General features: G+C 34.3%; 2 protein-coding genes across 4 annotated transcripts; one reads left to right on the forward strand and one right to left on the reverse strand.

Annotated features, from left to right (window-relative positions):
- The first annotated feature begins 1,057 nt into the window (after positions 1-1,057).
- On the forward strand, positions 1,058-2,799 carry LOC114368751 (UDP-glycosyltransferase 88A1-like). Its single transcript, XM_028326005.1, has one exon. It carries the CDS (start codon positions 1,145-1,147, stop codon positions 2,594-2,596), a length of 1,452 nt encoding a protein of 483 aa, XP_028181806.1. The 5' UTR covers positions 1,058-1,144; the 3' UTR covers positions 2,597-2,799.
- An 11,977-nt stretch (positions 2,800-14,776) lies between these two features.
- On the reverse strand, positions 14,777-21,134 carry LOC114368012 (SPX domain-containing membrane protein At4g22990-like). 3 transcript variants are annotated; one of them, XM_028325338.1, is made up of 11 exons: positions 20,957-21,134; positions 20,327-20,420; positions 20,094-20,214; positions 19,545-19,856; positions 19,155-19,259; positions 18,548-19,002; positions 17,854-18,155; positions 17,175-17,347; positions 16,471-16,661; positions 16,108-16,241; positions 14,777-15,316 (listed from the first exon to the last, which is right to left on the reverse strand). In XM_028325338.1, the coding sequence occupies exons 2-11, from the start codon at positions 20,377-20,379 to the stop codon at positions 15,078-15,080; spliced, it is 2,085 nt and encodes a 694-aa protein (XP_028181139.1). In that variant the 5' UTR covers positions 20,380-20,420; positions 20,957-21,134; the 3' UTR covers positions 14,777-15,077. The 3 variants fall into 3 exon arrangements, with proteins under 3 accessions (XP_028181139.1, XP_028181138.1, XP_028181137.1); XM_028325337.1 differs by having other exon boundaries at positions 17,175-17,350; positions 20,327-20,400; positions 20,957-21,132; XM_028325336.1 differs by having other exon boundaries at positions 17,175-17,350; positions 20,957-21,130.
- Between the last annotated feature and the right edge of the window lie 50,955 nt (positions 21,135-72,089).

The following is a 72,089-nucleotide window of genomic DNA, read 5'->3' on the forward strand; positions in this document are numbered from 1 at the left end:
GTTGTGCTGATTCCAAAATTCCCTTCAGCTGATTCTATTGACTAGTATAGGCCCATTGCAACCACCAATTTCTAGTCCAAAATCATCTCTAAGGTGCTTGCTGACTGCCTTGCTCAAATTCTCCCTTCTCTAATCTCCCCTCAGCAGAGAGGTTTTGTCCTAGGATGCAATTAACATGAATACCCATGAGAGTCAAAAGACTTATTTCCCTTCATACATGCACATACTCCAAACATGGACATTAAATCTTCTCCGATCCATTCCAAGAAACAAAAACCACAAATATCAAGTCAAAGTGTGTATTCAAAGTCAAAGACACAACGCTAATTTATTTCCTGTTACCAACTAACAAGTCATACTAATACTCTAATACGAACTGTGATTCTATACATCCTCACATTCAGACCATTGTAAGCAATAGATTCATTCACATCCATCATGTCTTAAACTTAATTAATTGGGCCCAGTCACGCACAAGATTTTCTTTTTCATCCATATCTTGCTTGTAACTAAAACTCAGCACACAACAGTGCTGTCGCAGGGCTCCTGAAGATTTTGGTGCATGAAGCAAAAGCTATATATTTCGTATTAGTAAAAAAAAACTGTTTCACTAAAAAAAATAGTACAAATAATTTTTTAATTATTATAATTAAACTGTTTCATAAATAAGATAATTATAACTTAATAAATAAATTATTAATCAAATAGTGTATATGGAGATGTAACATTATTGATGGGATCCATTTAATAAATAATTTGAAGGTGTTAGGTTGAAGGAAGTAGATGCTTATAAGGTGTAAGTTAAAAAAAAAGAGTATATAAATAAATAATACATACAAGTAGGATCCACTTAATTAATAAAAAAAAATCTATTAAAAATGGTCTTAGATGTCATTTTTTTTCTTATCACTAATATGAAATAATTCTTATCGGAAGTCAGAATTAATCTTTGTAAAAAAACATAGACACAGACAAAAGAAATATTTTATTTTAATATAATTTATTTTATACCCAAAAATGTCAAACTTTTAACACTTGATTAAAAAAAACAAAGTGCCTACAGAGATGTTCAAGCTTTGCATAAGTGCCCAACCATTGTTTATAAACACCCCTAGTGGGAGACAAATAACCAAACGCAAAAGCAATGAAAGAAGCTGTAGTTTTCTACCCTGCACCTCTTATAGGCCACTTAGTCTCCACCATAGAGCTATGCAAGTTCATCCTCACTCACCAACCCTCCCTCTCCATTCACATCCTCATAACCATAGCACCCTACGACACATCCTCCACTTCCAACTACATCTCCACCGTCTCCACCACTCTCCCCTCCATTACTTTCCACACCCTCCCCACCTTCAATCCCCCCAAAACCCTTCTCTCTTCCTCACTCAACCACGAAACCCTCTTGTTCCACGTCCTCCACCACAACAACCCCCACATCCACCAAACCCTAATTTCCCTCTCCAAAACTCACACCCTCCATGCCCTCATCGTAGACATCTTATGCTCCCAATCTATCTTCCTTGCTTCACAACTCAACCTCCCCGCTTACCTTTTCGCCACAACAAGTGCTTCACTCTTAGGTGCTTTTCTTTACCACAGCACACTCCATGAAACCTACCACAAGAGCTTCAAAGATCTCAACAACACCTTTCTCGACATCCCCGGTGTCCCTCCAATGCCAGCGAGGGACATGCCGAAACCCTTGCTCGAACGCAACGATGAAGCCTACAAAAACTTTCTGAATTGTAGTCTTGCAGCACCCAAAGCCGCAGGCTTTATCGTCAACACATTCGAAGCTCTTGAACCAAGTAGCACCAAAGCAATTTGTGACGGTTTATGCATACCCAATTCCCCAACCTCACCTCTTTATAGTTTTGGTCCTCTAGTAACCACTACTGACCAAAACCAAAACAAAAACACTAGTGACCATGAATGTTTGAGGTGGCTGGACTTGCAACCTCGTAAGAGTGTCGTGTTTCTATGTTTTGGAAGCTTGGGTGTGTTTTCTAGAGAGCAACTAAGTGAAATCGCTATTGGGTTGGAGAAAAGTGAACAACGGTTTTTATGGGTAGTGCGAAACCCCGTTAGCGACCAAAAGCATAACCTTGCTTTGGGAACACAAGAGGACCCTGATTTGGAATCTTTGCTACCAAAGGGTTTCTTGGACAGGACAAAAGGAAAGGGGTTGGTGGTGAAAAACTGGGTCCCACAAGCAGCGGTGTTGAATCATGACTCGGTGGGTGGGTTCGTGAGTCACTGCGGGTGGAACTCGGTGCTTGAAGCGGTGTGTGCTGGGGTGCCATTGATTGCGTGGCCGCTTTACGCGGAGCAGAGGTTCAACAGGGTGGTTCTGGTGGAGGAAATGAAGGTTGCACTGTGGATGCGTGAGTCTGCAGTGTCGGGTTTTGTGGCGGCGAGTGAGGTGGAGGAGCGAGTTAGGGAGTTGATGGAATCGGAGAGAGGTAAGCGAGTTAGGGACCGAGTCATGGTTTTTAAGGACGAAGCTAAGGCTGCTACGAGGGAAGGTGGGTCTTCGCGCGTGGCACTGGAGAAACTTCTCAAGTCATGGAAAGTGGGTCAGTTAAGTGAATGAAGACGATGTTCACGTAATAATATTACTAAAATATTCCCTTCCTCTTAATTAAAAGATTAGGTTATGTTTGACCAGACTCACATGATGCAAGATGCTAAGTGAGAACCATGGTTATATACTTATATTGGATTTGTGTCATTTTAATATACTATGTTTTTTTAATTATGATATTAATAAGAAGTTGTCCCCTGAGTTAAAAGTAATTATAAATCTTTTTAAGGAACTTAGAGGGCACACAAAATGAATTTTAACGTGTTTGAATGAATATTAGAATGGTTGAATATATAAGGAAAATTTTAATAATAGAAACTAAATTCTTACTTATAAAAATCAAATTGAGAATTTATAACAGAGACTAAATTAGTATATGTTTACTCATAAATAAAAACATTCATATAAATAATATAATATATAAAAGATTCCTATATTCAGGAAAAAAACTATATATAAAATATCCATATGTCAGAAAAACAAAGAAAGTGCATTTGACTATAGTATTTAGCCCTCACGTTACGTGCAAGTGCACGTTTTTATCTACATAAAAACAAAAACAAAATTGCTTTCTTTGTCCAGCAGCTCCGTGTTCCATATAGAATAAATCGAGAAATTTACGACACCCATAGAGATTAATTTATATGTTTAACTTAAAGTTAATAAAGAATAATGATTCTTTTTGACATTTTTTTAACCCTAAATACATTATTTTTTTTAAAATAAGTAATTGGATCTTCAATAGATTTGTTTTCAATAAACGCCTTATAACATTTATCGATCCTTATATGACATAAGAATTTTTATTTTTTTTTTGAGAAATATATGTCAGAAGATTAATAACTAAAAAATATTGAATAGTGTGTCTTTGGATTAGTTTCTTCAAATCTTAAATGAAATATAAAAGAAATTATTGTTTAGGCTTATTTATATACGAGTCTTCTGTCAAAAAATAAAAAAGTTATATATGACCATCACACTCACATGCGCTTTATTTTTCCGGTCTATATTTACTCCTTCAGTCACATACGGCAATATCATGTGCAAATATAATATATGGCGGCTTTTGATTTGAGACTTTTGTTTTCTTCTTAAAATGTTTAAAAAATAAATTTAATATAAAATTCAAATCTTAATTAAATATTTAAAATTTAAACTTATTAGTAACTTAATTTTTTTATTTTTATTAAGTTTCTTTTTGAATATTTAATGAATTCTTTTATTCTAAAAGAGAAAATAATACATGATTCTTCAAAGATGAAAATTAGATAATAGTAATAAACAAAATCAAAATTCTTTATACTGAATTACAATTAACTAAGTAACAGTAAAATAACATTATCATATTTATTTTCTGTTCTAAAAGTTGAAATTTTGCCATCATGCACACAAGAAATTTATAAATTTTTAACGCCAACCCTCTAAGATTAAGCTTGATCCATTTATATAATCAAGTTTATATTAAAACAGAAACTAATTAGTCTATTTGATTAACTTGATCCGATATAAATAAGCCAATCTCAAACAACTCAAATAATTCAATTTATTTACTTCCCTACATCGCCATATACCACAGTGAAAATAAAAGGCACGCCAAGGAACAATAAGAATTTAATTTCATCTAGAGATTTCTTATCAATTGACAACAAAGTAACTCGACCTTACGCTTTACAGCAGTATGTGATAACGAAAATATTTGGCATCATGCACACAAGAACTTTAAAAAAAAATTAAACACAAAACATGTCTGATAAAGGACTGCCTAAATGGATGGCAACAAACTTTTAGAATAAGATCTGTTTATTTTTAATCATATTTTTTAGCTTATTTTGAACTTGTAATGGACAGTTAGTTTCTTATTATTAATTTAAGTCTTTTAATTAGTAGATTAGTCATTGGATTTTGAGTCTAATCTAGGATTAGTAGTAAGAGTTATAGATAGACTCGTTAAAAATTTGGTTGATAATTTTTATGAAACTCCTTAAACACTTGGTTGATAATTTTTATGAAATTTTAGATTAGACACAATTAAGAGAGTGTCTCTCTTGGTTCTTCTTTAAAATTGTAGGTTCTTATAAAAAATTATTCTTTGTGGCAAATTATCGTCAACTTATCAATCTCGACATTGTTCTTTTCATCTCCTTCTCTAATTTAGCTTTATCCTTCTATTTTCCCCGGTCTCCTCATAGAGTCCCAAATTGGTTCTCAAGTTTGCTGATGCTATAAATTGGATCTGCAAATTTGGTGTTATCTATCCTTGTATTCTGTCTCATGTTTGTTCCCTCTTTTGTTTATTTTGTCACTCTTTTGTTTAACTCTATATTATTATTTCATCTTTCTTTGTTTTGTTTTATTTCTTTGATTCTATCTTTCTTTTCTAAACTATATCTAGTATTAATATCTTTTTATCTTCTTTCTTTTTTTATAAATATAGCATTAAAATTCGTGCAAAAAAAGAAAGAAGTTAAAAAAATCCAATTTTTAGATTTGGAGGCAAAATTCTATAACAATCTAGATTTAGGTTTTCCCAATCACATATTTGCATTCAAATTTAAATTTATGCCAAAATAATAAAAAAATGTAAAAAAAAATCTACATTCAGATTCTTTCTTGTTTTTACATACTTCTATTTCAAAAAAAAAAAAAACAGTGTCTTGTTGGTTATTTACATCTAATATAGTTCAATTTATGGACAATCTTTTTCTTCATCATGGAGTTTTTTAGTTTGTTTTCCTTGGAATTCCTTTTGAGTATTCCTTTCATTATTTTTGTTTGTCTTTAAAATTCCTTAGTTTTGTCTTAGAGTATTTCTTTCCTTGGCTTCTTAAGTTGAGTTTTGATTTGTGACATATTTCACATTAAATACTTCTTGATTTTGAGCTTGAAAGTTCTGCATAAGAACTAAAAAGAAGCAAGAATGCATATTATGAAAGAAAAAATCTTGAAAGAGTGATACACGAGTGAACTTGAGTGAAACACGAAGTTGAGTGGTGAGATCATATTCTATTTTTTACTTGTTAAATAAATTTTCTTGTAGGTATGGCTTGTACAAGTGGAGATGTTACTCCACCATCTACAAAAATGGTAAGGTCATGGTGGAGATGATTAAACTGTTAGAATAGAGCAATAAGTAGAAGAGAAAGGAATAAGGAGAAAAGAGAGAAGACACAAAGTTTTAACATGGTTCAGCACATAATGTATGTACCTACATTCACGGCTACACTAAGAAAACTTTTTATTACTTGCACATTTTAAAGCTTACAAGGTGTCTCTATACATAGCACTAATGAGACACAAGTTTTTACAAATAAATCGATGTGGAACAAAGGAACTAAGACCACAAAACTCTAACAATTCTCCCACTTGGGATCTAAGTTCCATACTCTAGCAGCTCCTTGTAAGCAATGAGTTCATCGACTCTTTACCTGGTGTAGCGCCTTTATCTTCAATTATCCTTGAAGGCCAATTGAGGCAATGCAAAATTTCAGCTTGTCAGTTGTAACAGCTTTAGTCAACATATCTGTTGGATTCTCTGAACCTAAGATCTTCAGCAAAGATAAGTCTCCATCATTTATCAACTCCCTGATAAAATGGTATCTTAATTGAATATGCTTGCATCTAGAATGGAAGACAGGATTCTTAACAAGACTTATAGCACTTTGACTGTCACTGAACATTGAAGCATTATCTTGTTCTTTCCCTAATTCATTGAGAAAATTCTTTAGTCAAATCATCTCCTTAGTTACTTCTAAGATAACTATGTACTCGGCTTTCGTGATTGAGAGAGCAACTCTATATTGAAGTTTAGACTTCCAACTCACAGCAATACCTCCCAAAGTAAAAATGTAACCTGTAGTGCTTTTCTTGGTATCAAAATCTCCTCCCAAGTCTACATCTGAAAATCCCTGTAAAGTGAGATTGCTTTTTCTAAAGCATAAACACATCCCTGAAGTACCCTTCAAATATCTAAGTATCCACTTTACACATTCCCAATGCTCATTTGCTGGATTTTATAGGAACCTACTGACAACTCCCACTACATGTGCTATGTCAGGTCTGGTATACACCATAGCATACATCAAACTCTCGACTGCTGATGCATATGGTACTCTTGACATGTAACATTTTTCTTCATCTGTCTACAAAGATTGTTTCTTTGAAAACTTCAAATGAGATCCCAAAAGGGTATTCCTGATCTTAGAATCTTCAAGGTAAAACCTGTCAAACAACTTATGTATATATTTCTCCTGAGAGATCTTCAAAATTCCTTGTGATTTGTTTATAAGAATTCTCATACCAAGGATTTGTTTAGCTGGACCAAGATCCTTCATTTCAAAGTTTTTTACCAACTACTGCTTCAACCTGTTAATTTCTGCCATACTTGATCCTGCAATCAACATGTCATCAGCATACACGACAAGGATAACATAGCTATTAGTATATTTCTTAATGTAGCAACAATGGTCCATGTCACATCTGTTGAATCTTGAGTTGCTCATAAACTCATTAAACTTCTTCTACCACTGCCTCGATGCTTGTTTCAAGCCATATAAACTTTTATGAAGCTTGCACACAAGATTTTCCTTGCCTGGCACTTCAAAACCTTCTGCAAAACCTTTTGGTTGGGTCATATAGATGTCTTCCTCTAAATCCCCATGCAAGAATGCAGTTTTAACATCTAACTGCTCTAAGTGAAGATTCTTTGCAGCTACAATACTCATAATAACTTTGATGGTAGTCATCTTTACAACTGGAGAGAAGATCTCTGTGAAATCAATTCCTTGTTTTTGTTGAAACCCTTTCACCACAAGTCTCGCCTTGTATCTTCTTCTACTGACAAATTCTTCCTTTAGCCTATAGACCCACTTATTCTGTAACACTTTCTTTCCTTCTGACAATTTAATTAAATACCACATCTTATTCTTCTCAAGGAATGCCATCTCATCTTTCATTGCTAGCTCTCACTCAATAGAATCATTCTCTTGTGTAGCCTCACTGAAATATTCTGGTTCACCAGCATCAGTTAACAACAAATAATGCAATGAAGGGGAATACCTATCTAGTGGTACTGAAATTCTGCTAGATTTTCTTAGAGGAGTTAATGGTTCTGGTTCTGACTCAACCTCTACGCCTATACTATGGTTTCTATTGGTTACATCACTTTCTGAAATTTTTTCAAGTGTTGCTTTCTCAGAAATTTCTGACAGTTTACCTGCACATGTAGATTCTGTAGAAAATTTGTCCTTATAAAATAAGTTCTCATTAAAAGTGACATTCCTGCTTTTGATAGCTTTCTTGTTTTGGTCATCCCAAAAACCTGTAGCCATACATGTCAGATCCATAACCAATAAAATAACACTTCCTCGCCTTCAGATCCAATTTATCTCTACTATTAGAGTCTATCAGTATATATGAAACACAACCAAAATTTCTCAAATGTAAAAGTTTTAACTCCTTTTCAGACCATACTTTTTCGGGCAGCTGATAATTCAAAGAAACTGATGGTCCTCTATTGATGAGGTATGCTGCTGTATTTATTGCTTCTGCCCAGAATGCTTTAGGCAAGCCAGATTGGATTCGCATACACCTCGCTCTCTCGTTCAAGGTTCTATTCATCCTTTTTGCAACACCGTTTTGCTCAAGTGTTCCTGGTATTGTCTTAATCATTCTGATCTCATGTTCTGAACAGAAGTCCTTAAACTCCTTACCATCATACTTCTCGTCATTGTCAGATTTCAGACTTTTAACCTTTACACCTGTCTAATTTTTAACTTCTATTTTCCACCTTTTAAACATAGAAAACACATTAGATTTATTTTTAAGAAAATAAACTCATACCTTTCTAGTATAGTCATCGATAAAGGTGACATAATAGTGTGAGTTTTCAACATATTTCACTAGGGCTGGCCCCCAAACATCTGTGTGCACCAATTCTAGCTTTTCAACTTTAGGAGTCTTACCTGCCCTTGAGAAGCTGACCTTTTTCTGCTTTTCAAGGATACAGTGTTCATAAACACCAACATCAACATGCTTCAGGCTTGGTAGCTTATCCTTTGCCGCCATAAGCTTCATTCCTTTTTCACTCATGTGTCCAAGTCTTTGATGCCACAAGGTTAAATTATTGACAGCCTGAATAACTGCTATCATATCCTCATCTGCAATTATGTAAAGAGATCCTCGCTTCTTTCCACGAGCCATAACGAGATTGCCTTTTGTTACCTTCCAAGCTCCATCTCCAAAAGTGGTGTAATGCCCCTCATCATCCAACTGCCCTATAGATATTAGATTTCTCTTTAAGACAGGAATATGTCTGACATTGTGCAATGTCCATAGGAATCCATTGGAGGTCTTAATGTCAATATCACCTCTTCCAACAATGTCAAGAGATTTTCCATCTGCAAGGTAAACTTTCCCAAATCTTCCAGAAATATAGTTAGACAATAAATCTTTAGAGGGAGTGGTGTGAAACGACGCACCTGAGTCCATAATCCATGAATTAACAGGACTATCCAAGCTGCAAATTAATGCATCATCAAATTCATCAGTTGCTGCATTTGCGGATTCATCATCATTGTGCTTCTTGTTTTTGTGAGTCTTGTTCTTCTTTGGTGTCTTGCACTGATTGGTAAAGTCACATCTCCTATCATAATTCCAGCAAATAATGTCACTTCGAAATTTTGTCTGACCTCTCCCTCTTGACTTTGATCTGGCTCGACCATTTTGACCATTCTGGGTAGTCTTTCCTCTGCCTTCAGTATTCAATGTTGAATTAGAAACATGAGTAGAAGATTCTCCTGAATCTGTCTTGCAAACATCTTCGCTTAAGATCAAGTCACGGATGTCACTAAGCTTTAATGTGTTCTCCCTTGTAGAACTACTAACTGCAGTAACAGTTGCAGCCCAACTATTCGGTAGTGATGACAATAGAATCATCTCATCCTCAAATTTAATCTGCACTGACTCCAACTGGGCAAGAATAGTATTAAATTCATTAATATGATCAGTTACAGAGATACCTTCTCTCATCTTGAGGTTGAACAACCAACACATCAAGTATACTTTGTTGGCTACCGACAACTTCTCGTACATATCTGATAACTCCTTCATTAAGCCTACAATAGTCTTCTCGTTTACGATGTTGAACGTGACATTCTTAGCTAATGTCAATCTAATCATGCCAAGAGCTTGTCGATTTAGCAAGTTCCATTCTTCTTGCTTCATGTCGTCTAACTTAACCCCTGATATAGGGTTGATACAGCTTCTTCTGATATAGATAATCCTCTATTTGCATCTTCCAAAAGCTGAAATCTTTGTCATCAAACTTCTCTATGTTCACCTTCCCCTCTTCTAATGTCATTGCTCCCACTACCTCCTCTAAACTGAGAAGACTCCCACTAATTCCTCTAAACTAAGAAAATTTCGTGGAGTAACCAAAAGCTCTTGATACCAGTTGTTAGTATAGAGCAATAAGAATAAGAGAAAGGAATAAGGAGAAAAGAAAGAATACACAAGAGTTTTAACGTGGTTCGGCACACAATGTATGTACCTACGTCCACGGCTACACTAAGAGAACTTTTTATTACTTGCACATTTTAAAGCTTACCAGATTTATCTATATATAACACTAATGAGACACAAGTTTTTACAAATCAAGCGATGTAGGACAAAGAAACTAAGACCACAAAACTTTAACATAAACTTGGTGATCAAATGAGGAGAATGAGTTATGACAATGAATAAAGGATGAAGAGAATGAGAAAGGAGAATAATGATAGTTTGACAGGAATACATAAGAGTAGTGAAACTTTAAGTGTGAGGATTGAAAATATAGAGTGAAGAGATGTAAGATCATCTAATTCTTCTTAGAGAGGAAGAAGGAATGAGAGATATAGGGAGAGAAGAAATCATAGAAGATATGGAGGTAGACAAAGAGAGGAAGGGATTGAGGGAGTGAAGGTGAAGATCCTTACTTTTAAAGAGACTTATGATCCAGAAGTGTATCTTGAGTGGGAAATGAAGGTTGAGCAAGTCTTTGCTTGCTACGACTCTAATGAAGAGAAAAAGATTAAATTGACCTCCCTGGAGTTTGAGAAATATGTCTTAGTGTGGTCGAATCAAGTGAGAAGTGATGTTGAGAGCATGAGAAGACCTTTGATTAATATTTGGCAAGACATGAAGAAAGTTTTGAAAGAGAGATTTGTGTCGTCTTATTATGAGAGAGACCTTCACAACAAGCTCCAAAGACTAATTCAAGGAAGTAGGAGTGTAGATGAGTATTACAAAGTGATAGAGATTTCCTTGATTAACACTTAATTGAGGAGTCTCAAGAGGCCACCATAGCAAGGTTTTTGCATGGTCTCAATAGGGAGATTGTTAGTTGTTATTCATGAGTTAGTTTGGTATTGAAAATTTGCAAGGAAATAACAATGTGCCTCCAATTTATGGTTCTTTTTGTAGAGATTGTACATATTTTCTTTATTGTGTGATTTTATAGAGTAGAAACTTCATTTTTGTGACCTAATGTTTAATCCAACTCAGTTTGCAGGCCAAAGAAGAGAAGGTAAAAGTTGCTGATGACTCGCTTAGCAAGGCAGATTGGCAAAGCGAGATGCATCCGCTTAGCGAGGCATCCAGCTCGCTTAGCGGATGGGAAATCCTAGAATAGGATAAGTCAGAGATCTGTGCGCCCAGCGTGCAGCCAGCCCACCCAGCGAGGACGTTGTCTCTGCTCACGCTTAGCACGCCCAAGCTCGCTTAGCGGAATTTCAGTTACTCTCACTCAGCAAGTCTTCGAAAGCTAAGAAGTCCAATAGCCTTTTAAACACTGAAGCTAGTGGGAACTCAAGGGACAATCGGTCAAGAGCAACAAGGAGAGCCTACCTTCGTGAAAAACTGGGAGATTTAGGGTTGAGAGGCTGGAGAAGACATTCTCCATCATCTTCTTTCATTTTCTTTCACCAAAAATAGTTTCTTTCTTGTATTTTGAAGCTTTGCTTGTAATAGAAGGCTAGAGCCTCTTTGTTGGGGAGTAACTACTGAAACTTTTGATGTAATACTCTTACTATCTATTTAAAGTTGTTTTCTGGTGTTCTTTGCTTCTATCTATGCTTATTTGACATACTTGTAGCTTGATCACCCATTTGTATGTGTAGTTAGGCTTTTTAGTATTGGAAAATGCTTTAAAACCTCAAAATTTGATAGCGCAAGCTAGAAATCTGTATGTTTAGGAATAGAGTGCAGTGATCTAGTCTATTTTACACTATGTGCTTAGTGCAACTCTGTTAGAGCGAGTTTGTTGAGGAATCAAGAGCGAAAGTTAAGAGAATTAGACTCATTCATGTGAGGAATCATGGTCTAAGTATTTTCTCAATGTAAGAACACTAGGATAACGTTGAATAGAGAAAAAACTTTCATACAACAAGAGGTATTTTAGTAGGAATTCCCCAACGCATTTAACTTGATAGTTGTCACATTTTATAGCTTTGAATACTTTGTTTTTATTCAAATAGTTCAATAGTGCAGAAACTCAATTCACACTCAATATTTCTTTTATTTCAAGTTTGAAAAATGTTTACAAATTGAATATACATAGTCTAGGTGAAACAAATTTCCCGAGAATACGATACTCGGTCTTACCGTTTTATACTATTTGTACGAATTGGTACAATTGTCGAACCACCGGAACAGAGATCCAAGACATTGTAGAGTTACACCACTATGGCTCTTTGGAGGATCTCATTCATCAAGCTATCAAATATTTTAAGTGTTTGGGAAAAATAATTCTAACCCTACTCCTACTTCTTCAAAGGCGAATTCTATTAAATATTTTAAGTGTTTAGGAAATGGTCATATTGCCTCCCAATGTCCTGACAAAAGGACTATGGTTGTGCTAAGTAATAGGGATATCACTAGTGCATCTTCTTCTAGCTCTTCTAGTTTTACTAGTGAGAGTGAAACTGAATGTGATGTACAATCCCTGGAAGGTGATCTTTTGATGGTTAGGAGGTTAATGAGGAGTGTGTAAGGATAGAGATGAAACTCAAAGGAAGAACATTTTTCATACTAGGTGCATGATCATTGGGTAAATATGTTCTTTGATTATTGATGGGGGTAATTGCACTAATGTAGCTAGCCAAAGATTGATTGAAAAGCTTGCTTTGAAAATTTTTCCTCACCCTAAGCCTTACAAACTACAATGGTTGAGTGAGAATGGGGAACTAGTTGTAGATAAACAGGTTTTGATATGTTTCTTCATTGGAAAATATGTTGATGAGATATTCTTTTATGTAGTCCCTATGGAGGCTAGCCATCTCTTACTTGAAAGGCCTTAAGAGTATGATAGGAATGTTGTCCACAATGGTATCACAAACAAATTTTCATTAGTACATAAAGGACAAAAGGTTACCCTTAAACATTTGTCTCCAAGTGAAGTTTGTGAGAATCAAATAAAAATGAGTGAAAAGAGAACGAGAAAAACAAAAGTGATGAAAAGAGAAAGACATGAAAGGAGAGAAGATAAAAAAAAGTGAAACTGAAAAGAAAAAAAATCAAGAGAGAGAAATACAAAGCTTGTTCATGAGAGAAAAAAAGGTGAAGAGAGTGATGTTAGATAGGCAACATATGTATTTACTAATGTCTCATGATTATTGTTTGTCTTCTATTGCTAGTTCTTTGCCTATAGCTCTGGAAGAATTATTGAAGGAGTTTGGGGATGTATTTCCTAAAGACACCTCTCATGGGTTACTTCCTTTGAGAGGGATAGAGCACCAAGTTGATCTCATTCCAGGAACTTCCTTACCAAATAAGTCAGCATATAGAAGTAACCTGAAAGAGACAAAAGAGATCCAAAGACAAGTGGAGAACTTGATGGAAAAAGGATGGGTGAGAGAAATCTTGAGCCTATGTGTTATGCCTGTCATCCTGGTAAATCAAATTCTATCACAACTTCTAAGGTATGTGATAGATAAGAATTTGAAAGTTTGGGAGGAATATATATCTCATGCTGAATTTTCTTATAACAGGGTAGCAAACTCTATTACTTATTCTCCTTTTGAGGTAGTTTACGATTCTAGTCCATTGTCCCATCTTAATTTGTTACATTTGTCTAACACTTCTGCTATGATGAATAGGGATGAACTTTCTAAAACCAAATTTGTTAAGAGTTTGCATGAGAAGGGGAAAGCACAAATTGAGAAAAAAAATTGAACAATATGCTAGATATTCCAATAAGGTTAGAAGAAAAATGGTTATCAAACCAGGTGATTGGATTTGGATTCACTTGAGAAAGAATATGTTTACTTCCAAAAGAAAATCTAAAATTCAAGAAAAGGGAGATGGTCATTTAAGTTTTAAAGCGCATCAACTATAATGCATATAAAATTGTTTTATCACTAGACTATGGTGTGAGCAACACTTTTAATGTTACTGACTTGACTCTTTGTGATATAGGTACCTTTGACATTAATTCGAGGGTGAATTCTTCTCAAGAAGGAGGGTATGATAGAAAACTATCCAAGGAAGAATTTGGCTTAAGTGAACTCAACATGGATGGGTCAATCACTTGAGCAAGGAATAAGAGAATTGGAGAAGATCTTGGCAAGAGACTAAATTCTCTCATGAATGTAAGACAATAAGAAGTGAAATTCATTTGTTTTAGCAAACTTTTAGAATAAGAATTTTTTTATTTTTAATCATATTTTTTGACATATTTTTGGACTTGTAATAGGCTGCTACCCTTTTTATTATTATTTTTAAGTCTTTTAATTAGTAGATTAGTTATTAGACCTTGGGTCTAATTTAGAATTATTAGTAGGAGTTATAAATAGACTCTTTAAACACTTAGTTAACAGTTTTTATGAAATTTCAAATTAGACACAACTAGGAGAGTGTCTCTCTTAGTTCTTGTGTGAAACCTTAAGTTCTTATATCCTTTTATTTTTTCTCAATCTGATAGAGCCTCAAATTGGTTACCCAGTTTGCTGATACTAAAAATTGGATTCGCGAATCAGGATTCCATCAAAGCCTCTAAGATTAAGCATTATATAATCATATATAGATTCACACTTAACTAATCTGTCTAAAATCTGAATAAATCAACTTGGTCCCGTAATTAATATAACAAATAATTCAATTTATTTACATCCCTGCTTCACTATATACCGGAGTGAAAATAAAAGGCACGCCAAGGGATAATAATAAGCATTTCATTTCATTCATTCAGTGATCTATAATAGAAAAACAACAAAGAAAACCCATCTCTACAGCAAAATGATAATGACAATAGAGGAAACCATACCATAAAGAAATACACATTTGGACTATACCTACATAATGAGCCGAGCTACTTTTCAAACTTTATGGAGCCATTGAAAACTTTATTGATAAAAAATATTGAATATAGGAAAGAATGCAGAGCCAAGTGGTGAAGAGACTGAGGTTTTGCTGAAGAGCATTCTCCTCTTTTCATCTCAATCTCAACCTCAGACAGAAATCAATATAAAGAATTGTAGGTAAAGCAGGTTGCAAGGATGGAAGTTACACAGATGAAGAGTGAAGGAAGGAGGGTCACATTAAGGAGCATACTCTGATGAACGTACCCGGCAAGGGTAATAGTTGCATCAGCAACCACCCTAGCAAGAGTCCCAGCCTCCGTAGACAAAAGTCCACCATTGTAGGTTCCACGAGAAAGCCTCGATGACATTACTCGCGAAAGCAGTGACAAGTTGACACCTGTAATGGATGAAAGTGAAAGGTTACACAAATCAACAGCACTCTGGTAAGGAAAAACAAATTACATCAGCAATTACCAAAACCCCTTTGATGTTTGTGTCGGCAAGGACCTATAACATTGTGTCCTTATCCAACTGGCATCAAAAGTTCAAGTCTAATGACTAAATGACCATCTGATCAAGGGTTATGCAGATATAATTAAGCCATTAGTATTCTCGTGAAGGTTGATATATTGGTTGGACAGATACAGAAGTGGCACAAATGAACCTAACAAAGCCTAACTTTTTCATGTTCCTTGATGAAATGTCTCGTCATTTAATTTTAAAACAAGAGAAAGGTGGAATCCATCAAGACAAAGGTGGAATCCATCAAAATGAAGTGATATAAAGCTCAAAGAAAAGAATAAAGAGAAAAATGGGAAATATATGACAGCCTGGTGTTCAAAATATGTAATTCAAAAATCACATTTAGATAATTATTATCATATAACTTCAACGACATTCGGGAATTTAATCAAGCAAAGATCATGAGGGAAAAACAACCGCATGCTATTTATTGCCACTATAATAATAGTATAATACTACTCCTGATGCTAAAAAGTTAGAAATGTTTTATCATTTTATATTACTGAAATTTCATGGTTTCACATAATGGGACAAGACATTATAGCCTAACTTCATTATGGTCATATTCCTAACCAATGTAGGGCATCTTAATACAATGCTTCCTTTGCATTTCTACAATACAATCCTGTCCATAACCATAAATAATAAAGCAAAATAAGATCTTACCTTCAAGTACTTCGGCAGAAACAAATAAAAGGAGACCCGAACAGATGTATTGTGGCTCAGAATATGGAATGATTACTTGAAAACTCAGTAGAACACCTATGAGAACCATAATTTCTGATGCCAACAGAATTTGCCTAAAACAGATTAAAAATAAGTAATCTCTCAGAATCACATGGAAAATATTTCAACAACTTTAGTTCTCTAAATGGTTCTTGTAGAAGTTTGAGAGTGAGGATCTAAAATGTCTATTGGATTTTTTTTCCTTCTCATTTTATTAAATATCAACATGGATTATATATCATCCTATATCTTCAGAAAATCAAGCTAAAGCAATATCTGATTATGGGTTTTATTAGACATTACCTGTCCTGGAACATGTTGCTTATATAGCTTCCAACAACAATGTTTACAGGAAGAACTGTCAGGCCAAGGCAAGCAAGAAAAACTGCAACTGTGCTTGTTGACCAGTTGAAGTAGTATGTTGTAACGACACTAGATTCCGATAGCAAAATCTCCATTACATATTTGAGCATGAAATATATCAATAATTGAACCTGGAGATGTTACACAAATTTTCTCAGGTAAATCGTTTAACTTCTCCAATATTTTTTTTTTTATCTAACCATCACATTCCACTGGAACATGGTGAATATAATATCAGAAAAACATCACAAGAGATCTTCAATTATCCAAAATGGCAGTACTTAATAAGCTCAATGATATATGATGTTCACAATTATTTAACTCCAAGTCTCAAACTATTATATTCCAACTTCAAAAGAGAATCATATCTGTTATCTGGCAAGTGGCACATGAGTCTATTTTACTAGTTTTTTAATTGTCAGAAACTGTATAAGAATGCAATTAGCAGTTTAATTTCTCATTTATAATTTCTTTTTTTTACAAATAACTAGTCTTTCATACTCATACATACATGTGTGACTTTCACATCAATAAATTAGTTTTCCATATTAACATTAAGTTAAAGCTTATACATCATCTAATGAAGTCATTTTTTATCGATAGAAATTCAATATAATAGCGGTGACAGGAAGTTCTTCACAAACCTTTACAGAAGGTGTAAGGAGTCTGTATGCCATTACAATTGAATTCACTGGCTGGCGAGACTCCTCTGGGGCTTCTTCGCTATCATCACAATCTTGGTCGGCATCTTCATCTACCTTATTCTCTGAACTAATCAGCAATGGTTGTTTTAAGCCTTTTTCAAGTGCATTGTTTACTTCTGGACAGATGAAAAAGTGTCATTTTCTATTGCTTGTATTGACGCTCATCAGAATGATAAAACTCATATGACAAGAAAATACATGCAACTATGACAAAGTAAAGTGATAATAAAATCAAAGACGATTTTTATAAATATTGATTGGATTGATATACAGAGGCCATTGAAGCCAGAAATATCATTATTTGCACAGTATTATATTTTGGCAGCAGAGTTACTAATTTGCTAGATATAGCATTCCAAAGAAAGATGCTGATATAGAGATTAATGGTTAATGCCTTTTTAAGATTTTAAGTCTAATACCCTCACTTTTGATGCACAAGAATATGATCTATTATGTTTATGGACTACTTTCGTTTATTGTTAAGATTCTCAAAATACACCAATAATCAGTGCGATAGACAGATACATGATTTTTAGAAAATTTGAGCCAAAAACCTAATGAATCAAAATACTTAGTCTTAAACAATAAGTAACAAGCAGATGCAATATAAGTTCAGTACCATCATTTGATTGATGTGGTGTGTGATCCTCTTCAGCTTCACGAGCGGGTTCCTTAAAAGTGATCCACAACCATACAAGATATATCAGCCAAGCAACAGCCATAACCCACCCAGGCAAGGTGTTCTGATTAAATGTAAGCTTGGAAATTTTAAAATTAATTTGCAGTATGCCAGCTAATGCAGGACCACAAGCCATTCCAAGAGCACTAGCACTAACAAAACCTGCTGATGCTTGCATGCGAATTTTTAATGGCACACAATCACTGATATAACGCCGGTTAACAGCTCTGGCAGAACCAAATCTGCAACAATATCAAGTGTTTGTCAGTCATAAAAAGGTCTTAATGTGACTGGTACCACATAATATTCTTAGCATGATGATGATGGTAATCAGTGTATAAACTTTTCAACTCCAACATAGAACATAATCTGTGAAAACCATGAAAACAATGGTATACTAAGATTCCTATTTTAAAATCTATTTTATATCCTCTTTTAATTCCAATTAGGATTTGGTTTCCATGGATTCAATTTATGAGGTGTCTTATTCTGGATTGCTGAAAATGGTGGTAAGCCTACTGGTGAGACTGAGAGTGAGAGATTTAATCTTCTCTAAAGTTAAGGCACAATACAATAAATTATCTTCATCAAGTAATGAATGACAGGAGGAGTTAAGAAATGGAAGACTGCTTACCCACATAAAAGACGACCAATTAAGAGAATCCATATTGAACTAACATCATATGCCAATGCATACAAGATATTTCCAAGAAAAAGAACTATGCTACTGAATACAAGAGGCCTAAAGTATGACTTGTTTGACCATGCACTAAAATACACTGATGAAAACACTTGTGCAACAGCCATTGCCCCAATCACAATCCCACAAACTGTTGGCGCGGCCCCAAGGCTCATAGAATAGTCATCTGCTGTTGGGACAATAATATATGTATTGACCATATATAAAAATGTGTTTGCCAGGTTCAGGAGAAGAGACATAAAATGGTATCGTTGATCATCAACATGTTCCTCAGAAGGGCTAGGCAGCTCTTCATGCATAATGAGTGCATGCTGCCCCAAAAAGTTAAGGAAGTTTGTCGAGTTGGTTAACCTATCAACAGCTGCATTTATTGAATCAACGACTGGATCCTGCATACAAGACCAAGTATATATGATGAAAAATCCCCATCAACCATGTGCTGCTACAGGGCTACCTAACCAGCAGCCTGCCTTAGAACATTAGGAAAGAACATAACAAACAAAGTAAGTGTATGCTGGAGCAAACTAAATGCTAAAGAGACCTGAAGGGGAAGCGTAGGCTGATCATAAATTGATAAGTAGCTCCCTTGACGGTCTTGAAGATCATGAAGATTGCGAGATAAGGCTCCCACAACAGCTCCCAATCCCTGCAAATTCCATATCAGCCAGTCAATATTCATACTTTAAAACTATACACTGTTAATTAAACCCCATTAGTAGTTAATTACAATAGTCATTTGTGAGAGAAATGGTGCCTTTAGGCATAGGAAGGTGCAAACCCCCAAAGTTCAGCAAATTAGGCACTGGACTGAGGTGAGAAATCCCTTGTTCTTTCTTAAATAAAATACCAGTTTTCTATCAACTACATGAGAGTTCATCTGTTATGTAATTAATTAATTCTGTAAAAGTCATGCTTGAGCAAAACATATTACCACATGCTTGAACACTTGTTGCAGCTGGGAGTAAGGATGATTTGCACGAGTTTTGACATAGTAATCTGTGAATCTATAGCCAAAGCGTTTATCAAACTTCTTCAATATCTTGCGCAAACCAATAGCATTGATCTCCACAAAAAAGAGAAGCTTTAATAGATCTTGTCCCAATGCTCTATAAGCTTCTCGTAATTCAATTATTTTGCTTATTTCAGGCTCCTCCTGAAGAGCATCGCGCTGTTCTCCAAGCTTTGTTATCTGGCACGCCAAGAGCCCTTGTTGCTCCAGCAGGAAAAGGACAATCTTCTCAATCTGAATTGCAAAAAAAGGGATGTGATTGAAAGTTGAAACAAATGTGCAACATACAAGATTCCCAACAAAATACCACAAAAACACAGTTTGATAACAGTTATGGTTCATTCTACTCAGATAATCACATTCATTCATATAAATATATCCAGAATCAAAATTGGGCATTAAAAGTAATGGAAAGGTTCAACCTTCATTCAGAATTGCAGAACTAAGCATTCAACAAAGAAAACAGAAAACCTGATTATCCAGCATTCGTGAGAAATCCTTGAGTACATGTCGCCGATCTAGTGTTCCAAGTTGAATTTGTTGGGCATACTGCTTCACTCGTTTCTTCATGAGTTTGTAGTTTATGTAATATCTATAGCAAAATGAAAAAAAAAAAAACCAAACTTATGAGCCTAAAGTACCATTAACGCAGGACTAATGTCTAATATTAAACTCCGAAGTTTATAACCCCCAACAGAACATACCCTTGCCATTCTTGAATTTGTCTGTCTTTCAACTTCTTCCCAAAGGCAACCATCTCTTTCAGCAATGGGAAAGGCTTTAATCAATCGAAGCAAACTAAATCAATCAACCATTAAAAAGGGTCAAACTCATTACATCAAAACCAAAACCATGAAAATCAAAACAAGTTCAGTTCACAAAAGAACCGTTTCAATCAGGCAACACACAACACACAACATGATCTTAATCCAATATCAACATAGTAGTCTTTTTCCATTTTCTGGTTACAAAAATACTAAAAGAGGCTACCCCATTTCAAGACGCAAAGCATATCACACATATCATCAAAGGCATAAAGTGTTAATTACAAGTTACAAATAACACTTCAGAATTGCTGCCAAATCAAAAATAAACTTTACAACATATGAATTTGCTGCACCCACTCGGAAATTCAATTATTTATAATAGCTTGTTACTTTAATGAATACACAACCTTTACAGAACAAACACGGCAAAACACCCAAGCTAGAAAAAAGTTTAAACATATAAGCCCAAAAAGAAAAGGAAAGAAAGGAAGAAAAATTTTTAAAAAAAAATAATATAAAAACACTTTAAAATATTGAAAGTTAAGATTTTGAATCTGATAGCCATACCGGGGTTCAGTTGCTTCCAGCTCTGGAGCAAAAAAACGCGATCTCTGTTTGTTTTTGTCCTTTTTTTCTTCCGTTTTTGCCTTTGATTTTGATGAAGATTCTTAGCCACCAACAAACGCAGCACTAATAACAATCAGAATTATATAGTCGCCGAAGATGGCATGGGATGCCAATAATAATTAATTAATAAAATCACCAAGAAATAAAACAGGGGAAAATAAGACGATAAACTCATAAAAAGTTATTGTAATTAAATTTATTACCAAAAGAAGGAAGAAAATGACAGAGAATAAAAGAAACAAAAAGATAAGCGCCTCAACTCAAATAGGGTAGAGAAGACTGAAGAGAGAAAAATAGATTCCGTGGTGTGCAATAGCCGCCATAATTTAATTTCAAGTATCTTTCACTAAAAAAATTTAGGAATAATAATTTCATGAAATTTAGGAGTACTTCCTGAGTGTCAATTGATAACAGATATTCAATTAATTCATGTTAAATCAATTAATTGTTTATATTATTATTATTTTTTATCTTTTTATTCACTTAATTATTTCTCTTTAATATTTGAAAAGAGAATAATTAAATAATAATATATAAAAAATAATTGAAAATTAGAAAAAAGCCTTATAAAAATGACAAACAAATTTTTAAAAATATCTTATAATTAAGGACAGGTAGGAGGAAATATTTTCTATTAATTGAACATAATATAATTGAAATTTGAAAATAAGACTAAATTAAATTTTGAATCTTTTTTATTTTAAAAACTATTTGTTATTTATTAAAAATGATATTTTACTTTTGAGATTATTTTAGTTATATTTAATTTTATTTCCTTTTTTAAAAAAATTAAGTACAAAAATGAAGCTGCGTATTACATAAATTAAATATAATAAGATGATGAAAATTACATTAAATATAAATAATATGCATATAAATATTTAAATACACATGATAAATATATTCATGTTATAAATAATATATTTGTGATTGTTGATATCTTTTATAATATTTCTTAATTTTTATGTATCGTATGTAACTTCCTAATTATTTCTTATACCTATAATTAAGTTTCTCCTATGGGAAAGAATATATATACATAATTATCATTTTATCTAAATTTTTGTTTCTCTTCTCAACTTCTCTCTGCTTTCGACTCTGAATCATATTTTATTTAACAATTAGCTTAATTTTTTTGTGTTTTGTATGGTATTAAAATCATATTTTATATTTTACAAGAGTAAATTTTATATTTTTTTGAATTTTTAATATATTATTAATTATTTATTTTAAATTTTAATAAATGTATGTTAGTATGTCAATAAATATTTAAATATATTTTCATATACAGATGCTTCAGAAAAATTATTATTATACTGATTTCTTTCACTTTGGTGATATATTACATTTTTTATTTTCTTTTAAACAAAATTAATTTAGTTCATTTTTTTATTTTTTTATAACCATATTAACGATACTTAAAAAAAAATTAAAAATCCCATAAACTGCTCTCAGAAAAATCCCAAACCAACCCTTTATATATATATATATATATATATATATATATATATATATATATATATATATATATATATATATATATATATATATATATATATATTAATTTTACACTAGTATGTTTTACAATAGAACAATATGTACTATAATTCTTTTAAAAATGTATAATAATTGATTTATAATATAATATAGTAAATATAAAATATACATTAATTAATTGAATTATTTAGAAAAAATAAATACAAGATGATCAGTGAACATCATCTTATAAAATCAAACATCAAACTTTATATATATATATATATATATATATATATATATATATATATATATATATAAAACTAGAGTGTTATGACGAATGTCATGCATGCATAAAGGTCTTTCTAAATATTTTTATAACATATATTTTTAAAATTTTCTATTAAAAATTATTTATAATTTTTATTTATTTATTTTAATCATTTAGTTATTAATTATTGTTGTCTTGATTATATATGTAGTAGACTTTATAAAAATAGAATGAGAGAAATAATAATTAATTATATGTTAAGAGGGTTGGTAATTTAAATAATCATTGAAAATAATATTGCAAACAATCTAAGTTGGGAGTTGACCATTATAATAAAAATCAAAAATCAAATATGTATAAAATGACATTTTCACTTATATATTTTTAAATTGAAACTGTAATTGAAGCTCCACGTGTCTTTCACATCATATATGTTAGTTTTTGAAAAATGATATAAAATATTTTAAATTTTTTACCTATAAGAATTTTAAAGATTTTGAATTAGTAATTATAAACTAAAATTATATTTTTGTGCTAAATATCAATAATGATGCAATCCTCCCTAGGAAGGGACCAATCACTAGAACCATGAGCAAGAGGCTCCAAGAAGATTGGGCTAGAGCTGCTGAAGAAGGCCCTAGGGTTCTCATGAACCTTAGGGTAGATTTCTGAGCCCATGGGCCAAGGTTGGGTCCAATTATCTTTGTACATATTAGACTAGGATGTCATTATATTTGGTCCTTGTATATAGAGCTCCATATTGTAGGTAGGGTACCCTAGAAATATAGGATTTTTCAGCCCTTGTATTTTAGGGCACCTAGACTAGTTTTTGTATTAGGGGTAGTTTTGTAATTTCACATGCACTAAGTGGATATTTGATGTGTGTGGTTGGAAATAAATTTAATTGAATTGGTAGAAGCCCAATCCAATTAAATTTTAGAGGGGGAGGTGAGCATTTGCTTACTACACCCCATTGCCACATCATATAGTCACACTTTGTGCATGTCCTTCATGTTTTTCATGCCTCATGACACCTAAGCACACCTAGTGGAGAATCTTGTAATTGATCTTGGATTAGTGGGCTGAACCATAACTAAAATTCACTAATCATAATTAGTGAAATTTTGGCTCCAAAGTTTGGCTCCACAAATTCAATTTCAAATTCAAGTGAAATTTGAATTTCCCTCCAATTTTGTGTGACACTTAGGCTATAAATAGAGGTCATGTGTGTGTATTTTTTGGAACTTTGATCATTTGAATATTAACTTCAGATTTCAGAGCTCCTTTTGAGCACAAAATTTCGTGCTCTTCTCTCCCTCTCCCTTCATTCATCTCCTTCTTCCTCCAAGCTCTTATCCATGGCCTCCTATGGTGGTGAGCTTCTTCTAGACTCATCTTCTCCTTGAAGTGGCGTCTCCTCTCTCTCTTCCTTCTCCATTCCGCTGCCATTTATCTTCCAAGAAGCAAAGGAATCCATTGATGAAGAAGATCCTAGGCCTACAAGCTCCAATGGAGCTTGCATCAAATAATGTATCATGAGTACAATACTTTTTAAGTTATTAATTATTATTGGGTAATATAAATAGTCAATTGAAGATTCAATTTATTATTATATCTTAAAATATATAGAAATAATTAAATTAAGAATTAAATTTATGTTTTGTCAATTAATTATTTATATTTTATCTTAATTTGAATGTATTGTAATTCTTAATCTAAATATATTGATGTTATTAATTAATTTGAACTAAAATATATATTTCTCTTAAATTACTTTAAACTAATTAAATATTTTAAAAAGAAATAATTGAATATTTTACGTTGAATATTTAAAATATGTTTTTACTTAATGAATTACAATGTTGTTGGGGAGGTACCATAATACCATAATCTCTAACCCATGAAGAAACAAATATAAACGGGTAATAATTATATGAAAAATTATAATAACAACATTTATCACACAATTATTTATTTTTCAATAAATAATAAAATTATATATTTTAACATATAAATCAATCAAATTAAAAATATTTTTTGAAGATGTATTCCTTTGTCATTTTTTTCTTTTCTTGATTATTTTTTATTCTTTAACTTTGTTTGAATTAAAAATAAAAATAGTAGATACTTATAATTCTCATAATTATATATAAGAGAGTGATTGTAAAATTATGTTCAATCAAAAAGTATTATAAAGATTAATTTTTTATTTTGAATGTTATAATTTTATTAAGATTATTTTGTATGTAGATAATTGTGCATTTGTGCATAAATGATTATATGTGTAATTAATTTTTTTTTATTACTTGCATATGTTAATGAACAATTGATTTATTAATAACAATAATAATAAGTAAAATACATATGCAGTTGAAAAAGTATAATACATGTATAATTATTATAAATAATTGTTAATCATTATTATTACGTATAACTGTTCTTTTTTAAAAATATTTTGCATATGTTAAATTTTTTTATTTTTTATATCTTAATTTATTACATTATTTCTTCCTTTATTGTTGTTGAATCGATTATATTATTTTTTTGATGATACATTAAACATATTAATTAGATCTAGGTTTCAATTAGATTAAATAAAAAATATGCAAAATTTAACTTAAATTTATAAATTTCTTAAAATGCGGGACTAAACCACATTAAAAAAAATCACAAATAAAAATTCTTAAAGAGATCTACACTAAAAATTATTAAAGAGATTTTTTAAATTGTAGATTTCGAAAGTAACATATGTCGACAAACACGTGATGTATATTTTTTTACAATTTTTTTAATAAATTTTCTATCAAATAAACAAATATAAAAGAGAAAACGAAATCAACCAAGCACATGTTATGTTTTGTAATAAAGAGAAATAAATACTTTTTCTCTTTGTTTATTTAGACGAAGAGGACATAAAAAAAATTATAAGCCTTATTTTTTCTTATTTCGTTTAAAACAAAAGTAAGAGTAAAGGAATGTTTTTATATTAAATGGATTTTATATTTTTCATATAATTATGAGGTGATTAAATATCGTTTCATTCAAATTTCTCGCTCTTATTTTCTTCTGAGGGTTAGAGAGAGAGACAGAAAATTCATCAGATCTGCATATTTTTTCTCTTCTCGCATTACTTTTTATTTTCTATTTCTTAAAGACTGTGTGGTGTGCTTTTAAAAAAAAAAAGACTACGTATGATAGTTATAATATTTAATTCAATATTAAAGAACTATAGCATTGTGGACTTGTGGCTGGGAAATCCTTTTAGTTTGATTATTAATAGTGCATAATAAGAATAAGCATGTGTTTAAATGCCCTTGATTTGATCCAAGGTTTATAATTAGGCTGGAGATGGTTGGAGAGGGAGTGTGTAGGAGAAAATTTGGATCCCAAGAATACTAATATTTTAGTTTATGCATTGGATAAAAATAATGTTTATATTATAAAACTAAAATTTATAATAAATATTTATTTTTTAAAATTTATAAATTATATTATAATTAAAATATATAATAAATGAATAATCTTGGGACATATAAATTATATTTTAAATTCTTCTAAAAATAAATTATATTTTACACTATGATAAATAATTTATGTTGTAATACATTATTATTTTTAATAATTGATAAAAAAAATTAAATATATATATATATATATTTAAATTCAAGTAAGAATTAAAGATATTAAAAAAAACATAAATTTAAAGAGATAAGAAGTTAAATTAGCCCATTTAGTTAATATAATATATAATATTGATCAATCAGTTTTTAGTGTGTTTAAAGGCGAGTTTGTCTCCAAATTTTGTATTGTTTATGCATACTTTTATTGACAATTCACGATTCAGTGTATGCTTGTGTTTGTTAGGTAGGTGCTGAAGAACTTAGCTACATGTGAAAAAGAAATTAAAAGCTCAATTTTTAGAGTCAATTAGCACTTCCAAGAGGAGCACCACTGTTTTGATGCCTCAAGTGCCTGCCCCATGAATATTAGCACAGATAAGCTACAAATTTTGATATTTTTAATAAATTTCAATCAATAAAAAATATACTTAAAAAATATCAGGTAATAGACCAATTTATTAACCTTAAAAATAAATAATTTTAAAATAAATAATTTTTTTAAAAAAATACTTATTTAATAAGGAGATATGATTTATTTTTTAAAATAAACAGAAAATTATTTTTTAAGAAAAAACAGTTTAAATAAATGCATAAAAAACATATAAAACTACTTATTTTATGAAAATAAATATTTAAAAAAATAAACTTAAATAAACTCATCCAATATATTCCAAACATGTCTCAATCTCATTTATCTGTAAATCGACACTATGCTTGTTAAGACAAATAAGCATGTGCATGAATTAGCAAGCAAGCTGGCGCATACCATTATTATCAAAAGAAGAACAACTTTATTACTCACCTGTAAATTTGTCAATATGTTTACAGGTAGCCCCCAGCATATGCTAACCATATCATAGTAAAATAATTTGATGTGCACAGTACATGCACTACCGTGTCAACTATATAACCATGCCTCTGTTGTTGACCGATTCAAATCTCTTAATTTCTACTAATCTTGAAAGCATCATCAACCATAATTCAAGCACAGTACAGCGGTTACCTTGATTGATAGACAAGTAACCGCGCGCCACCAACTGAGAAGAAAAAAACAAAACAGCAAATACCGTGTGATAAGGAGAAATTAATAGTTAGTTCATGTAACTCCGTTTTCTCGTAATGATATTATTATGGGATATGCTAGGTTTGTTGGGTGCACCCAGCAATTTATTGAAACTACCATTTTACCCTTCATTAAAAAAGTTTAAAACATTTAAATAGCTTTCCCTTTCCTTTCCCGGAATCACTCAGCCTCTTCTTCTTGCTTCTGCTTTTCTTCCTTTGCTTACCTCTTCCGCGAGCCTTCTCCTCCACCGCGAGCCCAGCTGCTGCTTCTTTCGGTTGGACGCCATTTCCGTTCGAGGTAGGTGTCCCTAACCTTCCCTTTGCTTTTATTATGCACTGTAGTTGTAGCATTTAGGGTAGGTTAGAAGAACCTTAGGTTAGCGGAACCTTAGGGTAGAAGACGAGAGCAGGAGACGCCGAAAAAATGGCTGACGGCGGAGTCTTCCGGAAGACCCGTTAGGGGTTCTTCTGGAAAGTTTCCGGAAGAAGTGTTCTTCCGGAAGAACACTTCTTCCGGAAGACTCCCAGAACACCTTTTCCGAAAACTTTCCGGAAGAAGTGGTTCTTCCGGAAGAATTCCAGAAGACGGGCTCTTCCGGATGACCTTTCAAATTTCCGGAAGAAGTGGTTCTTCCGGACCGGAAAGTGTGTTTTTTTTTAAACAGAAATTGATTTTTTTTTTTTTAAAAAAAAATGAATTATTGTATTTATTTTGGTTATTTTGTTTTTGAGATTTTATGAAAAATGAGGTTTGGATTTTTTATGTCATGTTTTTTTATAATTTAAATTGTGTATTTTTACTAAATATTAATTTGTAAATTATTTATTTTTTTGTTTATAAAAGTAGTTGTGTTTGTTTTTGTTTATTGTTTATTTTTTTAAATTAGTGTTTTTCTTTATAAATGAAGTTGTTTATTTTTATAAATAAAGTTGTGTGTGTTTTGGAAATTTTATAAAAATACTAATTTTTTATAATTAATTAGTTGTTTATTTTTTTATTATAAATGAAGTATTTTTTTAAAAAAATTGTGGATGTTTACTAATTAATTTTTTTTACATTAGTTGTGTTTATTTTATAAATGAAGTTGTTTATTTTTTTAAAAATTATGTTGTGGATATTTTTATAAATGAAGTTGTTTTTTTAAACTAAGTTGTGGATGTTTACTAATTAATTATTTTTACATTAGTTGTGTTTTTTTTACAAATGAAGTTTTTTAAATTGTTATTTAAATTAAGTTGTGGATGTTTAGTAATGAATTATTTTTATATTAGTTGTGTTTTTTTTTTATAAATGAAGTTGTTTATTTTTTTTTTAAAATTAAGTTGTGGATGTTTACTAAATAATGTAGTTGTGTTTTTTTTAGAAATGAAGTTTCTTATTTTTTTTTATAAAGAAAATTATTTGATTTAAGTTAGTTTTATTTGTTTATAAATAAAGTTGTTTTTTTATAAAGAAAATTGTGTATATTTTGATCGAAAAAAAATACGTGTTCGACATGATTTGTAGATCATGGTCAGAACACGAGGTTTAGGTCGTGCCATAGGTAGAGTTGTAGGCAGAGATAGACCTACTGACCAGGATGCTACTGATGTTCCCGAGAGGCGTAGGCCTACTGCCTCAGCCCGTAAGCTACGCGTTCATCATATGACTACGTAGGGACGTGATATGGCTGAGGACGTCGCTGACATGTCTGACGATGTCCCTGAGCAGGCTGCGGAGGCACCTGAGATGCGTGCGGACGCACAGGGTGCTGATAGTGGTGAGGGGTCAGATGGTGATGATGCTGCTGAGGGATTCCCTGGTGGTCCACGTGACCCGTCAGTGCTCACATCATTTGCCGAGCATGTTGCACATGCCGTTTGGAGTGGACAGGTATTTTAATTTGTTAATTATTTATGATTGTTGATTTATTTGTTTGTAATTAATTTTTTTTAATAATTGTATAATTTGTACTTCAAATCAGGAACGTCCTGATTTGAAGTTAGTGTCACATGGGAAGAAGGTGACACTGATTGGGAGGCTAGTGCCTGAGATTGAAGGCCTGGTGGCTGCCACAGGATTAAGTCCACTGATAGATTGTTCAGTTATTACTGGCGATCCTGGACTTATATCCGCATTTGTGGAGAGGTGACACAGTGAGACTAGCACCTTCCACCTTCCTGTAGGAGAGCTGACGATCACATTGGATGATGTATCGTCAATCCTACATTTGCCCATCACTGGCGCCTTGCACAGTTTCCACGCTCTTTCTACGGAGGAGGCCAGATTTTTGCTGACGGAGTTGCTGGAAGTGTCTGCCGAGGAGGCCAAAGCCGAGACAGCACTCACACGTGGAGCATATGTACGAGTAGGATGGGTTCGAGACATTTATGAGACGAGATGTCAGGCCCGGCGGTGGATTGTCGCAGCTCGCGTTTATCTGCTGCACCTTGTCGGTTGCACTCTTTTTGCTAATAAGAGTGCAACATATGTGCATGTGGTTCACCTTTACGCTTTCCGGGACCTCGCTCATAGTGGTGGTTACGCTTGGGGAGTTGCCACGCTGGTTCATATCTATGACCAGTTAGATGAGGCTTGTAGGACCACCACCCGACAGCTTGCGGGGTACTTGACGCTACTTCAGGTAAATTTTGTGTTTATTAATATGTTACGTTCGATTATGATTTAAACATGTTTTTATATTATGTTAACCTCAATTATTGTGTAGTGCTGGATCTATGAGCACTTCCCTAGTGTGCACCAGTGCGTGACTGACGATACATATCAGGAGACGTCCCCATGTGCTTCCCGGTGGTTGACGTCGAAAGCGCACATGAAGGGAATCACATGAGCACCCTACAGGGCACGTTGTGATGGTTTGACCGTCACAGATGTGTCCTGGTTGCCGTACACGGAGCATTGGGGGGTTAGGGCGTTTCAGGAGATTTCATCTTTCCAGGGTCAGTTGAGATGGGGTCCTATGGTCGTCACAGCTCGATCGGAGAGGGTGGTACGCCAGTTCGGTTACATCCAGAGCATCCCTCCGCCGCCTGTTAGTGCACGATTGTCACATGATCAGATAGATGACATGTGGATGCATTTTGCGGATCACTTACTACCTGCGGGTCAGCTTTGTCTAGTGCCTGGGCAGGTATCTGCGGATTACATGGAGTGATTTTTCCGCATATCTCACTCATTCATGATACCGACCCAGGCAGGTGACCAGTCGAGGGATGCACCAGCTGCAGACCCTGAGGACTACATACAGTCGCCCCGCCCCCAGGTTCCAGTAGCATTTGACCCCCCTCCACATGTGGTAAGATTATTTGCGCGTTTAATGTTTTATGAGTTGTTATTTATTTTAAATTTCATAATAAATGTTTTTAATGACTTTGACAGGATGATTACGAGGGATATGACGCGATTGCACAGAGGTTGGAGCGTGTGCTCAACCTTAGGATAGTCACTGCAGGCACAGAGTTATATGACATTATGCAGGACTGCCTGACGATCGCGAGAGGGGGACCCAGTGCTGATGAGACTGTCAGGGCTCGTCAGAGACGCCACACGGACCATTGATCATTGTATTTATTTTTTGTGTTGTAGTTGACATGAATATTTGTAATTATTACAGTTTTTGTTTAATATAGTTGACGTGTTTTGCACAGTTTATTATTTTATAATATAGTTTATTATTATGATTGTTTATGGTCCTTGAGCGAAGTTTACGAGTGTTTTAAATTTATTTTTAAAAAAAGTGAACCTAGAATCATGAGTTTTGTTTGTAAGAATTACATAAAAAATAAATGTTTTTAAAATCATTCATAATTCATAATTCATAATTATGTGTTAGTAAGATTTTTAAAGTAATTATGATATATAATAAATTGTGATTCGATCATAATTTACACCATTAATATATAAGGTCGTACCAAAAATTAAATATTAAAAAAAAATTACATGATAATGAAATCGCCATATAAGATACTACAAGGATGACTTTAAAAAAAATTCATGTAACCCATGTTTGGGTTTTTTTTGTGTGGGTGTGCCCGTGCCGTGAGACAATGGAGGGCGGCCATTTCTCATGTTTGGACGTCAAAAAACCCAAAAACAATAGTCTCGTTCCCCGATTCTGTCAACTAACACGTAAAAAAAAATCCTGAAAATAAATAAAAAATAGGAAATCGACCCTTTTCCATGTTCAAGTACCCATGTTTGGGATTTTTTTGCGTGGGTGTGCCAGTGCCGTGAGACAATGGAGGGCGGCCATTTCTCATGTTTGGACATCAAAGAACCCAAAAAAATAGTCTCGTTCCCCGGTTCTGTCAACTAACATGTAAAAACAAAGCCTGAAAATCCAAAAAAAATGGGAAATCGACCCTTTTAACAATTAATTTTTTGGACCACTGAAACAACACATTCAACTTTATTATGGGAATTAAACACGCCGTAAACAGATAAAGGTTACATCAACGAAAAAGCAAAAAAATAAACATCACATTCAGTTGTTTAGCGACGTCCCAGTGACCTCGTCTTCGATTTTCACAACATATTTAGTAAAGACAGCTAAAATTTCTATCGGTCCATATTTTTTCCAGTAGTTAGATTGTACTAACACCTTCAGCAGTTCTTCGTTGGTCATCAGCTCATTTATTTCATATTTTATAACCGTATCTGAATACTCAAAGCGAGCTGGTTGGCGAAAAAACAATCGTCTTACAGTTTGTGATTCGTGAATTCCAAGAGGGGGAATCCCTTTAGGTGCAACTTGCTTGATTAAATTCTTCAATTCATCAATGGTACATGTTGAAGAAATTTGAAATTTCTTAGGATTTTTTTCCTATGAATGCGCATCCAACAAATTTGTTTTGTGGTGGCATGTTCCATTTCCCGTTGTAATACATGATCGCGTCATGAGTACGAGGCATAGTGCGTTCAAGTAAGTTTATTATTCCATCTGGTGTTCTTCCAATGGTGCATAATAACTCAATCGGACCAACACAAGAAAATTGATCATTACACATTAACATTGTGTTGACATCGTCATCATTTATCAATTTCATACACTCAAAGCGAATTTGGTTACCTGTATCGGTGAATGGCTTCCGGTAGTGAATTTCATCCAAAAATTGTTTGTCGGATAGCTGAAGGGTATTGTGTATTCTAGTTTTTAGGCTTACAAAATCACAGCTATTTGGTACTCAAATGGGCACCGGAGTTGAAGTTTGGAAGTAAACCCCAGTATCATTGTGAATAATCGATCCATTTGGAAAAATGAAAGCCAACCTTGAGTTGACAATCGTCTGACTGCTAGTTTTTCCTAAAAATGCCATAGTTTGTGTATCAGTTGGGAGACTATTTGAAAGCAAGATAATGTGTGATTTAGTAGCCTAGTCTGCCATATATATAGATGGTTGTGACCGAGCCATTGTTTAACTTTGTTTACAAAAAAATAGACACGCGTAAATGTGTAGTCAAGTCAGCCAATGTGTTGTCGCCAATGTGTAGTCAAGTCAACCAATGTGTTGTCGAGCGACTGCTAGTTTCAGAATGTGTAGTCAAGTCAGCCAATGTGTTGTCGCGCTCAAACTGTAATACGCATGCATGTCATTATGTGTTGTCAATTATGACAATGATGTATGCTGCACGCGTAAATGATTTTTGTTGGACCAACAATTTCCTTGCTTAACCAAACGAGTACTTAATAATATTAATTGGTTAGTAACGGGTTACAACAAATTATATCGCATAATGAATACAATTACATAAACAATGCATGTTTAGTCTTCATTTAGGTCTACATAGTGTGTTTTGAATGACATCAAGCTTGTGTATTGCTACATTCTACTAATATATGGAATTGCCCACTGCTTTGCCTGAGAATAACAATTGCTTGACCACAACAACGCTGGAGGCGGCAAGGGACAATGGTCTTTCAAATAAACCTGTTGTACATGAACAAACATTATATCATGCACTGACCGTGCCAAACGAACCAGCGAAGTCATTGCATAATTGTTATACTAACTATATTCAATGTACCTGAACAAAATGATTTCCAAACACGTGACCGACACATATGATGCGGTGGCCAGAAGAATCAGGTGGTGGTTGACTTCTAAGAGGGAAAAATGTCATGCTTTGTTGTCGGGACAACGATACAAGGATTACGTTATACCGTGAAGCAATCACATATCCCATGTCCGTTATATCCATCCACTTGTCCACGCTAACCTGAATGAACCAAACATACACATGTAAGTAATTTAAACATTGTTATTAAAAAAAATTAACCTAAAAACATACCTTTGAAAAGCCATTAACAAGTAGGGACAACTTTAATTGTTCAAATCTCTATGTGCCACCGAAGAGGTTCATGTACTCATGCGACCACCTGCCAAGTTCTTTAATCAATTCATTACGCACTAACGACCACGAATCTTCCCCCATACCTAATAAAGCGGCAATGGACCAATATCCACAGTTACCATCCGCTTTCACATCCACAATGTCATGAATGAAACCTTGAAAGAATGACGCAAATTGATCCAACATCGGGATGATCCTTGTTGGCTGAGGTGGTTGAGAACATGATGCACTTCGTTTCACTGGAGAGTTGCTGCTTTGAATAGAATGAAAAGCATCAACATACTCCCAGTAAGACGGATCACGCTTTGTGGATCTTTGACTTCTTTTCATCGGTTTCTTCGGTGCACCTTTAGTGTTGACCTTTGACGGAGGAGGGCACATAGAGTTATGATCAGGGTATGCAATTTCTCAAAGTTTACTCTTCAGAGTTACTTTGCCAGCCACATCAAGTTCATGAAACCTTTTAGATATGATCTCTATCTCTTCCTTGATGGTGACTTCCGTCTCACATAACCCTTGGTCTGAAAAGCAAAGTCTCCTCCAGAAAAGATGGACTGACTCCAATGGGATGCTGCCAGCAGTATACCTAGAAAGCTCACATGCACAAGGAAGACCGTGCGTGCTTCTCATCACACAACCACAAGAAGAGAGATTGTTGTAGAGATAACGTAGACGGTCAACCTCAGAAGCAATATGATTTAAAGCATCCCTTGAAACTATCCCAAGAAGCCTCTTGTATAAGGTTTTTTTATATACATGCCCAACCACATGCGTACTGGTTTCAAAGGATGCTTTAATTTCGACGTGTTGCAGCGTGATCATGTTGTTCATGGCATCCCAAACACTACATAGGTCTCCAACGCTATTTTGTAGTACTCTTTTGAGAGCCCAATGAGCTGATTCAACACTACATTTAAAATACACAACAAACATGAAAATATACAACAATTAAATACCATTTAATATTAATCCTTACTAACAAATAAAATCAGTTCTTAATACCTGTTTGTTGTTGTGTTGCCTAGGTGCATGACCTTATTCGTCCATGCTGTAATAAATTTTTCCTTGTGGGGGATAATGATGCAAGCTCCATTGGAGCTTGTAGGCCTAGGATCTTCTTCATCAATGGATTACTTTGCTTCTTGGAAGATGAATGGCAGCGGAATGGAGAAAGGGAGAGAGAGAGGAGACGCCACTTCAAAGAGAAGATGAGTCTAGAAGAAGCTCACCACCATAGGAGGCCATGGATAAGAGCTTGGAGGAATAAGGAGATGAATGAAGGGAGAGGGAGAGAAGAGTACGAAATTTTTTGCTCCAAATGAGCTTTGAAATCTGAAGTTTAATATTCAAATGATCAAAGTTGAAAAAAATGCACACACATGACCTCTATTTATAGCCTAAGTGTTACACAAAATTGGAGGGAAATTCAAATTTCACTTGAATTTGAAATTGAATTCGTGGAGCCAAACTTTGGAGCCAAAATTTCACTAATTATGATTAGTGAATTTTAGTTATGGTTCAGCCCACTAATCCAAGATCAATTCCAAGATTCTCCACTAAGTGTGCTTAGGTGTCATGAGGCATGAAAAGCATGAAGGACATGCACAAAGTGTGACTATATGATGTGGCAATGGGGTGTAGTAAGCAAATGCTCACCTCCCCCTCTAAAATTTAATTGGATTGGGCTTCTACCAATTCAATTAAATTTATTTCCAACCACACACATCAAATATCCACTTAGTGCATGTGAAATTACAAAACTACCCCTAATACAAAAACTAGTCTAGGTGCCCTAAAATACAAGGGCTGAAAAATCCTATATTTCTAGGGTACCCTACCTACATTATGGAGCCCTAAATACAAGGCCCAAAAATAATGAAACCTTAATCTAATATTTACAAAGATAAGCGGGCTCGTACTTAGCCCATGGGCCCGAAATCTACCCTAAGGCTCATAAGAACCCTAGGGCCTTCTCTTGCATCTCTGGCCCAATCTACTTGGAGTTTTTCTATCCAATGCCCTTGCGGGGTAGGATTGCATCATTCCCTCCCCCTTGAAAAGGATTCGACCTCAAATCCCGAGGTTCTTGAAACTCTGGGTTTTTTTCCTCAACACCTTTTTCTGTATTTTCATGTTGATTATTCCTACCAAAAAGTATGACAAACCTAAGGTGTCCCATATGAGTACCTAAGTTTGTATTGAAACTAAAAATAAGAACAAACCTACCTAATGAGTCCCTATGTACACAAATCATGAAGATGTTGGGTGCACGAGTGATTTTACAAATGAGTGTTGCACCACCCAAAGCATTCATCATACCACCTATTTTAGGGATTTGGTGCCTAATAATACCTATTTTGGGCACCAACAAAGCACAAGGATTTAAGCTCTTGTGAACCAAACCCTCATCCAACAACTCCTTTACTTGAGGAATAAACTCAAGCCTAAGAGGTGTGGCAATGTGAACAAGTGTCTTTTTACAAAGGAGAAAATGTGGAGGTTGTTTAAGAGGGGAAATTTCTTTAATATTTGTCTTTATTTCAAAATGTCTTTCCTTCTTAGCTAACCTCTTGGAGGAGACACTTACCTCCTTACACTCCTCCTTAACCATTAAAGGTTGTCCTTCTTCTTGGGGGTAGATCTCTTCACTAGATTCTTCCCCTTTTGCTTCTTCACTTTTACTAGAGGAAGGTGAAGTAGTAGCCTCATCTTGGCTACTATAAATGTCTTGGCCCCTTATAATCATGGTTTTCTTGGTGGGGCATTGAGAAGTAATGTGTCCTCTTCCAAGACATTTAAAGCACTTCATGGAGCTAGTCTTCTCTTGCATACTAGCCTTAAGGGGTTGCTTTTCTATTGTCTTCCCCTTATCATCTTTGGGCTTAGAAGGTCTCACCCCTAAGATTCCTTGACCTTGGTCTTTCTTTGGATAAGAGTGAGAGCCATAAGATTTTGAAGTAGACTTCCTTTTAAGTTGTTGCTCTACCCTTATTTCCCAATCTAAATTAGCCTCTACATTGTCCTTCCCATGGAAGTATGGGAGTTTATTGTTAACCTCTTGAGGCTTTCTTTCATTTTCTCTCCTATGGGAGTGAGGTCTAAGATGTGACCTATGCCTTCCTTCATAATAGTCACGAAGTTCTTCACTTAGGCTCTTGCAAGAGTTATGACTACTATAGGAGACATGTTTTTCTCTTTTCATTTCTTTCATTATTTTTCTTCTTTCTTCCTATCTTATTTTCTTTCTTTCATCTTGACTTATTTCTTCCACTCTTTTTTTACCTTTTTCTTTTCTCTCTTGTTTTTCTTTCCACAACTTAAGGGATCTCAACTCATCTAATATCTTATGCAAGGGGTCCTTAGGAGTAGAAACCTCACCATTAACACTAGATGAAGAATGAAGACTCATGTTGGTTCCTAAGTTATGGTTCTTTCTTGTTGGGGGTTTGAAAACAAAAGGTAAAATAAACTATGGTTGAAACTAGCCAAAATAAACACTAAAAGAGGTGTGAAAGATAAGGTAAAAACTAATTGGTAAAAGGCAAGCTGTCTAGGCGGTTTGACAATGGAGGGTAAAGGAAATAAGCTATGAAAATAAGCAAGAAATTAAAGTGCAAGAAATGCTAACTAGGAGGATCCTAGGAGTGTTTGGATGACCTCATTTAAGGTTCCCAACAAAACACTCACTATCCTAAGGGGAAATTGCCTAAAATTATTACACACAAATGGAAGTAGGGTGACCTAGCGGAGGCTCCCAACTTACTTCCAATGAAAGGCCTTTTTGTTTCAAAATTTGAAAGCAAAGCAAATTGCCAATTACAAAATTACAAAGAAAAAAAGTCCTCAATTGTGGTGGCTATTCTCTCTTTAGTGTTTCACTCAATTTGGATTGCTTCTTAGTCCAATAGCTCTTAAGGTGGTTGGCCCCTTGCTTCTTGACTCAAATTCTTCAAGATATGGCACCAATCCTCCTTTCCAATTCCCTATATGGCAACTCACAAGCAAGGAAACAAAGAGACAAGCAATAACCAAAGACCAAAAAAAATGAAATGAAAACTAAACCAATAGAGTTTTAACAAGACAAATTTCCAAGGATTATTCAACAATTAAAGCAATGAAAAGCACAAAAAAGCAAGCTAGGACTCAAAGAGAAACCTAGAATGGCTCTAGAGTAGAGTAGAAAAACTCTAAAAAACAAAGACTCAAGAAACCTCTAGTTTTGGCACTTGTTTTCACAATAATTTTCAATTGAAATTTCAGAACTAGGATTGGTATAAAATAGGCACCAATTATAGAACAAATTTTGAGCCAAAACAACAAGCACACTTTCCTTTCACTTTTCTTTTTTTTTTCCTGGACACTGATTTTTCTGCCAACTTGTGAGATTTTTCTTATTTTTTCCTTTAATCCAAATCGCTTGATTCTTTTTTTATAATTTTGGTCCAGATGTATAGAAAATTCAGTAAAAGTTTCAGCTCAAAAAACGTAGTGATCAATTCCCAGTAATTTATACAAGTTCGTATGTTCAAGCTGCTAGCACCAGCGATTTCAACCTAGAAATCAAGAGTAGTGTTTATGTTGCTTAAGGCTTGGATAGTTACAATTTGTGTTTGCTTATGTTCAATTATCTTGAATAACACAATTAAAGAGAGCTTAAGACTTATTTGATTCACAAATCCAGCCACAACTCAGCACCACAACTCAACTTCATCATAGGCATCATGTAGGAATCTTAGAAAACAAAAAAGAGTTCAACAACAAGACTACTTCTAGGAATTGATTTAGAACATGTTATGAACTAAATAACATGCATGAATTAGACTTAAAATTCAAAAGATAGGCTAAGAATGACAAGAATACATGAACAAATGTATCTAGAATTCAATCAACAAAATAAAATTCAACACAAACTTAAAACATAATGTGACAATTACTATGACTAAACATGACTCTAAGACAACATGGATTAAGTGATTTACACTTAGATTTTTGTGTTTTTTTTTTCTAATCAATATTTTGGAACAAAATTTAGATCTAAAGGTTCAGCACAAGAATATTATGAATGAAAATTGATAGAACCTAAAATCAACACAAAAACAAGATTCAAGAGTAGATCTACAAAATTTGAACCATAGAAATGCAAGAACAAGTGTAGATCTAAGATTTAATCGGTTTATTTTTTTTGAATCTACTCTAAACAGCACCAAAACACAAGACAATGGAGGATATACATGGAGAATAAGATGAAGAACAAGGAATTAAAGAGAATTCACCGAACAAAAAGATAGAGGAAACAAAAGAACATCACCTAGATGAAGATGCTCTTGATACCACATGATGCAAGCTCCATTGGAGCTTGTAGGCCTAGGATCTTCTTCATCAATGGATTACTTTGCTTCTTGGAAGATGAATGGCAGCGGAATGGAGAAAGGGAGAGAGAGAGGAGACGCCACTTCAAGGAGAAGATGAGTCTAGAAGAAGCTCACCACCATAGGAGGCCATGGATAAGAGCTTGGAGGAAGAAGGAGATGAATGAAGGGAGAGGGAGAGAAGAGCACGAAATTTTGTGCTCCAAATGAGCTTTGAAATCTGAAGTTTAATATTCAAATGATCAAAGTTGAAAAAAATGCACACACATGACCTCTATTTATAGCCTAAGTGTCACACAAAATTGGAGGGAAATTCAAATTTCACTTGAATTTGAAATTGAATTTGTGGAGCCAAACTTTGGAGTCAAAATTTCACTAATTATGATTAGTGAATTTTAGTTATGGTTCAGCCCACTAATCCAAGATCAATTCCAAGATTCTCCACTAAGTGTGCTTAGGTGTCATGAGGCATGAAAAGCATGAAGGACATGCACAAAGTGTGACTATATGATGTGGCAATGGAGTGTAGTAAGCAAATGCTCACCTCCCCCTCTAAAATTTAATTGGATTGGGCTTCTACCAATTCAATTAAATTTATTTCCAACCACACACATCAAATATCCACTTAGTGCATGTGAAATTACAAAACTACCCTTAATACAAAAACTAGTCTAGGTGCCCTAAAATACAAGGGCTGAAAAATCCTATATTTCTAGGGTACCCTACCTACATTATGGAGCCTTAAATATAAGGCCCAAAAATAATGAAACCTTAATCTAATATTTACAAAGATAAGCGGCTCGTACTTAGCCCATGGGCCCGAAATCAACCCTAAGGCTCATAAGAACCCTAGGGCCTTCTCTTGCATCTCTGGCCCAATCTACTTGGAGTTTTTCTATCCAATGCCCTTGCGGGGTAGGATTGCATCAGATAATCCATGTGTCGTTAACATAGTCAATGAACATCGACCAAGGCGAACAAGCAACTTGAAACTTCTGATGTGACTCATGGAACTGGTGTTCGGACAGACAATCAACCAAAGTACCCCAGTTATCCATTACATAGTCCCACGCATTTTTTTCCCCGATTAAAGATTTGCACTTCGCCTTCACATTCTTATCGATATGAAACCTGCACAACAAATTAGTAAACTCGGGAAACACAGTTTTCACTGCATTCATCAGTGCTAGGTCTCTGTCAGTGACAATAACAAAAGGGGGCGATCGTTTCTTAAAAATAGGCCTCGAAATCGTTCCAAATCCCATACAATATTATTAACACGCTCAGCCTCCAGATATGCAAACCCAGTAGAGAATGTCATCGCCGTTGGTGTCACTCCAACAAAGTCAAGTAATGGGAGTCTGTACCTGTTTGTTTTGTAGGTACTGTCTATAAAAAACACCAGATGACATGCATTGCATAACTTTACTGCATCTGGGTGACACCAAAATAGATCACGCACCACAACTTCATCCTTCAATCTATGCCAATGAATGTATTGATCACGTTCGAGAAGCTTCATCAGATGCTGCATTTCGGTATCAGCTCCTCTTATTGAAGAACGATATGCACTTCTTGCATTATAAATTTGCTTTATCGTGGTGCAACTGTCGGCATTGTGTTCCTTCAACGTTAGCAAGATGTTTTTCGGTTTCACCATCGACTTTGTCATATCAGCAATAATTTTCTTTTCTTCCTTAGTCAATCGCCCGACGTATGGATGTCCAACTAAGGACTTCGCCAATTCATGATTGTGAATCCCACAGATCAACTTCACCATCCAACCTTTCCCTCCATGCACTGGTTTCCCACGAAGTCTGAAGAGACAATCACATTTCCTACTCCCAGTGTCTTTTCTAACGAATTCTTTATTTCTACACTTGTACGTACCACTCCTTTCACACCCAATTAAGACAAATGAACTTCTTCCTCTGCTACCGGTCTCTGTGTCAGACCTCATAATCACTGCAACAAATCCATTTTCATGGGCAACTGTTCGAGCCCATTGCAAAACATCATCTCGAGTAGCGAATACCTACAACGCAACCCTAACATTTTAATTTTCATACAAAACATCAATTTAACCAAATGACTCAAATTATCTATGATTACCTGAGACGTATTAAAAGCATTTGAATAATCCACATGTGGTTCATTCACCCCACATTCTTCTTAATTATCATAATCATAATTCATATGAACTTCTTGTGACATCGCAAAGTCATACCTCCATTGATCTTCGTCCATCTTAAGGACATATGCATCATACACAAGTACATTCAAATTATCATATAACCACATCCAAAAATTTACTACACCTTAAATAACAAAAATATTAACAGCACATATGCATCATACACAAGTATATTCAAATTATCATATAACCACATCCATAAATTGACTACTTATTAACTAACAAACATACTAACAACTAATACAAATATATTCTAAATTTATAACTATATTATTTACTTAAACTAAATTTATCACTATAATAAATAACTAATAAAACATTTTTCTACTACAACAAAATATAATTAAGTTACCTAAATCATTTAATATTATACCATTATACCTAATTAAACCAATAATCCACAACACACACACACACACACACACACACACACACACACACATATATATCTATATCTAAATTTTAAAACAGAAATAAAAAAATTTGCTAATAATTCAACATTCCAGAAGAAGGTTTTCAGGAAGTTACCAAGGCCTATTCCGAAAGAAGTGTTTCCGGAAAACACTTCCGGAAGCCCTTCTTCCGGAACAAGGTCTTCCGGACGTTACTAAGGCCTATTCCGGAAGAAGTGATTCCGGAAAACACTTCCAGAAGACCTTCTTCCGGAATGGACCTTAGTAACTTCCGGAAGTTACTAACATTCTCATTCCGGAACTTCCTTCTGTTGTGCCTAAAATTTCTTCCGGATACAGCTTTTTACTGTTCTTCTTCTCTAAAAACTAGCTGGAAAACGAAAAAAATACTCATAAATGCGTACCTCCGACGAAATAGGAAGAACAACGACTAACAAAACTTCAAATACGGAACACCTGCTTCACTGGGACCACCAAATCTTCAAATACTTCACGGGACCACCAATGGAAAGCGCAAGGGACCACCACCGAAAGCAACCGAAAGCAACAGCAACCAAAACCACCGAAAGAAAGCAGAGAAGGAAGAAGCAGTAAAAAAAGTGAGTAACGAAAGCGTGAAATCCAACCGTGCAACGCGTAAATTTAAAGAAAATTACACAGGGGCAAAATCGTCATTACATATGCATTAAATATTATTTTATTTTTACTTATTATTATAAAATTAAAATTATTTTTTCTTCACTTTGTTATAAAATAATAATCATTTTTTTTATTATACATTAACTTTTGTAATAGAAATTAAATGTTATCATAATAAAAAATTTATATTTTTAATAAAATTTACAAATTAATTAATTTTTATGGTTTAAATTATACTAAATTGTCACACAAATTAATATATTAATATTTTACATGCGCGTAAAAAAATATAAATATTAGTCATAATTACGTTCACTAATTATTTAATTATTTATGTATAATAATATTAATTATTTTATAATTTAGTTTATTCATTAAAAGTAAATTATTACAAAAATAAAACATTTTTTTAAAAAAAACTAAGTTTCGGAAGACGTTTCTTCCGAAAGTAAAACGATATCTTCCGGAAGAAGTTTCTTCCGGAAACATTCCGGATGACGTTCTTCCGGAAGGAGTTTCTGAGTACTTCCGAAAATCACAAATTCTTCTTCTGGAAAGTTTCCGGAAAAAGGATATTCCGGAATGTTTTCAAAAAAAGCATCTTCCGAAAGAAGAATTCCTAAAGGGCAGTTTCACCACTTCACTGTTTGCTGGGTGCCCCAGCAATAATGCTGGGTGCACGTTGCAACTCCCTATTATTATTCTAAATTGTGTAAATTTTAATTTTTTTTTATAAAAACTTGTTAACTTACTTATAAAAAATGAGAGTAAATTTTTCACAATATACATTTAGTAAACAACGTATAAATACTTAAATGAATATATATAGATATATTAACTTAGTACACATCATTCACATGACGGAAAGTAAATTAGTTCATACATATAATTAAATCTATAATTTACATCCTCAATTCAAAAAGAATTATAGAACCAGCTATGGAGGAATTGATTAACAAAATACAACTCTCTCTTCAAAAATAATCCAACACCATCACGTCGGCTTAACGATTCAAACAAAAGAATCTCACCACATGTAATTTGCTCCTACGAACGAAGGTTCGCAATCATCACAGGTATCAATCATATGGTACAAAAATTGCAAGGGTAAGTTTATTACAAAAGAAACCAACAATTATCAAATAACAATTAATAATTTGCAAGAGAAACAATAACAAGTACCATGTCCATACACAATTATCAATCAATCAACATACACTTAATAACTATTCATCAACTTTTCCATAATTTCAATCAATCATGTTTAGTATGATGCATGCACCTGATCTCAATTCTCAAATGCAATGTGGTATCATTTGTCAGGAAATAGCTTAAGTATGTCCACGCAACACTCTCACTTGGAAAAACTAGACAGCAAGCGTCGAGGTCACCCTGTCACCGAGTGACATGCCCTCAAGTACAAGTATTTTCTCTCATGAGAAACTACAAATACTTACTAACAAAGCTTATATTATTCCATGTAATATGAAGTATGAAATATAGACATCATCAATGCACTGGTCTTCAAATAACACAAGTCTAATAAAATAAAATGATACTATCATGTATCAATAGCAAATGTATTGCATCTCATTAGTTGAAAACATTATTTTTCTTGAAAACTAGCATGTAAGGGACAAACATACATTCTCATAATTAGGTTCCCTAACCTCAATTATGGTACCAAAGCCATAAATTATAATAAACTTCCCTCACCTATCGTGAGCTCTCCGTTAGCTCCTCTTTGTGTCGCTTAGAGACTTCTCTCATTTCTGTTCGTCGGTTCAAACACAAAGTTATGTATCAAATTGAAGGGAATTTAGTATATATTTCAGAAATAAAGTTAATAATCACATTTGGGGCCAATTGCCCCTATCAAAACAAAAAAGGGCTACAAATCATTTTGAAATTCTAACTATGTCAATGTGATCGGGGTTAAGCAAAAGTCACGAAAATAACATCAATTTTATATAAAAAAGGTAACTTCTACAACATCTCATTTGTAAGGGTTTTCAAAAGGAAATGTAAAAGCATTGTATTACGATACCCAAAACACAAGGGACACTAAGAGAAGCTCAAACTAATTAGGAGAAAGGCGTAAAAGTCAAGATTACCTTAGAGAAACTATGAAAGAAAGAATTGAGAGTTTGTTCTCCACCAAATCCTTGAGGTGGATTCTGAGGATTTTGCTCCGATTAAAGTGTTCCTCTTCGTGTGGTGGTTCGGCGGCAAGCAATGACGGCTCATGGTAGCCATTGGTGGTCGTGGGTGGTGAAGAGGAGTTTCTAGGGTTGTTTGGGCGGAGTTTTGAGAGAGAGGGGCGTGAAATTGTGTTTTTCATGTTAGAACATATTTATAATATGCAGATATCGCTTAGTGGGCTCATCTCGCTAAGTGAAAATCTACTTTTGGCGCTGAGCGCCACATTTCACAATGAGTGTAATTTCTCTTGAGTTGGAATTGCGCTTAGTTCGCTTGTCTCGCTAAACAAGATGTCCAAAAGTTTTATTTTGCAAATTCCAACGGTCAAAGCATGAGAATGTGAGTTATGAACTTACAATCCAAATTTAAAGGTAATCCAACAATTAAAGAATCCAGGATCGCAATTTTACCTAATCAGATTTAAGTAAAACTTGAAATCTCACCGTTTCAACATAAGTCAATCAAACTCGATATAACCTAATATCCACATTATGTAATCACACATAATTGATTCATACAACACCTCAACTCATTCAAATTAATTAAATAACATAAGAATTACATTAAACATCAATTTTAAATTATCAAAATTATAAAACGTTACAGTCCGGTTACTAAGTCATGTAATTAATAAATATATCTTTAATTTAATAAATATATTTTTAATTATTTATGTGTCACATAATTATTAATCGAAATCATAAATGACATACAAATCATCTAATAATTTTTCAGGAATCTGTGATCAAATCATAAGTTGTGCATTGAATAAAAAAGTCCAAGCATTACTTTTCGCTTAGCAATTTTTGAGTAAGTAATGTTAGTAATGAAATATGTTACCATCCAAACCAGTTTCTCTTATACTCCTTGTAGTGCTAATAATTGTGGGCTAGTCAAATTCATCAGTTGCGATAATAGAGGGAAATAAAATAAAATAATAAAATAAAAAGAGAGTGTGCCGTGGGCACCACCTCAATTATGAGTTAGCAATAGCAAAAGTCACCGTCGTTTGAAAGTATATACTAACATTATGTACTCCATCGTGTGCTCATCATGAGTTCACAACAAATCACAAATAACACGTCATTATCTTATTAATTTTACTATAAAAAAAATTAATTTTACTGTATATACTAACATTATGTACTCCATGGTGATTGAAGTAAAAATGATCATTCTTATAATGTAAGAATGGGAAAGCAATGATGTTTTGCCCTCTTTATGATTAAAATTAAATAATTATCTTGAATCAGAGTATTAAAACTTGGATCAACAATATGTTGATTAAGATATCTTTAATTTTCCCTCAAAAAAGATATATTTAATTTGATATAGCATATTAAAATTTAAATTTACAATAATTTTAAATTGAAATTAAATTTAAATAATAATATTTAAAGGAAATTAAAAATTACAAATAAAATTAAATTTTGAGCTTAGAAAAATCACGTGATTTAATAAGTATGAGAATAATTTGAATATTTTCTAAAATCGTTCTCTCTCGTGAATAAAATCTCATATTTAATCAAAAGGTAAGAGTAGAAGAGTAAATAAATTACTAAAATAAATATCCAAATACATTAAGGCAAGTAGAGCCAAATTAGAATAATACGTAATGCATTTTTTTTAATAATAAAGTGATGTACGATAGTAATAAATATTATTATAGATTTATTTGAGATTATAAAATTAAAGTGTGCGATTGACAAGTTATAATCAACTAGTAACAATCATATGCACTGTATTATATAATATAAATAACGTGTGCGGTGTGCCTAATAAGTGTACTTGTTATTATTCCTAAACAAATTCTGGATGCTTTCTATTTATCCAATTCGTACCCCATGACCATAGGCCATATCTACCCCAACAATTGAAAACCGCCAAATGGTACGTAGAATGGGTGCACAAGAAATTATTCCTATATTGTGTTGGTAGAGTGTTTCGAGATTGGATTTGATCAATTTTAAAAAAAAATATTTTGATTTTATTAATTTATCATTTAATCGATTTAGTTTAAATTTTTAATTTAATATGATTCAATCTAATTTAAAATGATTTGAATTGGATTGATTTTTAGTTTTAATCTTATTTTTAATTTTTTTAGGAAATATTGACTAAAGATAAGATATATAATAAATATAATGACAAATAATTTTAAACATCAAATATTTTATTTATATGTGATTATGTAATTAATAATAAAATATTTAGTAACTCGAATAATTAGTAAAAATATCTTTAATTAAATATATTTTTCATAAATAAATATACATTATGTGATAATTTTACAAATATATGATAAATAAAAATAAAAATAAATGATATTATAAATTTATGAATAAAAATATATACATATGTATAGTTCAATTTGGATGAGTCTCTAAAATCAAATTTGAAATGTGATCCAATCCTGGTTTTCCAATTTTTTTATCCATTTGATTTTCTATTTATTTGGTTTTCGATTTTTTGGATTGGTTTTTTCAGTATTAGATCAGTTTATGAACACCATTATGCATTGGGGTGAGATTGCAATGTCATGAAAATCGATCCTATTATTGATATAGTAGAGAACTAGACAAGTGGATCAGAAGTTCAATCGGTGGATTATTTATTGATCTTGTTGATTCGATGTATGTATATACATATATATTAAAAATTAAAATAAATAAATAATATGTCTAATAAAATGTGATCAATTCATATTTTTATATTCTAAAATTAAATTCATCATACCAACAAAAGTTCATCAAGTTGTTAAAGAACAAACTCATATCCCAAAAGGACCTGAGTTCAATTCTCGCTATCGATGTAAGGACCTTATCGATAGATAATTTATAAGTACCAGCCTTGAGTCCAATTCTAACCTTGTTGGTATCATCATCAAATAACTAAGGAAACTCTTATTTCCTAGTATTAAATAGAAAAGTTATTAGATGACCATAAACAATTCTGGCAAAGATATATAAAACATATAAATATTAAATTATATCATGATTAAAATGATAATAATTAGTTATTATATACTGCTATCAAGATAAAAAAAATAATATATGAGTATATTATATGTTATTCAATAATTAGTTATTAACAATTTAACATGTTATAAGAACTGTAAAAAAAAAAAAAGAACCTCAACCGGGTCAAACAGGCGAACTCAAGTTGAGTCATTGAATTTCACCAGACTCGACTGGATTAAATCAGGTCACTTGTATTTTCGTTCATCCACCTTAATTAGACTACCCAGGACATTGGATCCCAATCAAATTGGTCCAACAATTGGTATAGTCCAATTTTAATAACTATGCCCCTATGCGGGAGGGGGTGAGAGGACTAGATTGAGATGAGTTTATTTATTTATATGTAACTAGAAATTTTAATAAGATTTTTTATTTGAATTTGAAGTTAACCTGATTAAAATTTGATAGTATATATAGGGTAAAATGATCAACTTAATTTATTAATGTAATATACCAATATTATTATTAGATATAATCAATTATAGAATAAAAAATAAAATTTAAATCAAGATATATTTAAAATAAATAATATCAATATTTTATATCATATATTTTTTTTCGTGAATATATCATATCTTATTATGTAGTATAATATTACCTATTTAATGAAAGTTCGAAAGAACTTGTACTACTTAAAAAGGTATACATAAACTAATTTACCTAAGATAATTTAACATATAACTTGTTAAGTTAAAAGACATTTATGTTTTAAAGATGAATCAAAATTTCTTAATTATTTTGATTAGATACAAATAAATACAAATGATAAAAGTTGTGTCTGAATGCTATCAAATCATGATTTGTGTCTATGTGTTTAAAGTTTCAAATGATACACTCAGAAGATGATCTGATAGCATTTAAGTATTACATTTAATATTTTTATTTAATACTCTATGTCTGAGATTCTTTGATGCAGAAAATATTCTCCTAGACACTAATCATCATCAAAAGATGTGTTATGGTGTTGTAGACCTGCTATGATGAAAGAAGTGACTTTCTTATTGAAGTATAAGACACGGCGTGGACTTTGCATGAAAAAATGGACATGCATTTTATGCAAGCATTAAATGCTCCAACAGACTCAAGACTTTAGACGAAGAACAAAGTGAAGAATCCAACCGTTGTGAGACAATAGATACTTGAAGATAAATTTTATATATAGAAGAAGCTTTGAAGAAACAAGACACTAATCATCTACGTGAATTATTCTTTCATTCTCTCTTGTAAAACTTTCTATAAATTCTTGTAAAAATAGTAAGTTTTCAAAACACCTTGTATACCTTGAGAGAAATGACTAAAAGTGTTGAGTGATATATTCATCTGTAAGACTATTACATGTTTTAGTCAGTCAGTGTGCAATCAACAAATCTTATTGATTTGTGTAGAACTAACAGTGACTTGGTAGAGTAAAGAATATTGGGTTTAAGTCAAGCTTGGGTAGAGCTTGGAAGTGTAAGAGTCAAACGTGACAATGAACAATACTTATAATTTTGATAAGTAATAGAAACTTGGTGATTTCCAAGAGTTGGACGTAGTTTCGGGTTTGAGACAAACTAGTATAAATTCTTTGTGTGTTTTCTTGTTGCTTGAACTGACAAAAGATTTGAATTTGTTTTTAGATCTTATATCTCATTTTGTTTTTCAAGGAAAATTGTTATTCTCATCTTATAAAGTTTGAATCAAAATATTTTTAAGTGATTTTAAGTTAATCTATATTAGATGATAAAATGCGGTTTCAGTCTTTAGAAAATTTTTAAATTTTTTTAAAAACAATTCAACCCATTTTCTTGTGTTATTTACTTTGATATAACTCAAACTAGTATTTTATCTAGTGAAATGCACATAATAAATATTTATTTTATATAATTAAAATTTATAATAAATAAATATTTTTGAACATATATATTGTTTTAGATTTATTGTGTACAATTTACATTGTGATATAAATTCATTTTTAATTATTATTTAAAATTAATTTTTAAATAATGATGAAAATATATTTGAAAGGGATAAAATGTTAAAAAGATACTTAAAAATATTTTCATCAAAAAACTTTTATCAATATTCTTCTTAAGAAATAACTCGTAAAAAATAATCTTATATAAAGTAGTTTATTGACTTATAATCCTCAAGATACAATAACTCTTCTAGACTAGTGGGATAGAAACACATCATACTCACCCTTCACGTACGGTACACATAACGCAGACTGTAATGGAGCCGCACCATCAAGTTCTCAATGATGTACAACGATGCATAATTTAAATATTTTTTTTCCAACAAAATGATACTGCATAGACAAGAACCTTACAGAGCTCTTGGATGTGGCTGACAAATTTTAGGATAAAAAAACAAAATAACAATCAGACCACTCTATTATTTGCATGCATGCAGGGGTGGAATGCTGCACAAACCGACCCTCATTGATCAGAACCAAATACATGTTTTTATTTTTTATGTGAGAATAATTTCGTACCATAAAAGTGGAGTGAAAAGAAATGAGAGACACTGTAAAAAAAAAAAAAGAAAGACAAGATAACTAAATGAATATAAAAATGGTGAATTGTAGGTTGAATCACTTTATGGGTGAGTCACTAGAGAAACACAATACTATATTATTAGATATAATTATGTTACAATAAACAGCTCAGATCGTTTACTTACAATTGATTGGGGAAATTTACGTAAAATTGTAATCCCATCCTTTATCCAAGCACCCCTGCCCCTCATGTTCTTCTCACCTCCCACATCTCCTCATCCAGTTGCCGCCGCCACTTCAGATGAATGGACTAATAATGTCACAATGCTTCCACCTTTAGGAACTAAAACATTTATTTATTAAAAAAATAATTTTTTAATTAGTATAGAGATATTAATTATATAATATATTTATTTATTTCTATTTTTTTCCTCTAATTAAAATTAGTAGCGAGAAAATTCTCCTTTCTTTTCTTCTTATTTGTACACGACCTTTTTCTAACACTATTTCTCTTGTTATTCCTATCATCCTTATTACTTTTCTATTTCATTCTCAAACAAAGCATTAATTAATACAAAAAGGAAAGTGATTATCAAGCTTCTTAACTAACTAACGTATCTTACATATACATATACACATTACAATTACTCAGTGTCTTACATGTTTATTTCATGACTCCAACACATGTTTATGTGTAAAAATACTTCCAAATATATGCGTTGGCATGTAGATGAAATGCGTCAATAGTAAGTAGTGATAAAACATCCAACTGATGATGAGTAGGGGTGAAAATAAGTTGAAATTTTCTTAGAGACCTATGGTCCAACTCATTTAAGGTTCAACTCAACTTGGTTTATTTAAAAAAAAATTAAACTCAAACTTTTTTAAAAATCTTTTTAATTAAATAGGTTAGATCATAAGTCATAAGATAAATCTATTAGGCTCGATAGATCGACCTGTTTAATAATAATATTTTTAATATGATATATTATATTATAATTTTCTTTCTAAAGCAGAACAAAAAATAAAACAAATACATTTTGTAAGACTTAAAATGGAAACAAAAATTATATGGACAAAATTGAAAAAAATAATAAATTGCAAAGATGAAAAATGTATTTAAGCCAATTTTATAGGAATGATCTTTAATATTTTTTTATATCAAAACATCATTCATTTTTTATTATTTAAAAGTATAAAAAATAGTATATTCTTTAAGCTATGATATATTTTATTTATGTTGTGTTAATCTATATTTATATTCATACATTTCACGGGTATCCGTATTAGGACAAATTCTTTTATTTTTATTTAATTTGAAAGTATAAAAATATTTTTTTTAACTATTACATATTATTTACATTGCACTGATCCATATTTATACTCATCTATCACATAAGTAATCATACAAGGACAAATCTATTGTAATGATTATGTTTTTTTTTTTATAATCATTGATTTTTTTATATTTAAATTAATATATACAACTTTTATATGAAAAATGATTAAATTTCTTTTATATGAAAATGTTCTTCATTTTTAAATTTTAGAGCATAAAAATATATTTTTAAAATATTATATATTCTATTTATGTTATGCTAATTCATATTTATATTCATCTGTCGTATGGTATCTATACTAGGACAAATCCATTTGGTATTTTTTTTCAAAATTATTTTATTTTATGTCAAGGGGCTTTTAGATATTTATATTTGAATTTCATGTATATAATTTTTGTATGAATGATGTTTATAATTTTTATATAAAAAATCCTTTATTTTTATAAATTTGAAAGTATACAAATTATACTTTTTTAAACTTTTATATATTTTATTTATGTTACACTAATCTATATTTATATTCATTTTTCACATGGGTAATCATATTAGGAAAATTCATTGCAATATCAATATTACAGTTAAATAAATTAATAAAATCTAAATAAAAATACTCAAACTTTCTATTTATCTCGTGCATCACATAGGTCAAAATTTAATTTATATTATAAGAATAGAATTAAAAGCTACTTTTAAACTAAAGTTGAAAGTTAGTTAAAAAATAAATATAATTTGTTTGTTATATTTTTTTAACTTAAAAGTTCTTTTTAAGCTAAAAGTTGTTTGATATTTTTTTAAATGATACTTTTGTTTAGAGTTGAAAAAATGTTGATCCAAATAAAATTGGGCCTATTTGGGTTGACACGATGAACCCATTGAACTAGACTGAACTCAAGAAATAAAGAACTGAATTCAACTAAACCTATTTTGACTCAATATTTTTAATTATATTTTTTTCCTTTTGAATTTTTATACATTTAAACAAAAAAAAGTAAAATGAACCAATATGAGCCATCTTGATGGACTTCAAAAAATATAGTGACTTGCTCCAATGAATGTTGGGAATTGCTTGGGACACCTAATATTTTTGCTGGTACACTCAGTAGTTTTTCAAAATACCAAAAATGCCCTTATGATATTTTCGGTTATGAATAGTAGATTAGGTTTTTCATTTCTGCAATGCCTTTTTTTCGTAAAATCGCACTCCCTTAGTGTAACTTGCTTCCATTAGCGTTCTTTTATGAGCGTTTGTTGTCGCTGGTGGTGTACATGTGTTGCTTACAAATATACAGTGAAGTTCGATGGTTTTTCGTCACTATAGAAGAAGAGGTGCATTTTTTTTTCAAAACATACGGATTGACAATCCGTATATCCGTATGAACCATATGAATTGTCAATCCGTATGTTTTTGATTTTTTTTAAAAATTATAATTTATTTGGAATTTTTTTATACATTTAATTTATTTACAAAATTTGATAATCAATCAAATTTGATATTTAACTGAATGTTATATTTAGATGTTTATTACAATAATTAATAGTTAAAAAAATTTAGTATTTAATTGAATGATATATTTAAATGTTTATTAAAACAATTAATAATTAAAAAAATTTGGTATTTAATTGAATGATGTATTTAGATGTTTATTACAGTGATTGAAAATTAAACAAATATGAAATTTAATTGAATGATATATTTATATGTTTATTACAACAAATGATAATTAAACAAATTTATATTTAATTGAATGATGTATTTAGATATTTATTACAGTGATTGAAAATTAAAAAGATATGAAATTTAATTGAATGATGTATTTAGATGTTTATTACAGAAAATGATAATTAAACAAATTTGATATTTAATTGAATGATGTATTTATTAGAATTTATATGATATTTATTGGTAATTTTTTAATTATAATATTATTTTTTATTTTTATAATTGAATATATTAATGAAAATATGTAGTGAAAATGTATTCTATGGCTAAATGAAGTACAATACTTTTTTTTTTAATTTTGTATAGAGCTATATTTCTGTCGATAACAAATGAGGTGATTGTATAATTTTTTAGTCGTTTTTTGTTTATCATTGAATTTTTTAAATGTTTTATTAAGATGGACGAAGAACAATGGAGGTATGATACTATCATGTATGAAAAAGTTGATATGAGTGTTGAAAATGAGGAAGATGTTGGTGTGAAGGTAGAACACGTTGATTGCTCTGATACTTTTAATACTTCTCAGGTATTTGTCTAATCTGTTGTTGGTACAATAATTATATTACATAAATGTTCATTGATCTCAGGCCTTCTTTGAATTGTGTTATAGCTGTTTGCTACCTGTGATGAAGTTTTACATTGGGCTCGATCGGTGGCATATGAAATTGGATTTGTTTTCGTGATAATGAGATTAGACAAAATACTGGTGTTAGAGGAAGGGTCTCATTTCTATTAATAGCTTGCAAAAAGAGTGGTAAGTATAGGCCTAAGAAGAAGGATTTGGTTAGAATATGCATTGGCAGTAGAAAATGTGGATGCCCGTTTAAGTTGTGTGCGAAGCCAGTTTTGGGAGGAGAATGATGGATGAAGTTAATTTGTGGGACTCAGAATCATGAAATGACAAAGTCATTTGTTAGCATTCATATGCGGGTCGACTGACTAAAGATGAGAAGATTGTTGTTACTGATATGACGAAGTCCATGGTGAAGCCAATAAATATTCTTTTGACATTGAAGGAGCACAATCCTAGTAGTTATACAACAACCAAACATATTTACAATGCCATAAATGCTTACCATTCTTCCATAAGAGAGAGTAACTCCGAAATGCAACAACTCTTGATGTTGCTTGACCGAGATCAATATATTCATTGGCATAGGCTGAAGGATGAAAATGTTGTACGTGACTTGTTCTAGAGTCATCTTGATGCAGTCAAATTAACCAATTCTTGTAATTTGGTTTTTTTTTTATTGACAGTACCTACAAAACAAATAGGTACACAACTGTCGTTGCTTGATATTATTGGTGTTACACCAACAAGAATGACATTCTCTGCTGCTTTTGCTTACTTGGAGGGAGAATGTTTTAATAATGTTGTTTGGGTTCTACAACGGTTTCATGGTCTTTTCATGAAAGGTGATGCACTCCCTGGGGTTATTGTTACCGACAAAGATTTGGATTTGATAAATGCAGTGAAAACTGTATTCCCGGATGCTATGAACTTGTTGTGTCGGTTTCACATTGACAAAAATGTGAAGACAAAGTGCAAAACCCTAGTGGGTAAAAAAATGCATGGGATTATGTGATGGATGCTTGGGGGAGTTTGGTTGACTGTCCATGTGAGAGTTATTTTGATGAGTACCTTAAAAACTTTGAAATGGCTCTCCGTGACCTATATTTGTCGACTATGTGTGCCAAACATGGGTGATTCCGCACAAAGAAAAATTTGTTAAAGCATGGACTAACAAAGTGATGCATCTAGGAAACAAAACTACTAACAGGTATGAATATTGTTTTTTGTTTATGTTGACTTAATTGAAAATGTTGCGGTTGTTTATACATTGTTGTATATTTCATTTGTAGGGTTGAGAGTGCTCATTAGTCATTAAAGAGACTTCTACAAAATAGTCTTGGTGACATATGCAGTGTTTAGGAAGCAATGAACAACATGATGACACTTCAACACACCCAAATTAAAGCATTTTTTGGGACAAATACGCACGTCATTGAGCATGTGTTTAAAGTTACCTTGTACAAAAAACGACTTGGCATGGTATCAAGGTACGCTTTAAATGAAATTGCTGCTAAGTATGAGCGTGTAACTTATGCAGGCAAAAACCCTTCACGTTGTGGATGTGTCACGAGGACTACCCACAGTATTCCATGTGCATATGAGTTTTCTAAATATGTTGTTGGCTCTATACCACTAGAGACAATCCATTTTTTTGGCGTAGACTTAGTTTTTCAAATCAAGGGTTATGTGAGACTAAGGTGACCATAATTGAGGAGATGGAAACCATATCGAAACGATTTGAGCAACTCGATGTTTGTGGCAAAGTACATTTGAAGACAAAGCTTTGGGAAATTGTTTATCCTGATTTGAACTCTATGTGTCCTCCTTCAAAAAAAGGTGAAGACCAAAAGGGCTCCAAAAAAGCCATTGACCAAACAACAAAATTCAACAAAACGTGATCTGTCTTATTGGGAGTTGTTGGATCAAGTGGCCTCGGAATAATTCAGAAGAGGGGTTGAATTAATTATTAGTGAACCTTTACTAATTAAAAAAACTTATCCTTCTTAATGTTACTAGATTCAATTAGGCTTTTACTACAAAGTTAAGAAAGTAAAGAACAGAAATAGAAACTTAACCAAAAGTAAAAGCGATAATTAAAGTGCACAGCGGAAATTAAAGAGTGTAGGGAAGAAGAAGACAAACACAAGAATTTTATACTGGTTCGGCAACAACCTGTGCCTACATCCAGTCCCCAAGCGACCTGCGGTCCTTGAGATTTCTTTTCAACCTTGTAAAAGCTTTTACAAGCAAAGATCCATAAGGGATGTACCCTCCCTTGTTCTCTTTGAACAACCAAGTGGATGTACCCTCCACTTGAACTGATCCACAAGAGATGTACCCTCTCTTGTTCTCAATTACAACAACCCAAGTAGATGTACCCTCTACTTGAACTGATCCACAAGAGATGTACCCTCTCTTGTTCTCAATTACAACAACTCAAGTAGATGTACCCTCTACTTGTACCACAAAGGATGTACCCTCCAATGTGTTAAGACAAAGTTCTCAGGCGGTTAGTCCTTTGAAACTTTGTGAAGGGGAAACAAAAGATATCTCAGTCGGTTAGTCCTTTGAAATCTTTTGTTTAAGGGAAAAGGAAGAATCAAAAGAATTCTTAGACTGTGTCGTTTTGAATTCTTTGAAAAGGGAGAAGGGAGACACAAAAGAATTCAGGTGGTTAGTCCTTTGTTCTTTTGGAAAAGGGAGAAGAGAGACACAAAAAGAATTCAGGCGATTAGTCCTTGTTGAATTCTTTTTGGCAAAGGGAGAAGAGAATGAAAAAAGATGAATAGCACAAGTTTTCGAACAAAGAACTTTTCTTGGAAGAGAAAGTTTTGAACAAAAACTTCTAGAAAGATGAAGAGAAGATGAATCAGAAAAAAAAACTATTGAAAGAGATGAAAGAAAATATTGAAAGATTGATTGAAAGAGATGATTAAGATCCATAATAAAATGTTTCATGCCAAGGTCACGTATTTATAATTTCTTGATGACTCAAGTCAAAACTTGTAACTCTTGGCAATTCCTTTAAAACTAATTACTTAAAAAGTTATGACTTTTGAAAGAATCTTCAGAAACAAGTCACTTGAAGAATTGTGACTTTTGGAAATGAATTTTTCAAAAATAGTCACTGGTAATTGATTACACATCAACAGATATGACTCTTCATTTTGAATTTTGAAAATCTTAACGTTTTAAAACACTGGTAATCGATTACATGGTTATGGTAATCGATTACAGATTTGTAAATCAGTTTGAAAAACAATGCTGGCTACTGGTAATCGATTACTACCTTCTGGTAATTGATTACCAAAGAGTAAAACTCTTTGGTAAAAGATTTTGTGAAAACTTCATGTGCTACTCAATGTTTTGAAAAACTTTTTTAGTACTTATCTTGATTGAGTCTTCTCTTGATTCTTGAATCTTAAGTCTTGAATCTTGATCTTGATTTTTCTTGAATCTTGAAACTTGAAACTTGATTCTTAAATCTTTTCTTGAAACTTTGCTTGACTCTTGATTCTTTGGCATCATCAAAATACCCTTGGAAGACATTGCTTCCACAGGAGTATGTTGATGCGCTACACTCTGCGCAAAATAGTAATTCTTCAGTGAAACGTAGTGCATCATCTTCTGAGCAACCAATACAAAGATGAAATATTCCAATGTTGGATCAATTTCATCCATGCATCTAGGATTCTATTGAAAACATTATTGATGTCAAAGCGGATGGTAACTATGGTAACATCCTAGAAGTTTCTACCCGGAATTTTTGAAAACGATGTATTTTGAATGATTATATATATATATATATATATATATATATGTATTATATATATATATATATATGTATTATTCAGTGTATATGCCTATATGTTCTTGGTAGAAGTAGGAATAGTGGGGGCAAGATACGCGGGTTAGGCTAATTAAGGAAGATAAGTTCATAACTGGGAAGTTATGGGTTAATTCTTAATTAATTAGTCTAAAAAAAATCATCGTTTTGCGTGCGACTTAAAATTTAACAAAACCAACCTCTGAACCACGCTTGGGGTTTTATTCTGAGCGTTTTGATATATATATATTGCTTACTTTCGAAAACTGGCCCCGACGGACGCAGAGAAACGCGAGGAACTGGAACCAGAGAAACAGCATGCAAACCGAGACAGGATTTTAGCGTTTCAAAGGTCAGATTTTTCTCACTTTTTGTGGCTGAGTATGGGTCACAATCAAAAGAGAAAGTGGGCCCTTTTTGCTCCACTCAAATGGAGACATGTGGCATAGTTTATAATAAAATAATAAGAAATGAGGAAAAAGCCTTTTTAAAATTAAAAAGCAACCCTCTCTCTCCTCACTCAGCCCCACATTTTCAGAAGCCTTTTCCTCTCTCCCTCACGTTGCCATTCTTTCCTCCTTCATTCTCCATTGAAGCTCCAACCTTTGGCCATCGTTTCTGCCCCAAATCGTGAAAGGAGGGCATTTTTGGAGTCGTGAAGCGCGTCTCTACGTGTGGGACTTCGAAATTTCAGGTTTGGGTGGACTTCTTTCTCCTTTGATTTTCATGGGTATGGGGTTTTGGGAGATATGATGGGTAGTTTTGCTAGTTTTTTGCTTCATGATAGTTATTTGTGAAGAAACTTGTTGAAAGCATGTTGAACTTGCCATGTTTGGATGAGTTAAACATACCCATTCAGTTTTAGGGCTTTTATGATGATGCTTGTGATGTTTATGTGCTGAAATTGCTTATGGAAAACTGTTAGAGATGAAGGGTAGAGTTAACCTAGGGTTAGAAAGTGAGAATGTGGTGTTATGAGTGGAAAAAGAGTGAGGCTTTGAGAGTTGGAAGGTTAAATCTGGATTCTGTGGTAAATGGAGGTTAAAATGAGTTAATCCTAGTTTGAAATGTCATTTAGGATTTATGAGAAAGGTTAGGCTGAGCTAGAGAGAAAAACAAATGACCAAAGTGAACAAAGAGCCATTTCTAGAGTAAATTTGGGTGTTGAAGAGTCAAATTTTGATTCGGTGAAATTTTAAGTGTAAATCCAGTTTGAAAAATTCTAAATTGATGTTATAGACTTGTGTGAGGTGAGAGTTTGCTTCAAATTTGTCTCATTCTCAATTTCACTTCTAAAGCCTAGAAAATCCATTAAATTGAGGGGTATTGGACACCTAGATTTTGTGTTGCTGTGTTTTGAAGCTTGATTGTGGTTTAGACATGATTGATACATGATTTGGGACTTGTAGGATTTGATTTGAGCAAGATTGGATGAGGGGAAGTGTGGTTTTTGAAATCTGCACTTTGTGCAGAATTTTGCTGTGAAATTGTGCAGCAGAATTTTGCACAAGTGCAGAAAAATGCTATGCATTTGCTGGTTGTGGAAAGAGCAGTGCAGAATGAGTTCTGGATGTTTGCTAGTAGATCCCAACGGTCAAAATGTAGGCTTAGGTACTAGAGACTTCCAGTAAAATTTTGGAGTCGATCCAACGGTTAACGAATTGGAACGAAGGAATTGTTACTGGGGTCTTTAAGTGAGAAAAGCTGTGATTTTGGTTGGTGTTTTGGGCAGAGTTTTCTGCCTTTGCCCTGTTTTCTTGGCTGTGATAGTTTGTGCTGTTTGAATGTTGTTTTACTTGGATGTTGGGGAAGCTTGAGAGGATTGATGGGGACCCGGTGTTGAGAGAAACGAGGATATAGGCTATGTGGGAGTACGTGAGCTCAGTTGGAGGTGGGCAACAGGGGATGGTGGGTTTATGCGCGATTTGTGGATGTGGAAAAACTTGTTGTGCACCATCGCCCGACCGCCACCTAGTACCACATGTGATGGATACCCCATAATCCTACAAGCTTGAGATGAGGAAGTGTTGAAGGGTGAAACTTCCTGCTTTTATTCGTTGACCACAGAGTGGTACCTGGAGATATGTCGCGGGGGTCAGGAGACCTTGGGGACGTCAGGTGGGGTGCTATTGCCCAAAACCAAGCTTGACCAATCCCGACCCAACCCGGGCATAGTTAGTCAGTGAGAACCTGTGATGTACCTAAGCAGGCGAGCTCCTGGCAGTCAACAGATAAAAGGAACAAAGACCACAAAGCAAGGAGGCTTGTGTGGTGGCTGGCCAGCTGTGAATCTTGTGTGATATATGGGTTATGGCTTCTGGTAATCGATTACCAAGGGTGGGTAATCGATTACAAGGCTTAAAAATGAAGACAGGAGGGTACATCTAATGTTAGTCTCTCATGCAAAACCTTTGGGATTTCTCATGCAAACCCTTTGGGATTTCTTTCAAATACAAGGGTAGCTTCGTTATATAAATTCTTTCGTGATCAACCCATGTCATCAAGTTTCAACGGGATCGACAGTCCCTTGGCATCACTCTATAACCTTAAATCAAGAAAGTTTCACTTGGTCATATACCAAAGTGTAACAATCCATTGCCATCCTTCAATTGTGGATGTGATTGGTCTCAAAGCCTTATGTTTCTTGCTGTGCTGAATAATTGAAGTTTTTAAAAGAAAAGGAGAAAACCCTAGGATCCATATTTCGATTGATTGATTAAATGTCAAACGACTCCATTGCCGCCACTCCAAAATTGTCAAGTGACTAAATCAAGCAAAACATACACTCTGAGGGAGTTCCCGAAGAGATTTGCAAAACATAGGATGAGGTCGCGTGAGTTATCGCATCTTTCAAAAAAGAGACAGTCAATCTGTGTTTTCCATAAAAAGGAAAAAAATCAAAATCATAAAAATAGGAAAGAATGTCATGAACATTGTACAAACTTCCATTGCATTGCATTGTTGCATACAAAACCCACATTTATTACATTTCAAGATAAAGGTTGCATGCATCTGCATCCTAAAAAAATAATGTTCATGTTAAGTGCATAGATTTCTCTTTTAGGATGAGAGGCCCTCTCAAAGATTCAACCTCTTGCTTTCTCATAAGGTTAAGCCCTTTGGTACTAGTACCTATTAGCATGTTTTGTAGGACTCAAAGTCCTCGCTTTTATCTTTCATAAGGATCAAAGTCCTCACCTTTATAGGACTTAAAGTCCTCACTTTTATCTTTTATAGGACTCAAAGTCCTCACTTTTATCTTTCATAGGACTCAAACTCCTCCCCTTTATCTTTCATAGGACTCAAAGTCCTCGTTTTTGTCTTTCATAGGACTCAAGGTCCTCCATCATTTATGCTTTTAAGACGACAAAGTCTTCATCCTTTTCAAAGAATATTACAGTCTCCTTTGCCTTCCAGAGACAATCAAGTCCGTTGGCATGCAGAGACAATCATGGCCATTCGCTTTCATTGTTTTCAAGACTATTATAGTCTTCTTTGCCTTCTAGAGACAATCAAGTCCGTTGGCATGCAGAGACAATCATGGTCATCTGCCACTTTTCAAAGACTTCAATGTCTTTCGACCAAGACTATTACAGTCTTCTTTGCCTTCCAGAGACAATCAAGTCCGTTGGCATGTAGAGACAATCATGGTCATCTGCCTCTTTGCGAAGACTTCGATGTCTTTCGACCAAGACTATTACAGTATTGTTTGCCTTCCAGAGAAAATCTAGTCCGTTGGCATGCAGGGACAATCATGGTCATCCGCTTTTGTTGTTTTCAAGACTATTACAACCTTCTTTGCCTTTCAGAGACAATCAAGTCTGTTGGCATACAGAGACAATCATGGTCATCCGCTTTCGTTGTTTTCAAGACTATTACAGTCTTTTTTGCCTTCCAGAGACAATCAAGTTCGTTGGCATGTAGAGACAATCGTGGTCATCTGCTTTTGTTGTTTTCAAGACTATTATAGTCTTCTTTGCCTTCCAGAGACGATCAAGTCCGTTGGCATGCGGAGACAATCATAGTCATCCACTTTCATTGTTTTCAAGACTATTACAGTCTCCTTTGCCTTCCAGAGACAATCGAGTCCGTTGGCATGCGGAGAGAATCAGGGTCATCCGCCTTTACTTTTCAAAGACTATCATAGTCTTCCTTACGCTTTCAAAAGGCGACAATGCCATCATTTACATTTCAAAGATGACAATATTTTCAAAAGGCAACAATGCCTTCATTTACTTTTCGAAGACGACAATGTCTTCAAAAGGCGACAATGCCTTCATTTACTTTTCAAAAGACAACAATGTCTTCAATCATTTATGCTTTCAAAAGGCGACAATGCCTTCATTTACATTTCGAAGAAGACAATGTCTTCAGTCATTTATGCTTTCAAAAGGCAACAATGCCTTCATTTACATTTCAAAAGACGACAATGTCTTCAGTCATTTAGGCTTTCAAAAGGCGACAATGCCTTCATTTTCATTTCGAAGACGACAATGTCTTCAATCATCTCAAAGACTTCAATGTCTTTTGTCCTTGTGTTTCATAGGACTCGAGGTCCTCTGTTTCTATATTTTTTTTAAAAAAAATGGAAAAAAGAAAAAGAAAAAAGAACTTCAATGTCCTCATGTTTTCTTGGTTTCACTTCTTTGGCTTTCGCTAGTTGCCCGATTGAATAGAAAAATTGCTCGAACGAAATTAGTGTCTTTATCTTTACTTCCCTTTTATTTCCAATAAAAGATAAGTAAAGAGGGGCAACTGTCATACCCTAATTTCATCTGGGGACTGTCGCAACGTACCCTTCGGCGGGAGGGCGACGCGAGGCTCACGGATGCGTCTTCCAAGAAAGGAAAATGCGCGGAGTCACCACTAACATTTATATGAGGAAAACGTCGGAAAAACCGGAAAGGTGTGGTCTACGAACTTTAATCGTGAAAGGTTCGGGAGTTGTTTTTATGCACGAGGAAGGTATTAGAACCCCACGCGTCCATCACAAGGGACGACAACCTTTAATCAAGTGTGCAAATATGACTTCAAAATGTTTTATTTTCCCTTTTTTTATGTCTTTTTGTGTTTTTATGCTTTTTATGTTTTTAATTTTGGTGTGGTCGACAAGGGTGTTTCCCTCGCTCCTACGTATCCTCAATTGTGACGAGGAAATTAGACCTACATAGTTCTTTCTAAAGCAGTAAAGTTAAGAGTTTGATTTTATTATTTTGAATGGTCCATGTTAACCGATAAAAGCAAAAGAGGACCGTTTTAAGGCGTTGGACCTAAAAACGGTTTCAAGTGATTTTTTGCGCACAAAGCTTGATTTTTTAGTTGCTTTTAGCCTTAGTTTCACTTTGATTATTAGTCAATTCATTCAAGGAAACTTCCAAAGAAAAACGTCCGATTGGATTTTATTTTAACAGTGATTAAACGAGATTACAATGCAAATGATCGGTTGAAATTCATTTTATCATTTATTAGGTGAGATAACGACTTAAATAAACGTTTGAAGCACGTTAAAAAGGGTAAATGATGCAATCCTACCCCCCAAGGGCATTGGATAGAAGACTCTAAGAAGATTGGGCCAAAGATGCAAGAGAAGGCTCTAGGGTTCTCATGAGCCTTAGGGTAGATTTCGGGCCCATGGGCTAAGTATGAGCCCACTTATCTTTGTACATATTAGATTAAGGTTTCTTTAATTTTGGACATTGTATTTAGGGCTCCATAATGTAGGTAGGGTACCCTAGAAATGTAGGATTTTCCAGCCCTTGTATTTTAGGGCACCTAGACTAGTTTTTGTATTAGGGGTAGTTTTGTAATTTCACATGCATTAAGTGAACATTTGATGTGTGTGTTGAGAAATAAATTTAATTGAATTGGGAGAAGCCCAATCCAATTAAATTTTAGAGGGGGAGGTGAACATTTGCTTGCTATACCCCATTGCCACATCATATAGTCACACTTTGTGCATGTCCTTCATGCTTTTCATGTCTCATGACACCTAAGCACACTTAGTGGAGAATCTTGGATTTGATCTTGGATTAGTGGGCTGAACCATAGCTAAAATCCACTAATCATAATTAGTGAAATTTTGGCTCCAAAATTTGGCTCCACAAATTCAATTTCAAATTCAAGTGAAATTTGAATAAAAATTCAAATTTCCCTCCAATTTTGTGTGACACTTAGGCTATAAATAGAGGTCATGTGTGTGCATTTTTTGGAACTTTGATCATTTGAATATTAAACATCAGATTTCAGAGCTCATTTTAAGCACAAAAATTTGTGCTCTTCTCTCCCTCTCCCTTCATTCATCTCCTTCTTCCTCCAAGTTCTTATCCATGGCCTCCTATGGTGGTGAGCTTCTTCTAGACTCATCTTCTCCTTTAAGTGACGTCTCCTCTCTCTCTTCCTTCTCCATTCCGCTACCATTCATCTTCCAAGAAGCAAAGGAATCCATTAATGAAGAAGATCCTAGGCCTACAAGCTCCAATGGAGCTTACATCAGTACGGAAAATAAACGTAATGAAAGTAAAAGTACACAAAACAAGTAGGGACCACTAAGGGTGCATAGAATGAATTGAAAGATTCGATTTTGGGAACTTACCGATTGAAGACCAAAGAACGAACGAAGAACGATGAAGAACGGTGAAGAATCTCCACGAAATCGCTTATAGCAACGTCTCGAAAGCGTTACGGAAGCACCTCGGCTTGGATTTTTTCCACGGAAACAATTTTTCTCACTAATTTCAAGAGATTTCTCAATATCAGAAGGACTGAACATTTTTGCTCTGCCCTCTTTCCCCTATTTATAAGAGAAAAAAGGGAGGTGATTGCTGTCCAGCTCGCCCAGGCGAGTAGGGTTGCTTCCACTAGAAGGCACCGCCTTCTTTTGGAACCCTCAGGAAGGCCCAAAAGTGCCTGGTTGCTATTAGCACCCCTCCTTTTCACTAAATACACCCCCTTTTGTGTTTTTTTATTGATTTCTTTCCGAAATGTTGTGGAACTTTACGAATTATGCAACGATGCTTGTTTTCCTTCTGGAAATTTGCGAAACTTTACGGATTACACAACAATGCTTGTTTCAAGGGTTCCTTATAGAAGAATGGGAGAAGAATATTACAATGAAGATCATGTAAGAATCCTTATAGATTTTGCAAGTGTTTGACCAAGGATTTCTTTTGAGAGAGCATTTGACTATGAAGATCTTTTGGAATCTCTCTCATTCTCTTTTGAGAGGATAAGACATTTTGGACCAAAAAAACTCTCTCTTTAAATTTCGTGCCCAAGTCACCTATTTATAGGCCTTTGATGGCCATTCACAAATCTAATGAAAAGATGTGACTGTTGACAGATTTTCTGAAAACTTTCCACTGGTAATCGATTACAATGTTTGTGTAATCGATTACACAGTTATAATTTGAAGGGTTATGACTTTTGAATTTGAATTTCCAAAGTTTCGTTGTTGGTAATCGATTACAGACATATGGTAATCGATTACATGTTGAAAATTCAAATTCAAAACCTTTTTCAACAGCTATTTCTCAACCCTGTCTTCTGGTAATCGATTACCAGAGCCTTGCATGTCTTGAAAGCACTTTGTTTTAAGGCAAGACTTGGTCTTTAGTGAATCTTGAAACAAGGCTTTGTTTGTTGAAGCAATCTGGAATTATTCTGGAAGCAAATGCTTATCATTTGAAGCAGCCTTGTTTGATTCTTCTTTAGCATCATCAAAATCATGTATACATACATTCACAGCTCGCTTGCCTCTGGTTGACAAAAGGTGCAGAAGATGACGTTAGTCTCTGCGTGTCAACGGGCTCGCTTGCCTCTGGTTGACAAAAGGTGCGGATAACCATAAGGTACCCCGCATGCCACCTGACTTTACGGGTTAGAATTTAACAAAAGTGTGTTTATACGGATAACCACTTGGGCATCTCCGCCTGCCATCTGACTTCACGGGTTAGGATTAACAGAAAAGCGTTTGTACGGATAACCACTCGGGTATCTCCGCATGTCATCGGACTTGCCGTCTCTGGATGACAAAAGGTGCAGAAGACGACGTTAGTCTCTGCGTGTCAACGGGCTCGCTTGCCTCTGGTTGACAAAAGGTGCAGAAGATGACATTAGTCTCTGCGTGTCAACGGGCTCGCTTGCCTCTGGTTGACAAAAGGTGCGGATAACCATAAGGTACCCCCACATGCCACCTGACTTCACGGGTCAGGATTTAACAGAAGTGTGTTTATACGGATAACCACTTGGGCATCTCCGCCTGCCATCTGACTTCACGGGTTAGGATTAACAGAAAAGCGTTTGTACGGATAACCACTCGGGTATCTCTGCATGTCATCGAACTCGCCGTCTCTGGATGACAAAAGGTGCAGAAGACGACGTTAGTCTCTGCGTGTCAACGGGCTTGCTTGCCTCTGGTTGACAAAAGGTGCAGAAGATGACGTTAGTCTCTGCGTGTCAACGGGCTCGCTTGCCTCTGGTTGACAAAAGGTGCGGATAACCATAAGGTACCCCTGCATGCCACCTGACTTCACGGGTCAGGATTTAACAGAAGTGTGTTTATACGGATAACCACTTGGGCATCTCCGCCTGCCATCTGACTTCACGGGTTAGGATTAACAGAAAAGCATTTGTACGGATAACCACTCGGGTATCTCCGCATGTCAACGGACTCGCCGTCTCTGGATGACAAAAGGTGCAGAAGACGACGTTAGTCTCTGCGTGTCAACGGGCTCGCTTGCCTCTGGTTGACAAAAGGTGTAGAATGCGTGTCAACGGGCTCGCTTGCCTTTGGTTGACAAAAGGTGCGGATAACCATAAGGTACCCCTGTATGCCACCTGACTTCACGGGTTAGGATTTAACAGAAGTGTGCTTATACGGATAACCACTTGGGTATCTCCGCCTGGCATTTGACTTCATGGGTCAGGATTAACTGAAAAGCATTTGTACGGATGACCACTTGGGTATCTCCGCATGTCATCAGACTCGCCGTCTCTGGATGACAAAAGGTATGTGTGCGGGTTACCGTCGGGTGTCTCCGCATGCCACCGGACTTCAGGTCGTTGGATAGCAAAGGGTGGGGTGGTCGACAAAAGCAGGGCTTTTGCTCCTACGTATCCTCAATTAGTGAAGAGGAACTTAGACCTACGTAGTTCTTGCTTTAGTGATGTGTGAGACTAAAATCGTCTCGGTGTTCTTTCACTAAAAATGCGAACATGATTTAGTAAAGAAACAAAAACCTCCAACTGATCAGAGAAAAAAGTAATTTGGAGAAAAAAGATGTATCTATTGGGAAAGAAGAGTATGCTGATGAAATTTTCTCATAACCACGAATGATATTTTGGATGTTAGCGTCTCGTTTCTAAACGACGATTTAGAGGAAGCACTGAGTCCAACAAAATAGAAGAAAATCACTTGAAGTGTATCAATCTCACACAGGTAAGTGTTTTATCCTAATTCCGAACCATAGATATGTCATGACTTGATTTTGTAAATCATTTCCTATCAAATCAAAGATTACATGCGTGATCATGGACCAATAGGACTTTTTCGGGAATGGTGTTTTGGTGAGGAATTTGGCTATGAGTGTTTGAGCCTTTTCCTTCTCTGTTTTTGTTTAGTGCGGGGCAAGAAAGTCACTAGCGAACAGGATTTTGGTTGGCAATCAAAGGAAGAGGACCACTTCAAGTCGTGGTTTCCTTTCCTTCCTTATTTGGTTGTGACTATTCTGTATTGTTTGGATATTTGTCTGGTCCTAAGACCCTTCTGTACAACTCTTTCATTTTCTTCCGATCTTTGATCGGGGATTTTCTTTTTTCCTTTGTTTTCTTCCGATCTTTGATCGAGAACTTCTTTCCTTTCTTTTCTCTTCTCTTTTTTTTTCTTTTTCCGATCTTTGATTGGAAACTTTCTTTTTCTTTTTGTTTTCGAAGCACATTGGCCGCTTAACAGTGAACAACTATTCTTTCTTTGGGAGATCCCACTGTTCTTTCTTCTGAGGGCTAGGTTTATGGTGGTTTGAGGTTTTGGCTCAAAATGCTTGTAGAACGGCTGGATAGGATATATGTCAGGGTGTTGGTTTGACCAGCGGTTCAAGGATAAAGGAATGTCTCACATTATTTCCATGACACACATGCAACAATGATGATTTGGAAATTTTATGCAAAACTGGTCCCGCATGCACCCATGTGGACACTCAAGCGTCAAATTTTTATGGTCATGTGACACTAGAGCTCAGGTTTCATTTTTCCAATTTTAGTCAACCCAGTGTTTCCAAAAATATGCTCCTTTATCAATTCATGCATTCATCCGAGTCCATTTTGGGTGTTCGGGGAAATTTTCATAGCATTAACCCTTCAAGTGTATACACATTTTTTCAACAAAACCCTTTGTTTTGATCGGTGAATCTTTTTCAAAGAAAAGTTGGAAGTTATTTCTTTTCAACAGCGTACTGGCTTTTAGTTAACCAATGTATTTTTATTTATTATATTATTATTATTATTATTATTTTCCTTTTTTGACAAAGTTGATATCTGCGATCACATATATATATTTTTTCGGAAAAGTCGTGCGAACGAGGGTACACATGGCCTACCTATGTCAAATCACAAAGTAAACGGAAAAAATGCAATGATAAGTCGCAATGAAAAACAATGACAAAACAACTGAGAGCCGTAATGCCAGATCACAGTGGAAACAAAAACAATAACTGAAAGCAGTAATGTTAGATGACAACAAAAAACAATAATTGAAAGCAGTAATGTAAATCACAAAATGAATTAAAAGTGCGGCAACCTTGGTCATGTGGCTCCGCTCCCTCCCAAGAAACCGAGTAGGTCAGTCATATCCTCGTCCATATGGGGTTCATCCGTCTCACCGGGGGATTTTGCAGGCTCCTCCCCTGTCTGGGCATCGGGCCAGTCTCCAGGCCATGCGACCTCAGCCCTAAACTGCTCCGGGGTAGGGCATACAAAAGGGGCGGAACCCCGCCCCTGATGGCTAAGGCTGAATCGGTAGAGACACTCATGTATCTGCACCTGTCCACGGTGGTTGGCCGCTTGCTAGCGAACTAAATGCTGTAAATACTGCTCCACACTCAGTGGCCCAGCCGAATCGGCCTACCGAGGTGGTGGCGGTGCACCCGCGGCCTGATGTGCGTTAGCCAGCGCCTGCCTAGGCGTGCAGTACTTCTCGATGAAGGCTCGGGTGATCGGTGGTCGGATTACCTTGCTGGGGTGACATGCACTCCGTAGAACTGGCAGAGGCCCGTGATCAAAGCCGAAAACCCCAGGGCCCTTTTGGACTTCTTTGGGTCCAAAGGGTGCCTAGTAGGCGCCATTCCTGCAAACAAATAAATGACATCAGCAATCACCTGGGCCACGTGAACGCTCATCCGTGTCAGGATGGCATACACCAACTGGTACTTAGGCAGAGGGAGGTCAAGGTTGTGGTCGCTAGGCAAGACATTGCTGAGCAGCAGTGTCATCCATATCTGGGTCAGGGTAGTCATACTGGTGCGCATGATCTGCACCCGCCTCCCTACAGCGGTCGGGGCGAAATCCTACCCCAGTATGCACAACAGTTGGGCGATGGCTTCCTCATCGAAGCCGTTTGCCTGGCTCCTCCTCTGGCTGAATTCACACTGCTGGTTCTCCTCCAAAATCAGCTGGTCGCCTAAGAACTGGCTGAGGGCATCTGCACCGAAGGGGATCCAGTGACCCCTCACCCACGAGCGCATGTCCCGAACCCCCTCCTTAGTGGGCCAAGCGTTGGCATAGAATTCTATGACTATCTTCGGGTCAAATTTATCCATAGGGGTCACTAGTCGTGCCCAATGCTTGCGAGCTATCTCTCCCTGGAAGTCAGGGCACTCGTCTTCCCTGAGCTAGACACGCCTCTCCGTGTGGAATGACCATCCTTTGATGGCCTCGAAGCACTGCTGGTGCTCGGCACTCCGGAACAGGTGACTATAAAACTCCAAGGCGACACTAGAGCCTTCTCTAGTGGCGTCCTTTCTAGACCTCTTCGTGGAGAGCTTCTTCGGAGCCATCTCCTGCAAAAAAACAACATTTGGGAAGTTAGTTAAAAAAGAATTGCCATCTCACGAGCAAGGTCAAACAAGAAGGGCATATGACCCCCTTTCAACATGGAAACACCAATGCAAAGTTAGGAAAACTCACACATATTCAAGGCATTTTGTTACCTAAAATAATTAGGAATACAACGAAAGCAATCTTCGCTACCTATTAATTAGGGTATTCTTGCTACCTAACTAACACATATGTAAATTTGGCAAGGTGCTGCTACCTACATTTACATGCGTCTGGGGTGGCATTTTTTGCTATTTCATTCACATCTTATTCATGCACATTTGAGACCAAATTTCATGCTATACACATATTTGTATTCATTTGAAAAGCAATTATGCATTCAGGGGAAAGGCAGAAATTTCCACTACTTGTTCATATTTTGAAAAGTAATTTCACGCCATATGTTCCCATTTAAGAAGCATTTTTCGTGCCATTTTTAGCACCCATGCATATTGGCAAAGCACTTTACTACCTACCCAATACACATACTCATTATCAGCAAGTGTCATACCCTAATTTCATCTGGGGACCATTGTTTGTTGACATGCGACTTTTGCTTGACCACCTCAAAATGTTTAACACCCATCGTTGTGGAATCCATAAAGTTCTGAGATGTTTCGAGAAGAAACCGGTCAAAAACACGAAAACAGGAGTGTATTTAGCAAAATGGGGTGTGTGTAAATAAATTGTTACACTCTAATTTCATCTGAGGACCATTGTTGATTGCTTCGGAAGGCTTAACACTCATCACGGTGGAATCCGTAAAGTTTCGTGAGATTTCGGAAAGAAAACGGCCAAAAACACAAAAATGGGGTAGGTGAACTTATCAAGATAGGGGTGTAAATAGAAATTCAAATCTAGGCCTTTCTGGAGCATTTTGGAAATTGGGTTGCTTAAGGAGGAAGCAACTGGGCGGCAAGCTCCTCCACGTTGTTGAAAAATGGTTTTCGTGGTTTCCGTAATGCTTCCGTAAAATTTCCGAAAACCTTGGGTAAGCATATTCCACTTTACATTGGTGAAAGTGAAGATAAAAAAAAGATGAAAATCAAATCCAAAACACTTCCATAAGGCTTCCGTAACTTTTCCGTAAAGTACGAAAAGGGGTGGTGAACTTAGTAATTGGGGTGTGATGTGCCATTATTTTCTCCTATTTCTTAAAACCTTTTTGCACCATTTTAATTACTGATTAGTCTTAATTTTCAAATTAATCAGGCAGTTTTATTACTTGGGCTCATTCAGTTAAATTGATGTTTTCAATCTAATTTCAGGAATTAATGAAGCATTAGGCTTAATCCGGATTTTGGTCGTGGACTTAAAGAGGGAAAATAAAGCAACGTTTACCTTAGTTAATTTTTAATTAGGAGTTTGCAATTTTATTTTATGTTGTTCAGTGTTTATTTCATTTTGGGCCAGAATAATGTAATAGGGCCTAGTGAATTTGAGTGACCCTTATAAATAGCAGCCTTGGGATTCGTGCAAGGCTATTCTGCTAGACTATTATTCAGAGCATAGGGTTTAGGGTTTTACGTTTTTATGAGGTTATTGTTACTGTTCATGTAATGCATTTTTCCATTCTCTACTTCTAATTGCAATTTCGTTTTTATTTCTTCTACTGCCTTTAGTTTAATTTACGTTTCTGCTTTAGTTTCATTCTCGTTTCTATTTCCAGTTTCATTTACGTTTCTGCCTTTAGCTTCAATTGCGTTTTCTGTCTTTGGTTGAAATTATGGAAGGCTAAATTTCTGGTGTTGTTTCCTTCTGAGGACGAAGCTTAACTCTCTTCGAGGTTCTGTTTATAATGTAGCTTCTTGGCAGTTTTCCCTTCACCAGTTAACCCACATGCGTTTTGTTAATCTGTGCACGCTTCGTGTTTGATTAATTGCCTATGTGGTTAAATTGCGTTCGTGCTTAATGAACAAGGGGTTAATTGATGTATGTGTTGCTTAATCACATATTGACAGCCCTAAATTGATTTTCGCTTAGTAAATTAAAATTGGGTTGGATTAAGTGGTTAACTATTAGGGACGAATTCTTCATAACCTAGGACAAGAGAATGGCTTCTGAATCAGAGGAAACAACACGTTTTTACTATTATTAGTTTCGTATTCCAGTTTGCTTGTTCTTTAATTCACACAACAAACAACCCCCCCATTGTTACTGTTACTACTAGTATATTATGAACATTTGGTTTATCATTGCTCGTTGGGAAACGACCTAGGATCACTTCCTAGTTACTGCATTTTAATGTTTATTTGATTCGGGTATGACCTCGATCAGGGTGCGCTTAGAAATCTTCCTCAAGAAGCCTTTGGGCGGCAAACAACTCTCTTTTTCCCTATAAACAGGGGAGGGGGGCTGTTTCAAAAATATTCATGACCCCTAAGCTATGCATTTCGGCTATTTTGGGCAAAAAACACGTTTTCATG

The sequence above is a fragment of the Glycine soja genome, chromosome 9 (genome assembly GCF_004193775.1).
Source record: "Glycine soja cultivar W05 chromosome 9, ASM419377v2, whole genome shotgun sequence".
Lineage (NCBI taxonomy): Eukaryota > Viridiplantae > Streptophyta > Magnoliopsida > Fabales > Fabaceae > Glycine > Glycine soja.

What these genes read in the sequence shown, in the direction of transcription:
- LOC114368751 (XM_028326005.1), top strand. Translation starts at nt 1,145, where the DNA reads ATGAAAGAAGCTGTAGTTTTCTACCCTGCACCTCTTATAGGCCACTTA.
- LOC114368012 (XM_028325337.1), bottom strand. Translation starts at nt 20,379, where the DNA reads ATGGTTGCCTTTGGGAAGAAGTTGAAAGACAGACAAATTCAAGAATGG. An exon ending in CAAATTCAAGAATGGCAAGG is followed by an intron (nt 20,215 to 20,326) that starts GTATGTTCTGTT and finishes ATTTTGCTATAG; the next exon opens with ATATTACATAAACTACAAAC. An exon ending in ATTGGTCGTCTTTTATGTGG is followed by an intron (nt 18,156 to 18,547) that starts GTAAGCAGTCTT and finishes ATATTGTTGCAG; the next exon opens with ATTTGGTTCTGCCAGAGCTG.